The sequence below is a fragment of the Takifugu rubripes genome, chromosome 8, assembly GCF_901000725.2.
Source record: "Takifugu rubripes chromosome 8, fTakRub1.2, whole genome shotgun sequence".
In the NCBI taxonomy this organism is placed as follows: domain Eukaryota; kingdom Metazoa; phylum Chordata; class Actinopteri; order Tetraodontiformes; family Tetraodontidae; genus Takifugu; species Takifugu rubripes.
This window is the reverse complement of record NC_042292.1, coordinates 539,559-599,860: the sequence shown is the minus strand read 5'-3', so window position 1 is coordinate 599,860 and position 60,302 is coordinate 539,559. Positions and strand designations below refer to the sequence as shown.

General features: G+C 38.7%; 6 protein-coding genes across 11 annotated transcripts in view; 4 read left to right on the top strand and 2 right to left on the bottom strand.

Moving 5' to 3' along the window:
• Positions 1–2,781, top strand: part of epor (erythropoietin receptor) — a 5,843-nt gene extending 3,062 nt beyond the window's left edge. The window contains exons 5-8 of the mRNA XM_003966385.3: positions 36–192; positions 349–436; positions 565–652; positions 944–2,781. Coding sequence (XP_003966434.1) covers positions 36–192; positions 349–436; positions 565–652; positions 944–1,654 — 1,044 coding nt within the window. The 3' untranslated portion in view covers positions 1,655–2,781. The remainder of the gene's footprint in view (positions 1–35; positions 193–348; positions 437–564; positions 653–943) is intronic.
• Positions 2,497–4,191, bottom strand: swsap1 (SWIM-type zinc finger 7 associated protein 1). Of its 2 annotated transcripts, XR_003889239.1 has the most exons (3): positions 3,819–4,191; positions 2,717–3,356; positions 2,497–2,666 (listed from the first exon to the last, which is right to left on the bottom strand). XR_003889239.1 is itself a non-coding variant. In XM_011605997.2 (2 exons), exons 1-2 carry the CDS (start codon positions 4,077–4,079, stop codon positions 2,811–2,813), a joined length of 807 nt encoding a protein of 268 aa, XP_011604299.1. In that variant the 5' UTR covers positions 4,080–4,191; the 3' UTR covers positions 2,497–2,810. The 2 variants fall into 2 exon arrangements, 1 of the variants encoding a protein (XP_011604299.1); XM_011605997.2 differs by having other exon boundaries at positions 2,497–3,356.
• A 165-nt stretch (positions 4,192–4,356) lies between these two features.
• On the top strand, positions 4,357–10,544 carry znf653 (zinc finger protein 653). The gene is made up of 10 exons (XM_011605998.2): positions 4,357–4,687; positions 4,779–4,819; positions 5,222–5,527; positions 5,813–6,243; positions 6,317–6,488; positions 7,468–7,546; positions 8,735–8,852; positions 8,936–9,050; positions 9,135–9,234; positions 9,348–10,544. Exons 1-10 carry the CDS (start codon positions 4,392–4,394, stop codon positions 9,523–9,525), a joined length of 1,836 nt encoding a protein of 611 aa, XP_011604300.1. The 5' UTR covers positions 4,357–4,391; the 3' UTR covers positions 9,526–10,544.
• Positions 10,545–11,321: 777 nt separating this feature from the next.
• On the top strand, positions 11,322–14,770 carry tspan34b (tetraspanin 34b). Of its 2 annotated transcripts, none has more exons than XM_029840458.1 (8): positions 11,322–11,496; positions 12,287–12,365; positions 12,550–12,765; positions 13,497–13,571; positions 13,646–13,753; positions 13,841–13,969; positions 14,051–14,143; positions 14,321–14,770. In XM_029840458.1, exons 2-8 carry the CDS (start codon positions 12,309–12,311, stop codon positions 14,387–14,389), a joined length of 747 nt encoding a protein of 248 aa, XP_029696318.1. In that variant the 5' UTR covers positions 11,322–11,496; positions 12,287–12,308; the 3' UTR covers positions 14,390–14,770. The 2 variants fall into 2 exon arrangements, with proteins under 2 accessions (XP_029696318.1, XP_003966436.2); XM_003966387.2 differs by having other exon boundaries at positions 13,841–13,972.
• A 2,937-nt stretch (positions 14,771–17,707) lies between these two features.
• septin12 (septin 12) lies at positions 17,708–41,053 on the top strand. 3 transcript variants are annotated; one of them, XM_011605999.2, is made up of 11 exons: positions 17,708–17,913; positions 24,931–26,427; positions 31,795–32,187; positions 34,399–34,527; positions 36,193–36,274; positions 36,473–36,610; positions 36,830–36,947; positions 37,083–37,178; positions 37,671–37,767; positions 38,018–38,069; positions 38,339–41,053. In XM_011605999.2, the coding sequence occupies exons 1-11, from the start codon at positions 17,844–17,846 to the stop codon at positions 38,502–38,504; spliced, it is 2,838 nt and encodes a 945-aa protein (XP_011604301.2). In that variant the 5' UTR covers positions 17,708–17,843; the 3' UTR covers positions 38,505–41,053. The 3 variants fall into 3 exon arrangements, with proteins under 3 accessions (XP_011604301.2, XP_011604302.1, XP_029696369.1); XM_011606000.2 differs by lacking the exons at positions 17,708–17,913; positions 24,931–26,427 and adding an exon at positions 28,877–28,965; XM_029840509.1 differs by lacking the exons at positions 17,708–17,913; positions 24,931–26,427 and adding an exon at positions 29,819–30,105.
• An 8,092-nt stretch (positions 41,054–49,145) lies between these two features.
• fbxl16 (F-box and leucine-rich repeat protein 16) lies at positions 49,146–58,630 on the bottom strand. Of its 2 annotated transcripts, none has more exons than XM_003966363.3 (7): positions 58,240–58,630; positions 55,690–56,407; positions 54,427–54,669; positions 54,015–54,280; positions 52,289–52,373; positions 51,614–51,677; positions 49,146–51,228 (listed from the first exon to the last, which is right to left on the bottom strand). In XM_003966363.3, the coding sequence occupies exons 2-7, from the start codon at positions 56,398–56,400 to the stop codon at positions 51,080–51,082; spliced, it is 1,518 nt and encodes a 505-aa protein (XP_003966412.3). In that variant the 5' UTR covers positions 56,401–56,407; positions 58,240–58,630; the 3' UTR covers positions 49,146–51,079. The 2 variants fall into 2 exon arrangements, with proteins under 2 accessions (XP_003966412.3, XP_029696679.1); XM_029840819.1 differs by having other exon boundaries at positions 54,015–54,160.
• Between the last annotated feature and the right edge of the window lie 1,672 nt (positions 58,631–60,302).

Genomic DNA, 60,302 nt, shown 5'->3' with positions numbered 1-60,302 from the left:
TGGTACATGGACCTGGTCTGATGAACTACACATAGGTGGAGATGGTACAAGCCAGTTCAGAGTTGATCCTGAGAGGATTGCAGCCCGGTACAAAGTATAAAGTGCGGGTCCGAGTGAAGCTCGATGGGATTAGTTACAGTGGTTATTGGAGCGCCTGGAGTGAGTCTGTTTTGATAGAGACACTGCCTGCAGGTCAGTTTTCCCGATATCAAAAATATATCAAATATAATGTACACAATATGCGCTAAACCTGTATATATACCTGTATATTGAGGTTCAAATAAGATTATCCTAGTTGGTTTCTGGCCTCTTACCATAATTGCTGTTCTTTCATATTGCATCATCCAGAACTGGACCCTCTCATTTTGTCCTTGGTTCTAATCATCTTCTTTGTACTAATTGGGCTGTTCTTTACCACACTCATGTCCCATCGCAGGTCAGTCAAGCTTGAACGCATCACTTATTATATTTGCACAACAAATATTGTACTGTCACCATCAGAATCTTAATCATTTGCCAAGAAAATAGAATTTTATATTTCTCAGTATCGTATACTCTTTGCAGGTATCTGGTCAAAAAGATTTGGCCAAAAATTCCAACCCCTGACAGCAAGTTTCATGGACTGTTTACTATTTATGGTGGGGAATTTCAGGTAAGAATACCACAACTACATTATATGACCTTCTGGTTTTGGTGCTGATAGTACTATAGAATAGGTTTAAAATAAGAGTAGGGTAGAATAAAGATCACTAATACAACTACTACTTTGTTTAATATCTGCACACAATAATTGCACAGACTAATGGTGGTAACAGTAGTGTAGAGGCCACTTATTGTAAATAGCTTGTTTGATATCATTCACTAGGACAGAAATATCAAATTTAAACCACAACCAGATTATCCTACCAGGACATTGAACACTAACCTTGCGAATTTTGTTCAGTTGTGGTTGGAGCAGACCATTGGCCTATGGGTGATACCAGTGTTCTTCAATTCAGAAGAATTATCTTCTTCATTGGAAGTGCTTTCAGAGCTCTATAATTGCCCCTCAAGATCTTCCCAACTCCTGACCAAAGATACTAATTTTTTGGCCACACACAACTGTGTGATGAACAGCATGGTTGAGAGAGAGAATTGTGAAGGAGCCCATTCAACTCTTCCAGAGGACTGGAAAACCACAACAAATAATGAAATGCCAATGGACAGCTGGAGGGCAGCCCAGCATAATGCTGTTCCTTGCAGCAAGTCCTCTTTTATGGAGGCTCAAGATGCCTATGTTACTCTCAGCACCAACAACCACAGAGAAGAGGAAAATCTCGACAACATCCTTGAGGAGACTTTACCTCTTGAGACAAATTTTGCCTCCAGAAAGCAAATATGTGAATCTCATTCTGACCTCGGGTCCATGCAGCAGAGCTCTGGTTTGAGCCACCTTTCTTCACAGTCCAGCTTTGAATACCCAAACTATGCTTGGATGTCCAAGGTCTACACCTATATGGCAGCAGTAGACTCTGGGGTCTCAGTGGATTATAGCCCAATGCACAGAGTGGATGCTATCGGGAAAATGATCCACACTAACGAGTATAAGAATGGGATCGATGCCCAAAAAAGACCATTCCTGGTGAAAACAAACCCCGTACATGATGAGAGCTGAGACAGACTAAATAACATGGTGGACTACACATCAACTGAGCCTTGAAACAGGTTGAAAAAAGCTAAGTGGAAATTTACCTAAAGCCACGCTGCATTTAAAAACATTGATAAGGAGTTTGGTTGGATTCAACTTTAGATCCTTAGCATGTGCCATCTGGTAAGAATGTACCATTTTGATGTTTGATTAAACAAAAAAAAAACCTCTGTGAAATAGCGAGTTCAATTGAGTTATAGTTCTAGATATGTGACTTGTAATACTGATAGTACAACTGAATAATTTTAAGTTCATGGTACAATGTTTACAACTTCACTGCATTTTTAACCCATAGAGGACAGAATTTGATAAAGTCATATAACCAAATGAGAGAGAATACACTACTCATTCATATTTAGATTGATTTCTAACAAAGTGATAATAAATCAACTAAAAGTTGCTAAATAAAAAGTCATCATCCCAACATTACCATGTATAAAATTCATATGCAAAAGCCTTATGTAATTAATTACAAACATAACTTATCCCCAGAGGAACACTCAGTAGCGTAAATACGATAAAACAAAAAAAGCAAACAATGTTAACCAAAGACGTATACACTATGGTAAAGTGGGATTTGATTTCATTGTACTCTAAAATAAATGAACTGCTCTGAGCATGAGCACAACAGTGTTTTACTTTGACATTTGAAGTCAATTTTCCTCATCTGATTAAAACAGTTTTATAAAATAAAAAGATGAACATTTTCCTTGTTTTGGGAGAAGGAATTAAACTAGACATTCTCCCCTTTTTTCTGATGTTACCCATTTAAATTTGTTTACAACAAAAGCTATACAATAATCCCAGCATTACACTTTAAAGATGTTTTATTTACCTTTTACTTTTACATGAAAAATTCCCTTTGCACCCTGTAGTTTTGATGTCAATACATTTACAATTTTAAGGAAACCACTTTAACTGTAAAAGTGACTTTTGTTTGTACATATTTTTCTAAGCAACTCTCATTGTCTAATGCAACTTAAGCTGTTTTACATATGTTTATTGCTGTTTGGTTATTGTGCTTTGGATTTTTTTTTTGTTTATTTTTATGTTTTCTTACCCACAATGTGACATTAAAAAGAGAAATATCTAAATGACATCTCTGCTTTCCTCTTATATATATTTAAACCATCTTAAACTCCATTAAACCATCACAAAAGATTAAGAGTTGCCACTCTTGGTCTACACGATTCCTGTCCTCACAATCCCCTGCATTGAAGGCTGTTGTTCCCGAAATGTAGATGTGCCAGACCTCCTGTAGAGCAGCTGCTTCAACTTCATTACTCTCATCTCGAGTCAGAGTACAGCGACACTGGAAAAACCGATCAAGAACATCAAGGACTGAATCGTTGCCATGCATCTGTCCACCAGCATTTCTGGTGTCTTCTTCTGATATGTATGAGGCAATGAGTTGGCAGGGAGCAGAGCTGTTGGAGCCTTGCTTGAGGAAGACAGCTGTGTCGCACAGCAGCGCAGACAGATGAGCAGCGCGAGACAACTGTTCCGGATGGAATCCAACTTGTCCGCTGCCTCCAGGGCCACACAGGTAGGCTTCCAACCTGTCAACAATGATCAGGGATGGGGGTGTAGATGTGCTGTTAGACTCATGGAGACCAGCCACCTGCTGCAGCAATTCCTCCAGTGTTCGGGGATAGCAAAACTTGATTTTCTTAAATAAAAAGGGACGAGAAATACGAAAAGGTCAAGGTTAATCGCAAGTCATTCGCAATTAATATGAGACATAATAATTATGTTAATGTTATTCTACGAGTTAAAAACAAATGAAATGATAACTGGCACTTAACCTCCCTTCTGTCAACATAAACAATAAATTACATTCCAAAATAACTACATAAAAATAAACAAATAAGCTTGAATGAAATAAGCTTAATCGTATTAATACGATTATGGTCTTTTGTATACTGTTGCATACTACCTGAAAAAAAAATGTGGGGGGTAAATTACTTTTAAAGAAAAATTAGTAAATCATCAGTGAGTCAATTGATGGAACCGCCACGGAGAAATTTTACAACCTGGCTTCCCAACTAATTTATTGAGGTATAAAATTATTTGTTAAATACATAGAAACAGAGCATCTGTAAAATATGCGTAATGGAGAGGTGGTTAGTACCTTTAGGCTCTCAGGGTTGACGAAAGGGGCACATTTCTGGACAAACGGTGGGAGATGTTGAATGTGTGTCTGGGTGAAGAAAACAGCTTTGCCACCCAGCTGAGAGGCAGCAGTCACAGCCGTCAACAACAACAACGAGCGGCTGATGTTTTGCTCTCCAACCAACAATGTGCTGTAAATTGACGGGGTGCCTGGGAGCTCTTTCCTGACTTGGTCTTGAGATGAAAATGTCCTAAACACACGAGATAGTGCGTCCGCCATGGAGGAATATCAAGTCTACACAAACTAAATACGAATGTGGTTTGGAAATGAGAACACCTACAATTCCCGCCACCGCCTACGTGTTCTGCGTATTTCCGGTTCGTCATTGTTCCGTGTGAGTATTGTATTCTTTCTTTTTTTATATATATAAATAAATTTTGTTCGACTTCGGAGCACGAATCCACAATCGATTAATTAATCTTATTCTGCACTCCAGCAGGAAAATAAAGTATATGCAATAAACCAAAAAGAAAATGTTTCCGTTTGTTTTGATTACTTCCGGGTTATTGGGTACCAAAACAGTAGTTCAAGATGGCACAAAAAATGGCAGTGTTGGCTGGTACCCCGGACGATGACCGTGCAAGGGAACAAGAGAAAGGAGTCTTGAGGCGTTGTAGAGGACGACCCAGACTCCCAGACTCTGATCGCGCACAGAGGCGACACGAATCCCGAAAAAAGTATGATGTGAGGAGGGTATACCTAGGAGAGTCGCACAAACTGTGGAGTGAGCTCCGGAGACGGACCAATCTTAGTGATGCTGGACTGGCAGCATATCTAATCCTCGTAAACTCCACGTACGGGGACAAGTACCAACAGAAATACCACAGGTAACAGCGCCTTGGATCCTGAAATGTAAGGAGTTTTTTCCTCAGTGCATACGGGTTTATGTAGTTAAACGGGTCATTGTTTGCGCGACAGGAAGAAGATTGATCCAGAATTCACAGTAAAACCAAGAAAAGGTAAGTAGTCATGCTGACAGTTTGGGAAATCTGCTTGGTTATACGAAAACGTGTGATGTGAAAAAAATCCAAATATCAAAGTTTAGTCATTGTTAGATTTCACACTTCGAGAGTCTAAAGAAAAGTTTGAAGAAATAGTCTTACAATATGTCACCTTGTTTTAACAAGGATCCTAACTCACCATCATTGACAACTTGAGTTACGTAGGTGTCCTCTAGTATAATCTGGTTAGCTGCAGAACTCATATTTCCTGCTTTATTGAATATCATCCATTGGAAAGTGGGTTACATTATAAAAATGCAGGAGGTCTCACAGAATTGAGGAATGTTTTCAACATTCAACATTTTAATCTATAAAGAGTTCAGAAAAATGTAGTTTGCTAATTACTGGGTTTTTTCCCAGACAGGAAGACCCATGTTTCCAGTCTTCAAAGCCTGGTGTGTTGGTACCAGGAGCACTGCTGCTCCTGCCCACATGAGCCCCTCCTTAGAGCCCTGGAGCCTCAACCCAATTTCTCCACAGCAGCCATCTGGCAATGTGAATCCAACCACTCATTTGTTCAATACCTTTTCTCACCAATAAGTGATTCAAGTGACTCTGAACATGAAGCACAAGTGAACAAGGTTGATGGAGAGATTATAGCACTTAAACCCAAGGTTAAAGAATCAATAAGGAGGAGGAGGAAAGAGGACCACAGACACTTGAAAGGTGCAAGATGTTTTTTACTATCTAGATATTCAGTTCCTTGTGTGTACTAGGAAGTTGATGTTGTGGCGAATTGCTTCAATAAAATGGGTGCAACAACTAGAAATCTCCCTCAAAAAAGAAAGAACAAACAAAACTTACATTCAGCATTTAAAAATAAAGATGAACTTGCAAAGTCAATCTCTGTGAAGCCCAAATTTACAGTTAGAATATTAGAATTTGAAGAATACAAAAGTATAAAATGTTAAAGTACTCAAAAGGTTCATGGATAAAATTGTTCCCTTTAAGGTGTTGAAGAAAATGCAGATGTGTCTGACATAGAACGCAACACAGTCAGCCCTGTGGAGCAGACTGCAGTTATAAGCCAGCAGACTAACATGGAGTCACCATCCAAGGACATTCTCCTAGCAGAGCAGCCTGTGTGGGAGGTAGAGATGGTCGATGGAGAACACCAATGTCCTACTGTCACATCATTTTCTCCTGCTACATCAGTGGAGGAGGCTGAGGACATTACCAGAAGCCAAGATGAAGGCGAGGAAGTGTTCAGGACCGTTACCGTGACAACCCCAGTAGATGATGAAGTGGCTAAGACTGTAGAAGACCATGTGATGTCACAGGGCTCGAGCAGCTTACGAGCCTCCATACCAGAGAAGGGTAAGCTGTTTGATCCTCAGAGTCTGCAAATTCCTGAGCAGCAGAATGCTGTAGAAGGCTCACAGGTAGGCTTCAACACTATGGCAGGAATTTGACCTCTTTTTTCTTTAAACTGACTGTTCTGTCTTCTTTCACTAGTTAATTATCATCACTGGTGCCTATGAAGCAATGGCATCAGAGGGTGTCCATCTTAGTTTGGGTGGTGGAAGTATGGAGGAGGTCACCTGCACTGTTATTGGGGGTGTCAGTTCAACCCAGATGTGCATGTCTGACTCTAAACGACAAGCTGAAGATAATGACTGCATGACAGGTGAGTTACAGAGTTGATGTTGCAGGTTCATTGCAACGTCTGAAATGTCTTATTAATGAATTATTACTTTATATATTTTTTAAATACCGGGATTATAAAAGAAGGGGCAGCAACACTTTTCCTGCCAACTGTGAGGTTGTCCATTATGTTCAGTTTGGTTTAAAATCCAAAATACAGTTGACTTGTATGTTTAACAGCTGCAGTATCAGTGTTATCTGATGGACAGTAACCACACTGTCAAAGCACAGTTTGTTAAACCTGGAGAGATGCAAACGAGGCAGGTGCATGGTTGTTGCGTTTAAAGCTTTAGGATCTCTCAGGAGGACTGATGCTTTAATGGGTTTTTTGCATTAGTTCAACATCCTGTCAAGCCATCCTCTAAAAGTGCTCAGAGTCTTGCCTAAAATATGTTTTATGAGCCCATGAGGATGTCTTATGATTTGAAGATTTAGCTGCTTGTACTCTTGTCTCTTTAAGTCATTCTGACTTGTCAGGATTATGGGATAGGATTTTTCTTTTGTAATCATACACCTCAGTTGTAGACACCAGATTATTGATTTTCCCACCCATTTATTATATAAGATATAATGAAATATATTATTTTAGGATAATGTGACAGTTTATTAATGTTTTGAAGTGATACTTGTTTGGACATTTTTTTAGCTCTGTATTCAGACTGTTCCAGTTCTTTTACCCCCAACAACTAAAATAGAGAACTCTTTCTTTGTTGTTTAGATTTATTGTGCAGAACTTTGATTTTCTTCTTGGTATCCTCTTCCATACTTTTTTTTCTGCTAGGTATTTCCAGAGGCTCATATAGGATGTATTGATGATCCTAATCATATCATAATCATATTATGTTTATTAAAGTCAAATCTGGTTCATAGGTTAATCACATGTAGTTCACTTCACACAAAATGGGATTGTCTAGAAGTTAAAATTCGTTTTAGAGCTCTTTATTTATTTATTGAATATACAGGTCTGAGTGACAAACAGCTTCTTCAGCCCAGTGCCCTGGAGCTGCAGAGAAAAAGAGAATTACATTGCAGTCTGAGCAGGTGAGTGTTCATTCTCAAAGGCGCATTTGTCAGAAGTTATTTAAAGGCGCACTACACAAACTTGAATGACGACACTTCTGTTGATATTATATACAAAACCAATAAAAGCAAGCTTGCCCATCCCCGCCAATGTTTCCGTAACTGTCATCAACCGCATCGCCATAGAAAATGGATCTATGAACCGCTAATAATGTTAAGAAGGCTGAGCTATCGCCAACTCTTTGGCAAGTAAACTTATATTTATATCTGCACGCACAGTATCCCCCTCATCATCTTGTCATGCACTGCCTGTGTCCCTAGTGTTTTTTTTGAGGTTTCTGAACTCACGTTGTCTCCTGTTTAACAGTGTATTCAGGGGTCAGGTAGTTAACGGATCATGGGGAGATGCCAAAGATTTCAGACAAAAATTAAATTGCACATTAACCATGCAAAATCGCATAGTGCACCTTTAATAAAGCTTTTCAAACCTACCTACAATATACATATATATGTGTACTATACACATTTTCTGACTAACTAGCATTCACTGACTTTTATTACTTTGTTATAAATATTTATTATTACATATAAAAATAGTGAATTCTATTGTGTTTTACTGCAATCTGGTCAGGTATGGTCTGGTTGGTAAGTGCAGACAGAAGCAAGACTTCTGTTTCATTTAGTTTTTATGCTTATTTACTTTGGATTTTATGTCACATTACTGTATGCCTTTTTTACTTTTTGTACAACTCTACAAAATATGTAAAGCAAAATTATTCTGATCATTGCTTAGTTTATAAAAAAATTCTCACTCACTTTTATCACAATTCTTTTTTAATTTCATTTTTGAGCTTAATTTGCAGTTTTCTCTAACAGTATAAAGAAATAATTTCCCTATGTAAAACGTAACACTGAAATAAAAAGTAAAACGGACAATTTAGGCCAAAGAATTTTTCTGAAAGGTTTATCATTTATTTACAAATGTACTTTGATGGCGATATTTCATTATAGTTTTCATTGTCAAAACTACCATTAGACGTGCGTACCAACTTTTAAATTACCATTGTTTATGGTTTTTTTTGCATTGTTTGGGGAAAAGCCAAGAACTCTACCTCATCATATGGAGGTAGAGTTCTTTTTACATGTTCTATACATGGAATGACTTTATTCATGCTGTGTCTTGAACTTTTGTTACTTGTGATGAGACAGCGTCCACTCCAAGAGGAACAGGCGAGGTCCCATTATAGAGGCAGATGGGATGCTCAAGATGTTTCACTGTCCGTACGAAGGTTGCAGTCAGGTCTATGTAGCTATCAGTAGCTTTCAGGTAATCAATTTTAACACTTCAGCTTACGGTAATTTGTTCGGTAGTAATGAAAAATAAGCATATTTCCAATCCCTTTCTTCCAGAATCACATCAACCTCGTCCATAGGAAAGGGAAGACGAAAGTCTGTCCACATCCAGGCTGTGGAAAAAAGTTCTACTTATCAAACCATCTGCACCGCCACATGATAATCCATTCAGGTGAGCTTGCAAGCACGCAGCTGCCATGTCATCTTTTGTGTGTTATTGTGAGCCTGTGCATGGAAATGTTTTCTTTTTAAACAGGTGTGAGAGATTTTATTTGTGAAACATGCGGAAAATCATTTAAACGTAAGAATCACCTTGAAGTCCACAGGCGAACGCATACGGGAGAAACGCCGCTCCAGTAAGTTATGTGCTAAGACCAAGAGCCTTTACAGAAAAAATACATCGATGCAGTTCCCTAATGATCAGGTTTCCAGTCTTTTTTGTTTTCACCTTTTCTCTCACCTCCTTCAGATGTGAAATCTGTGGCTATCAGTGTCGGCAGCGCGCCTCACTGAACTGGCACATGAAGAAACACACTCCAGAGGCACACTACAACTACACTTGTGAGTTCTGTCACAAGAGATTTGAGAAGCTGGACAGTGTTAAATTCCATAAGGTGAAAAGCCATCCAGAGAAACAGACCACCTGAGCTGATGGGATGACAGTCTTGAGAAGGACTGGTGGACCATAGACCAACCCAAGGAAGAACTGCTTGGCTGTGTTTATCTCATGTCCTGAATATCAGCGAATAAACACACTAATAGTTTTTACAGGCAAATGAAGGGTTTACATAAAGCTGTGCCGCACACCACGCTGTAGAAAAAAAGATGGAGCAGCTAGATAGATTTTAATGCACCTTTCTGCTGCAAAATCTAGTAGTGCTATTCATGGTACTCTACTGACTGTTCATCAAGTCTGTAGTCCTGGACTATGCATGAATGGTTGATAACTTAAGGTCTTACTGGAGAAGAGATCCGCACACACTTGCTGATTATAAAGTCCAAACCTTTAAAAAAATATTGATTTACCACAGTGACATGCGTTATCAGTACGATATGAACCAAATAAGCAGCCAATGGAATTGTTAATTTATCCCTTACTGCAATTCGCTACCATTACTGTAACAAGGTAGGACACCACTGGAAAAATGATCTGTTATATAAAATATTCCCGAGCAAAAGATTCCTGGAAGGGAATTGAAAATGTAGCAATCTACCAAACCGACTGTCGCCACATATGAAGCTGGGATTCTGTTTTGTCAGCATTTGCTTCACTGTTCGAATTAAAGATTGTGCAATCAAACTGGTTATAAAAGGTCATAAAAGAATTATTGTTTTGGATATGTTCTAACAGTCATAAATGGAAAAACTACAACATCACTGTTGTTTTACACTCCACACAGTTTAAAAATATATAAAAACTTCTGTAACTGTCTATTTGGTGAAAAACAAAATCTTTTGTCCACAATTGTACAATTTTATATAATACACCATGTTTTTGTTTTTAAACTTAAGATGAGACAATCAGGATTTGAGGTAAACTTGGCATAATTTAAGAACTTAATATTTTCTAAGTTTTGTGGAGTGTATCAATTTTTGAGGTGTAAAAAAATATTTTTCTAAATAGTTAATTACAAATGACACATAATAAACAATCGCATAAACTGTAGTTCAACTGGTCTGTTTTTTTCCCCTTATCCACGCATTTCTCTTGCCATCATTTTGAGTTTATTTCATCTTTCCAAATATCCTGTTGCTTTCCTGCTGCATCTATTGCAGCCTGCACTTCCTGAATATTAAAATTCCTTTTTGGGTTCAGGAGAGCCAAGATTGGTACCAGACCTCAGATACAGACTGTGCAGCCTTGATAAAGTCAGCAAATTACAGCTGTGTGTATGCGAGGAGGGGTGGCCGGCAACAAAAAGTAGCAGGTGTCGTTCTAGGAGCATCTTGGCCGAGTATGAATTGGATGTTCCAGGATGAAAATGACAGAGCCTCCCAAAGAGAATGGAGAATTAATAAGTTAAGACTCAAATGTCTGCACCTGTAGAACTGCTGAAAGGCCAGACAATGTGGTTGTAGATAAACTGCAGAAGTAAGTTTAAAAATGCCAAGAAGTGAAAATAGCAGTGAGAATGGCTGCACTCTGAAACGTGACGCACTGAGAACTCTCTAGAGGGACTCTGTTGTGAGCAGAACCCTCAGGTTCCCTAGCCTATGGTAGTGAACCTTAAAGGGAGATGAACATACTACTTTGGAGAATGAGTGATCACGATTCACTAAAATCAGACTTTTAACTGTAAACTGTTAATAACGGAACCATCTGTAGAATGCATTTGGTTATGAAAGTCTGCTGTGACTACCTCCAGGTGTTCTCCCTTCCTACCTTCCCATCTTCTCTCAGGGGTGAGTTGCATATCACCATGGCGATACATCCTGTTGCTCTGTTGATTTGAGACACACACCTGTCCCTGCATCTCTCCAGCAAGTTTCTCATATGTTAATAAGCAACAGAGGCACTTAATGTTAAAGGTATTTAAAATATTTTCTAAGGACAGTGGAACAACTCTGCTTTTCCAGGGACACGGCCTGAAAACACTCTGATTTTTCCTCTGTTAAAGGTAAGTAGGTATGTTTTTTACTGCGAGCTGTTTTTTATTTCATTTTCAAGCACCGGTCTACCACAGGAGAGATTCTTTCATTCCTATATTTCTATTCCTCATCTATCCACTGTCCTCCAACACCTTTCTACGTCCCAAGTCGTTTGCTTAATTGTGTCCTCCGAGACTTTCATTTTTTTGATTTTTTAATTTTTGCTACATAACCAAAGGTGATATGACTTTTTGCTGATTTAATAATTTATAGTTATTCTCCAACAAGAATTCATTTGGAACATTTGAGCTTTTTATATTATATTCTCTGATTATACAGAAATTTGTCATCTACAAGGCTGTTTATTGATAATAATTTAAAAAAAATGAACCAAGGCATTTCTTATTACAGTGGTTAGGACAGTTTCATAAGATGGTTCTGGGCTTGGCTCTTCTATGGAGAGTTTTCATATTCTATACATCTGCTACAAACAAGTGTGTGAGATAATGAATAGTGCATGTGTCTTTGAATAGATTGGCAACCTGCTTATTCCTGATCTCAGCTGCAACATTCTGTCCTCTTAATGTGGGCTAGCATGACAACAAAGATGTCCTCAGCTACTATAAATACGGTGGAAAAGTGTAGAAATGGACTGAAATTAATGCTGAATATACATCATATTGCAATATACTGTATGTGTAGCAAGTTGGTTTAATTTTTTTCTTAATGTTTCATCTTGAATTGCATGTTAGTTTGGTATTCATAAAATTAGTCATAAATTGGACATATCGTGATTACTACTTTACTTGTATCTTTCAGACACAGAGCAGTGAACAGGAAAATGGGGTGTACTGGATTCCTCAACACCATGATGTTTCTTTTCAACGGCATCATTTTTGTACGTTTTTAAGTTTGATTTGTTACAAACATTAAAATTATTAATGTTCATTTATTAAAATTATTAAAATTAAATTTAACACATCATAATATGTTTTTACACAGGCTTTAGAAAATGAATGTCTTACAATTTGTCATAGTTTGGCCTGTCCCTGTTTCTCTCTTACTCCCTCATGTTTTTGTAGTTAGCAGGTGCTGCCATCCTGGGTGTGGCAATTTGGGTTAAAGTGGATAGCGGCTCCATCTTTGGCTTAATAGAAAAACTTGAAAATGCACCAGAGGAGGTCACTCAGTTGCTCAATGTGGCCTACCTGCTGATAGCACTTGGATCAGTACTGCTCATCATTGGATTCCTTGGTTGTTGTGGAGCCATGAGACAAAGCAAGTGCATGCTCCTCACGGTATGGATTTATGCTGTTTTATTAAGGACTAAATATGCATGCTATTATATTTGTTTAAACACAAATTCTTAAGGAGGGAATTTTTAAGCTACTATGAAATAAGGGGAAAGAGTATCGTGTCAAAGAAAACAATTCTGTTAACATTTTAACAGGAAAAAACACAACATGAAAGAATCTGACACAATCAGACCACCTGGATAGCTGAGTCACACTCTAACCCTGCCTGTGCTGTCTGCATAAGAATGATTAGTCAGTTGTTTCAGTGAATATTAGCAAATAGTTTTACAGTTTTAAAAACAATAAAAAATATGGGACTTACACACCCACCCACCCACCCACACACACACACACACACACACACACACACACACACACACACACACCCTGGGTGCAAGACACAATATGTTGGGAAATTACCTACTTGCCAGAGGTTGTCACTCCAAGTGCTTTTACTGCATGATAACATGGGATGAATTTAAGTTTTAATCGTTCCCGTTTAAAAGTGCTCTTTTCAACAGCCATGCTATAAAATCAAAATCATCATTGTGTAAACGTTGATTGGAATGCATTAGCTTGTTTCTGCATATTTAGGTTTTGACTGAAACAGCATCTTGTCCAGGAGTCTTGTGTAAAAACATTCTGTGATTTGGACAAATCTAGCTATTTACTCATGTCCTGTTCTTTACTATATAATGTACATAAAATCGAATATATATATTCTCCCTTCACAGTTTTTTATAATAATCCTGCTGGTGTTCATAGCAGAGGTTGCAGGAGCATTGGTGATTTTGGTTTTTAGGCCCTTGGTAAGTTAATCCAAGATATTTTCACCAGTAGGTTCTGATGCATTTTTGATTCACAATATACGTTTTTATTTTAGGTTGATGAATTGATTGCCAAGATAGGTATAGCTGCAGTTTCCACAATCAAGATGAACTACGGAAAAAATCCTGACATCACGGGATTGTGGAACACAACCATGAGTGTGGTGTGTAGGTCTCCTTTGCTAGTGAACGTATAAATCCTTAAATCCGGACGATTGTTTGAAATGGTTTGTTCTGTTTGTACATATTAGTTAAAATGCTGCGGATTCCACAATTCCTCCGATTTCGTGGGCTCTCCATTTTATGAAGAGAACAACCATCAATACCCAGCACAGTGCTGTGGAGGCAACAGCACCATATGTCACCCAATGGTTGTTGAGGTGGTATGGGTATAAACATCCTAGAAACAGCAAAAGAACTGAATAGCTATACTCGCTTTAACCTCTTTTCCATTTTCCTAGACAATTGCTGGTTGCTTCCCAAAGATCAGTCAGTTGTTTGCTGACAACACAGTGGTTGTTGTGAGCGTGGCTCTGGCAATTGCAGCTTTGGAGGTACGACTTGTCAATTCCTTCTATATCTGAAAGTGCAGCCGAGAAACAAGGATGAATGACATTATGTTTGCAACACGATCTCTGTTATTTAGGCCATGATTGTTAAGACCCCTATTTTAATTAGACATGATTGTAGATCCACACTCAATTATCAGTGTTTTATTTCCTTTTCTATAGATATGTGCCATGACAGTCTCCATGAAGCTTTTCTGCAGCCTAAAATCCAGGAGCGCCTTTCTACATTAGTCACGCTTCATCTCTAGGTTGTTTAATCAAGGTTTATGGTTTGAGTTGACAAAATCACTGCTGACATATACATCCAGAGATATTCCATACATGCTGCTGGGCACCATGCCACAAGGGTTTGTCTAACTATTGTATATTTTCCTACACAGTTGCTATATTGTGTCCTCATTACATATAGATGAAAATATACAGTATCTTATCTTCTGTCTTTGGTGCACCAAGATATATTTTTCTCAAAGGTGCATTCAGTAGGATGTTAGAGTTTATTGGTCAGATATTTGAAAATGTTGAAAATGTTGTCGACTGAGCATCTCAGGAATATAAATCCGACTGTCAACATTTACCTTTGAAAATTATATTAAATTTGTCTTGTGTCATCTACATTTTACCTCATATGTGTTTATTGGTCTCCTCCCTGTTCCTTCCATTTTCAAAGCCATTTACTTACCTATGCCAGATCTGCTTGCCTTATGCAATGTTCCAGCATTTCTTTCTCATATGCTTAAACCCTTTTGAGCAGATTTGGTTATTCTGGATGAACAGTTCATGATGCATCACCTGTAATACCTGATTGTTGTTCAAGCGCTGACCTAAATTGGTCTGCGTCACAACCAGAGACAGAATCCAAATGCAGCACACCCACCTGAGGCTTAATCAAAGAAGGGGTTTTATTAAAGACAATGCAATTCCTATAAAGACAGAAGGATGAACTCCAAGCAGAAATTAAATCCAAGTGAAAACTAATTCACAGAAATAATCCCTCTGTAAAATGTTCTGATTTGTGGTAATCCAGAGTTAGAAAATCCAGAATATGAAAATTATTCTGACAAATCCAGTCAAGGAGCAGGCAGAAAACATGGTATGGTATTAATTACCAGGACAAAGGCAAGTCAGGCAGGTCAGGTAAAGCTAGGGTCAATTATGGGAAATCAGTCCAAGAAACAAGAGTGTAATGTCAAACATGGAGCATGAAAAATCTTACAGATTCTATGTAATGCTGGGGTTTAAGTACTGGGAACAATAGGTGTGCTAGTTTGGCTGGGGAGAGAGCCACAGGTGTACTGGACGGCCTTGATTAAAATGACGTAGACAGTGACAGTATGATGCTGGCATATTAAAATTGTTTAAATAATGTTCAGCCATACAAAATGCATCTAATAGTATGGCTTTAACTAATTTGCAGTAAATTAAATCCTAATACAATAATATAGTGAGGTATTCCCTTCACAAAATATATACATGGTTAAATTTGATATGCTGCTATGTTTGGCTTTTGATTGGGTAGTTCATAAAGCATTCCTTTCATCTCATTTCTATATTAAAGGTAGACAAATAACATTACACTACTTGAGGAGACTTTGGTTATATTTCTAGGTCTCCCTGTTTGCATACTTGAGTCTGTGCTCACACTCAATCTGACACATTCACCATCAGCACTATTGATGCCAAGATTGACCCAAAGACATCAGCCCGTAAAAGTATGAGCATGAGCTTGTAGTGGGGCCTGTGGAGTAACCATGGAGTTGTGGGAAGGACCTTTGAGTCCTGGGGATGATTACACACACACACACACACACACACACACACACACACATATAAAGTATACATAGGTCTACATTACTATTTGGATACCTAACATGACAAACAATCCAATGTTTCATATCATAACTGGAGGTTGTTCAACCAAGAAACAAAACCCACAAACTAACAGAAGAGCCGGTCTGCCTGTCCCTGGTTATGGATTATGATTATGATCAGAATGTGAAAAGGTCATCATTGAACCTCCCTTGTTGACCTTGAAGGTAGTCGACATTCATTATCTTGGTGCAGTGTTGAGCACTGTCACTTGTCCAGGGTGTTACTCCTCTTGTCCAAAGGCATCTGGGATAGACTGAAGTCAAGGAGAGATGATTGACTCAATGCTGTTGTGTGCATTGATTATTAAATTAATTTAGGTTATTGAGTAACTGAAAGGTGCACATTTTGTAAAAGTCCTTATAACTTCCATGTCATGCTTCTCCTTCCATCTCAGTCACATTTTCAGCATCAGATCGCTGAATAGAATGTGTTTTGGGTTGACATTTTCAATACCGGTACTTCTCCTGAACAACTCCTTGGCATAATATGATGAATTTAGAGTCCTGATCTCACTAGTTATTATTAATAATCAAACAAAATAATTGATAGTTTACCACTTATAGTTTATTGAATTAATTATATTTATAGAACAATTTCACATTCTAGGTTGAAAGCTTTTAAAATATGATGCCCATGATATCCATGCAATTAATTTCCCAGATCCACCATCCAAATATGCACACAGGCTTGCCTTCACACTGCACCATCCTCCCCAGACACACACACACACACACACACACACACACACACACACACAGAGCTTATGTTGCAATTATGACAATCCACAGTGACATTAATCTTCCCTTATTCGGCTGTACAGCGCTAATGAGAACCTGTTGACCCCTTATGTCTTTGTGTGTGTGTGTGTGTGTGTGTGTGTGTGTGTGTGTGTGTGTGTGTTCATGTTCGTGTGTGTTCATGTGTATGTATGCAGTGGCTGTGGGAAATTAGTCACATGTGTTTGCTCAGGCATGATTATCATGATGTTAAATCTCACTATTTATCATAACTGCGGCTTTACATACTGAGACATTAATTGCTACATCGCTAATGAATGTCAGATAGTTTTTGTACGTTTTTAGATTTTTGTTTGTGTCATTTAAACCTCTTCCCTCCAAATATGTTGTGTAGCCTATATAATTATATAAAGACAACATGTCAGGGTATCTTTTAACTTCCAAATATGTTGAATCGAGGTTCTCATCAAAAAATATATATAGCTCTGCTAGGAGCCTTTTCTGTTGAAGATACTCTTTAGAGCTGGATGCAGGGGGCGCCCTAACCACGTCAACACAAAGCACTCCAAGCCTTGTCTCTATGAGGTGATAGGTTCACGAACACATCCACAAAGCATTAGACTATAGTAGGACCATGGGATCAGATAACCTCACTGTAGCCATTTGATCTTAAGACAATTGCAGAGACATAAAACAAACACCCCCCACCCCCCCCCAAAAAAACTTCAAGTACAATAGGATGTTACTGGGTAAGTCACTCAAAAAACTTGAGGGTGGGTGGATAGAAATCACGAAGAAAGGAGAAATTTGACTGAGGGGCATTTTTCCAGGTGTTCCGTAGCTCCGCCCACCGCCCGTTTCTCCCCGACTCCTTGCCCCTCGGGTCTTGTGTAGTTGCAGGCATTCGGGGGGGTTGGGGGTGTACAAAGGGGCTGGACTAGTGGGAACTAGGGGGCTAGTGACAACGCAAAGCGGGTAGTTGACTCCAGCGGCTCTCCGCCTAAGAGAACCGCAGACCTGCTGAGTTTTTCTGCAGCCTAGTTTAAGGAGAGTTCTTTTTCTCTGCTGTCTCGGAACTTATGCACTCATACACGATGTCGGAGATCTCCGTCAATGAGCACCTCGAAGGGATTTTATCAGATTTTGAAGGTATGTAGACTGCAATATTCAGCAAATTTACGGCGCCCCCTTTTGTTGCCAATAAAACCTCAATGAGATTATGGCCGCAGGGGATTTGACCTTTGAAGACTAGACAATCCTAGCGACAATTTTCATTATATATCCTGCATAATAACTCATTATTTTCCAATTTGGGGGTTTGCCATTTGTAGAAAAGCATTTTAAACCTAATGGTGGGCACTAGGGTATATCAGCATGACAAAAATGATTGATTTGAAATTGTGGCATGTAAGAAATCCTTAGAAACTTGTTAACGATTTTCATACCAGAAGCTTCATATTCCATGTCCAACTATTGCATTCTTTTCATCTGAGATTTTTACACTAAATGGTCAGTAAAATCTTAAAAGCTCCCGTCCAGTGAGTGAGAGAGAGGCAGGAAGAGAAGATACAATAGACAATAGTATCTTTTAGAGTAGGAATGTTTAGCCCTTTGTAACCTGGGGCTGTGCCATTGTTATTGTATATGGACCGCATATGTACTGTATACATTTTTAGGTCTTTGTTCTTTACTTAAGTATTATCTGTTTTAACCCATATTGTTATTTATTTATTGTTTATTTATCACATACAGTTTTTTGCAGAGCCAAAGGACATTTAATTATTTCATGACAGAATATGCATACTTTGAATACAATAGGATGCATCTTTGTTTACATTAGGTTCTTTGCCTCCTGCATAATTTTGAGAACTAAAGATGAAATGTTACATGAAAAAAAGTGATAATTTGGACAAGTATATACCCTGGAGCCAAAGAACTCTTCAAAAGTTAGCAAGTTAATCTTTGTGAACAAAATATAAAGACCATCAGTCTTTAAAGAAGTCTTTTGTATTTAGCATCACATGCACATTCACAAAAAATATTAATTATCCATGCTTGCAATTCATTAAAGTATGGACTTGATGATTTTGTCAAAGTTGGAAAAATATGACACTGATACAGGAAGATTCCTTAAACTATTCACTGTATTCATGCATTCAGGGAACAAAATACAGGCTGTCTAAAAGGCTAAGTGAAGCACTTAAAAGCGGGGTGTAATCTTACAGGCTAAAAACACACTAGAAAATAATTTACATGACATAGGATCTGTGTATCACATGATTAAGCCTTTAGAACATGATGAATGTGATTCTGCTGTTATGGAGCAGGCTTCCTGCAGCCTCTGTCATCACTTGCTTTAGTATTATTGATTACAGGATACTGCTGGTGATGTTGATGGGATTTGGGTAGACCTCTTATGAAAGACAAAAGCCCACAAACACCAAGAAATATTGGTCTGAAAAAGGTGCAGGCTAGTTTGAACTGTGAATACCCTTCTTTTCTAAAATCATCCTCCATGGAAGGCAGTAAACTCTTCTGATCATAATCTGCTCCTGCAGCAGTTTGAAGCTCCAGTGGCAGATCATCAGATCTGAATCTGATTAGAAGACAGGGGAGAGATTGTTGCTGATTGCGAGGCAGATGGGTGTGGAATGCGCTGTGAAAGACCCACCTTTTGTCTCTGCTTCGGTTTTAATTTATTGAATTCACAGAAAACAGCAAAGGACAGACTTGTAGTGCATCACTGATTTTTTGTACCAGTATACTAAATAATTGTAGTTTGAGGCATTTCCCTGATCCACTGTCTGCACCGAAGGCTGTGGCCCTGTGGTTTGTTTTGCTTTTTGCAGATAGGAAAACAGTGCAGGTTAATCAGAGTTTACATTCACTCAATGGAAACATAAGTGATATTTTGTTTTCTTTAAGAGCTATTGTGTAAACAATAACTGTTATAATATATCATCATGTAGGGTTTTAGCTGTTCCAGTCAACTATTTCCTTTTAAAAAAAAACAGCTTATTTATTTATTTACATTTAAAAAAATCAAATAACTTGACATTTGATTATTTGTTACATAAGCCTTACTGCTTATGCATGACTACATTATTTAACTATAGTTGTCTTAGCTATCATTAGTAAAAGCTTTGACATTGTGTAGCTGGTTAAGCTAAAATACAGTCAGCAAGAGACATTTCATCCCTCTTTATAAATTCTGTGGTAGTCTGCTGTATGCCATTTTTATTCCAAACAGATTAATTAGGAAATGGTACACAGCAACAAGACTAAAGGCGTGACCTTCATCAGGATTCACTGTGCAGCCTTCCTTTTTTCCCTCGCATATGTGGATTGCAGTAAAATGCAAGCACTGGGGACTTATTTCGTAGGGGGATTGGGCTACAAGTGGAGGGTTCATGGTTCAAGTCCTGGGTATGGTTAAGATTTGGAAGGTGTGCTGGTAGCAGGAAAGGTGTGAGGACATGTCCAGAACACTACCAAGGTACCCACGAGTAAGGTACTAACCCCCCGAATGCTCGCATAGGGCATTGCCATGAGCTGACAACTCATCCAGCACCCTCCCTGCCAAAATAGCGGTCAAGAAAAAAGAAAATATGATGAACAAAATGTCACCTGTGTGAATCAAGCACAAAGTTGTTTATAGGCCAATAAAGTCATTGAAATCCAGTCCAGAATAAAAAAGTTAGACGGGCTAAGACCTGCCTCTCCAAATCCTGTCACATCCTGGTACTGCTCTTCAGTGGGGCATGATCCATGGTGCAAAGGTCAAAGAGGGTCCCATGACTTACCAACCCAGTGACCACATACGTGCATTCACATAGAGGTGCTGGGTTTGTTGATTTTGCTCTTGACGAGGGGTATTATATCACATATTTAAAATACATTCCAACCTTATGTTAATGTGTTGGAGCCCATCAGTTTAAAAGCAGGATAGGTTTGGACATGACTACAAAGTAAAATGTATTTTTTTCTAATAAGGACCCATATGCTCTGGTATGTTGCATGCACACTTGTTCTAATGTTAGAAATAGTTTCTGTGACCCTCTCTCATGCTGTCTTACATACATGCACCACACAGAGCGCTCCTTGTGGCTTGCTGCCAAACCATTCTTCCATAATGGCTTATAAGATTGCCATGAGTGATGCCTGACTGGTCATTAGACATGTCTGGATCTGCCAGACCCTAAAATGCACAAAAGCAGTTCTAATGAGCTATTAAGAGATATGAGGTTGGGAAATTGATAGAACTTCTGTATTACATTTCTGTATTTATATATTAAGGCAAAGATACAGCAAGGATGGTTTGGTTTCTTTCTCCCTGTCTGTCTTGCGCAGAGATTTTGGAGCTAACATTCTAACATGTCTGAATAAGACGGTGATGGCGTTAATGCCTCTCTCAAGGGTTAATATTTACCAAGCATATGCACACATTGTAGGAAATATCTTTAAGTCCATCTAAACCCAGTGATTAAATGATCAATAATGTTATAATAAATAATAGTAAATACTAAAGTTCAATAGAAAGTTCTTAATCATGGATATGTTTTGGTCAGACCATGAATAATGAATGTGTCTACAATTATATTACCCAGGACAGACCCCACCCAATACAGGAAAGGGTAGTGTCAGATTAGAAGCACATTTCCACATGTCATGGCTAAAATATAATTTAATGTCTCAAGGCAGTGTACTAAGTTTCTAAAAGTTAATATTTTTGTTATACTCTGTAATTTAATACTTGCATGAATGAACATTTTTGGAAAGAGGACATTTTGCCTGATACTCACAACTTCAAAGGGCTTTTTTAAAAGTTAACACCTTTAAGGTTAAGGTTAGAACTGGGTTAGATGAATGTTAGTGTAAGGGTTGGGGTTAGGTATTTAGTTCTGGGATATGCTTAGGTGGAGGGTTAGGGTTCAAGACAGTCAGGAAGCTGCTTCTTCCACCTTTCTGTCACCACACACACAAGGGTGGGTGGCATGTACTTTGTGGGTAGATTAGCAAGGGGGGGTGCATAATGGCAGCCTTTTGCTATGTCTACCTATATTTTCATCTGCCAGATTGGCTGTGGCACAGTTTTTTGATTGTTTTTTCTCTTGTTTGTTAATGGCTGGTGTGTGTTCTGAATATTAGTATTACTTAAAAAGTTATTTTTGTGTGTTGCAGTTTGGTGTAGTTTTGTTGTATAGATTTTGTAAGTGTCTGGATTTTGTCTTTTACTGTGAAATCAATCTTGATTTCTGTCTTTTATTATGTGACAATACAAGAGCCAACAGTACTAAATAAGTGTTTTTTTTAAATGGATATACAACAATTTGAGGTGGGAGTAAGTCATACATGTGTAAATCTCAAGTATGTCTCAAGCCTTAACCTTCAAGTCTCAAGCAAGTCTCGAGTCATTTTTGCAAGTCAAGTCGAGTCACGTCATAACTTTAGACAAGTACATCAAGTCATAGATTTATAATAAGATGGAACACCACCATATCATAAAGAGTTGAACTTTTTGAGGCAACAGATATTTCAATATGTCACTGAAACCAACATTGCATAAAAACGTTAACTTTAACAAGTATGATTTCTATGTCCATTAGTCCTTCAAAGAGGCCTCAGAGAAACATATAAACAGCATAAGGAGAACTTGTATGTATGCATGTGTGCCACTGAATGCATGTATCCTCCCACACAGAGCACGAGTCATGCTCATGCAATCAATAAGTAATAGAGTTACAAATAGAAGCGACTAGCCTTTTCTGCGTGAACAGAGGAAGAAAGTAGTTTACACTGTAAACTTTACAGTGCATTACATTTGCAAAAATCCAATTTGACAGAATTCTGTCTCTCAGTCGAAGTGGTGGTGTCGCCATTACTATCCAGCTACGGATGAATATGCATTCAACAAGTAAAGCAAGGATTGCCTTAAATTTTTTAAAGAAGTGTGTACTGGTTGCAGTAGTGGTCGTGTTTGAGCTGAATATGGTGGCTGGAATATTTATCATCGTAATTCATGATTAGCAAAATCAAGTTTTAATTAGCTCTTGGTTAAGCAACACACATGTTCTCAATTTGGCAACTTAAGTCTGACTAGAGTCCAGCCAAGTCCCACTCAAGTCCCACTTGTCTGGTACCGAGGTCTTATTGATCTGTCCACCTATATTTTTTCTTTTTGCTTTCTTCTTTTCTACTTTTTCTTAGTTTCTTTGTCGTTAATTGTTTTAGTCGTTAAAGTCATTGCTTCTTCTGTTTCTTTTTTGCTTTTGTTTTGCTGTGATTGTCTATTCATTTGTGGGTTTCAGGTCCAACCATTTTTAAAATACATTTTTACTACAATCATGATACAAGATGAGTTCAACAGACTCATCCTGACAAAGAAAAATCCATCTGATACAAAAAAGGTGTTCAGAGGGCAAGGCTGCTTGCCTCACAGCTTGCTAAGACAAAAAACGAAGAAAAAAAGCTATATGGTTGTGATGGTAAGGGGAGGGCAAGTGGTTCTATAAGTCCCCACAAAGATAGGAGTTCAAATGTGTGTTTGTACGTGTGTGAGGGAGTGTATTTATGAGTCTTCGTGAACTGTTATTTTCAGCATTACACCAGCACAAACGGCTGCTTGGAATGTGTTTTCCAGATGTGCGTTTAGTAAGTGGAAGGGTTTTTTTTTTTACATATTTGCACATTTGTGTGTTTGTGCGACACTGTGTGTCTTCACATGTGTCACTGCACACACTCACTGGTCTGTCAGACAATTCTTCCTGGATGGAATGTGTAGATGAGGGGGGTTTGGTTGTGGACATGCCCAGACTCAGAAACTCCTCTGGTGTGTCCATCTGACAGCCTCCCGTCATCTTCGTTCTTACTGGTTCCAAACAGTTAACTCTAACTCTAATTTTTGTTAGGGATGGTGAGAAAAATCCTTAAATTCTCTGTTCAGGATGGATGGATGTTTTCAACTTATTTTAACTCCATTTTTTTTTTTTTTTTAAAAAGGTCTTGGACATCTGTTGAATTTTACAAGTTTTCAAGAAATTTTACTAAGGTACCAACTTTGTGATTTGGCCTTTATAAACTACGAACTATATAATAGTAGGAGGATCATTTTAGAAGCTAAAGTTTGTAAGAAGGAGGTATATCCTACATTTAACAGAAGGAGGTATATCCTACAAAGTCAATAGATCTAATATAACAAAGGCAAATGGCATTTTTAAAAGAACACACTTTATTCTCATTGACTGGAATGGAAAAACATCAGAAACATTGATAACAAAGATAAAAATAACCCTGGGGGAAATTTGGGGCCACACTAAAGCCACTCCCCAAATGGCTGATTCTTTTCACTGTGTAACTATTTGGCATAAATGTTCCCATGTTTTAGCGCCATTCATATTTTTCTGTTCTGCATTGTTCTCATCAACTATAGTTGTCTTCCTTTTTCTTTATGTGTGGGAATGGTAAAATATGAACAACTCTGGTTAGAAAAGCTGCGTAGAGAACAGAGAGATGTGATGCCTTTGTCTCTACCAGCTAATATTTGATTTATTTTCTAATTAAAGTTTCTATGCTGATGTTTCCAGGACTATTTTCTTCAAACCCAGCAAAGCCCAGAGATAAAGATATATAATAGATGAAGAGAATCTTTATCAGATTGAGGAGGCATTGTTTAAAAAGAGAGATTTCGCACATGAACATGGGTGGTTGAAACCCTCCCACCACCACCACCGGAGGTGTAGTCCACCACTGCCACCGTAATTATTTCCTGAGTATTTGACTCTCTGCCAGCAATTACCTGATAGCAGAACTCCTTATCTTTAGTATGAAGGGCAAGTTCACACCTGCCTCAGTGAACTCCCTGAAGTCAACAGTAACATGGCCCTCTCTAAGCTGCCTGAAGGTTGGAGAAGCTGTCAGCCACACTAAAATAACTTCCGAGAGTGATGTGAGAGTTGGTTGTTTGATTAATGATTATTCTTAAACCTTGACACTTTTGCATGACATTATTATCATAGGGACTGTTAGAAAAAGTCATGATTTTTCAGCCAATGCTCACAGCATCTCTAAAATCAAAATAGCTCATATATTTTACAGTTGGTACAACTTGTGAATAGGATTTTGTGGTAAGACTGAGAACTGAAAATCATTTGTATCTTCTGTTTACAGCCCTGAAGAGATCCTTTGACATTGAAGATGCCGACGATGTACCACCATTCTCCCCTCCTTCCTCTCTTTCTGCACCAGTGTCTCCCTCACCCTCCCATTCGTTCGTCAACCACAACAATCCCATTGAAAGCAGAGACAAAAGTGGTATGCCACCTTCATTAGCGTTTAATAACAACAACAACAGCTTGGTTTCTGCCGCCCGCCACATCAGCTCCAATCCCAGCCCGATACTGAAACCTCGTAATCTGAGCAGCAGTTTATCCTTTAACCGAGCAACTATGATCAAACCGGCCATTCACAACAATGGTTCCTCAGTCATCAGAGCCTCCTCTTTCCAGAGTAGATTAAATCCAAATGGCCTGCTGACTTGGCCTGGAAATGGCAATGATAGTCTGCACAGCTCAACATCCAGCCTTGAATACTCTGGAAGTGTTGGGGGTTGTCTTAGTCCTTCTAAACCAGGCTTGTTTCCTAGAATTTTCCCAGAAGAAGAGCACCATCTTCCACAGTTCCCACAGCTGCCTCCAGAGAAAAATGAAAACTTTGAAAATAAACTTCAACCAAAGACGTTCTCCTCCTTTGGCAATGTTTCCCACTCTGAGAAGGACCAGGACTCAGGGATCAGACTGGGTGTTTCACAACCTTCAGGCATCAACCATTGCTCCATAACCAGTTTAGACCTTCAAATTCCTGATGAAGAAGGAGGGTTGGCAAATATGCACAGGGGTAGAGGTGGGGACCAGATGTCTCCCAATATTAGACACAACAATGCCAATTGGAATGGACGTCATATTAATGCCACTGCCTATGGGGAGGAGGGCTATTGTGGCACCAGAAATCACCACCAGCAAAAAGTTACCCAGATGCTTAAAGTTTCTCATCTAAAAGTTAAAGAGATACCACGTCTCAATAAATTCCCCCTCGACTTGGATAGCTTGGTAAACAGCACCTCGCCGATTAAAGTTCAAGGACAGTCCATGAGCCCCCATCAACCCAAACCTCATCCAATGAGCAGTGTAGACCATCTTTATCATCCCAACCCGCCATCCACCTCTGTCAGCTCCTCGGCCTCCCTCAGCAGTCTGGAGAGTTCTTCTGACACGTCTTTCCAGCATTCCTACTTGTCTGTTTTCCCATGCTCTCTGACACCATCACAATATACCATCAAAGGACCCCCAGCATGCTCACCACTTTCTACAGAACAAGGGCCCCAAACAAAGATTTCTTTAGGGTTCAAAGGGGTTCCTTCAGTCTCGAATCAGTCTGGGTCTTACAGTCTTCAAGGCGATAAATCTAATCTTTCTTTGGGGGATGTCGAAAGCGAGGCCAGCGATAGTGTTGGTTCAATCTTGCAGAGGATTGCTTCCTTTTCTCAGCATGCCACCCCTGACATCATCCAGGCTGGGATACAACACAAGCTAATGCAGAGCGATGCTGGGTTGTCGTCTCCATCCGATACCAAGCCCAGGTGGAAGCAGGAAGTGAAAAAACAGAAAGGTATGTTGTTTTTTACAGTCCATTTTGATTTATAACCAACACTTAACACCCAAAATGACACAAAGCATGCTCATAACATGTTAGAGCTAACACACAGGCACTACAGAAAGTTGTTTTTAAGAAGAAGTTGCCTTTAAGGCTGAAGTCCCAGTGGTCCTAAGGTTGCTGCAGGTGAAATACCTTACTTCCTAACAGTTCTGGCCATATTTTATTTTTCATTTTGATGATCCTGCTGCTGACATTTACATTGGCAGTCCACAGTTTCATCTTGATGCATTTTTTTAATTCCCAAGTTATCCACAATTGGATCATCATCAGGGTTGGTAGTCCTTGAATGAATCAATAGTTCACAAGCCAGAAGAGAAAGAAATAGCATAGCTACTGGGCTATACCTGATATTCTCCCCAGGCCCTTCAGTCTGTGTAAGAAGAAGCAGCATGTTCTCATGACCACTTAATTGGATGCTGTCCCAGAAGGGCAGGAATAAATATGCAACTGTAGCCAAACATCGAGCTAGTGCAGAATATTTTTTTGACTGATTATAGAAGAATAATTACTTGTGTTCTCCACATGTAGACTTGCACTGCCATTTGTTGCTTTTAGTTTTTTGCAAGTTATCCTTCCTAATCAGCTCACAACCACCCTGTCCAGATGTTTGGGCCAAGGGCCTGAAATGTGTTTTCTGGCACAGATAAGAATAGCTGGGCTGTTACTTTTGCCAGCTAAACAGTGATGAGTACTGTGAAGCCATTGTAAATACACAATAAGCGGCACATCAACTTCTGAGACATTTGGGGCATTTAAGATCTGTAGTATGGCATGTGTCACTCAAGCTGCACCATCTTGGTAGGAGATCATAGCATATGCTGGTTATATAAGGTATTTTAGAGTTTTGCCCTGAGCTTGAAATATGGTAATATTTTGTCATTTAGGTAACAGAACTAGAAAAAATAAGATTAAGAATAATCCTGGTAACATCCTGGTAATCCAATAACAGTTTGCTTTACAGCTGTGTGTAACCACAGCTGGTCTCGCTGAAATATTTTTGTCATGACAGGAGAGAGTCTTAATTAAAATATAAACACTGTTACATATAGAGTTCATTCTAGGGGCTTGTTATAAGCAAATTCCATCTGTGCAGACACCAGGAAAAGCCATTCTAGTGTGGCTGTGAGGTCAATGGAAGACAGCTGTTTTGAGTACACCCTGAAAGCTATTTGTCATAGGTAGTCAGACATTAGAAAGCGGGTAATAGATCTACTGCTAAATTCTTTTTTAACCTATCCATGTTTATGGTTACGAATGGGATTGATGCATGTATGGAGCAAATTCCAAAAAGGTTAAAAAGGAGTTCAAATATTCCTTTTTACATCCAATCCCACCACAGAGCTGCAGATTTGGTAGTATTTTTAGGAGTCATAAAATAAGATTAACATTTAATGCTCTCACAATTAAGAAATTTGCAGTTTTCAGCAGCATATTTCAAGAAAAAGGCTTAACGGTTTCCTATAAATTAATTTTGATCATTTGAAACATCTTTGGTGAAATACCTCGTATGACCACTAGGTGGTCGTGCAGCCTTTGTAAAAAGAAAAAGACAAAATAGAGAAAGTTTGTAAAATACTGCTGGAAGAAATTCAGATGAAAGAAATTCAAATGACTCCCTGTCATAGGCAATCTCTGATTATCTGAGCTCTGTTTTAATTTACTGTAATTCTTAAATCACCTTTTAAAACCACAGTCAATGTAGCTCATTAAAACTAGGTTTTGTGTTTATTTCAGTGTCATGTGGAGGTGCAGTTGCTGAGTAGTTGGTTAGAAGATGAAATTATACCACAACACTGAAGTAGCATTCCAATATAAAATGGATAAAAGGCAGACAGATTTAAGGACTTGCAATATTCTGGCTTGATCTGTTGCGCAACAAAGCTGATGGAGTTCCACTTTTCATGTGAAAAGTGAGGTTAGGTGGTTCATTTTACCATCACAATAACGCATCACATTGTTTGATATGTTAAACTTTGCAGCAACACTTGCGCATATATGACCTAAAGAGCCTGTTTTGTCATTTTTGGGAGGAGTGAAGAACTAACCCTAACCCTAACCCTAACCCCTAAACCTAACCCTAACCCTAACCCCTAACCCTAACCCTACAACGAATGAATAAGCTCAAGTGGACAGAGCCACATTAAATTTCATTTTACTGTGAGATTTATAATTCTAGTTTTAATAAGGTTTAGAGCTGGTTATTTGGGTAGGTGTGAAAATATCTTTTCTGTTTTAAATGTTCTTTATTTTAATTTTCATCCATTTTTTGTTGTTTCGAATTGAAAAAACCTGCCTGAAACAGCACTCAAAGCACTATAGTACGTGCATATTTGCACTCTATTGTCACTAAAACATGAGTGGTATAATATCTAACCAGGAAACAACATTGCCAACAGGAAAGGCATCACATGCGCGCACGCACACACACACAAAGTGACATGACATCCTGTCCTCTTATCATTGTTTCTCACTGCTGCATCACCACACCAGGTAAAGAACGCCTCTCTCCTTCCCAGTTGTAGTCTTGTTTGACCAGCTTTTATTTGATCATAAACAAGCTATCATGTACAACTATATGTTGTTTGTCCATTTAAAAAAAGGAATCTGTGTTCCATGTTTCATTGTCATGTTTGTGATCAGATCGGAGCAGCAATGACACATTAGCAAAAGCAAGTGTTGATAATAATAACAATAATGCAACAAACATTTGTGCCTTTTACAGCTTATGTTATTCAGAGTCTATATTCTAGGTTTCTTATTAAGGTTCAAATAGAAAAGGAAACAGATGTGTTACTTGGTCCTGTTACTACTAGATTTTCAGCTGTGATGTCAAAATAAGCTGCAGAAGAAATTCAAATGAATTATTACTATTTCCCTTTTTTTCTTTATCTGATTTATGCATTGATTTTACTTATACACGCTTTAATTATATAAACGATAAGGTAAATTTGTTGATAATGTTATTGAAGGCATTTGTCAGTTCCCACTACTATGCTCCACAAATCCTGTCACAGTCCTAAATCCAAACGTCTTAAGCTTAAGAGGTGTTAAGTGGCAGTATCAGACCTCAGATACCGTCTGAATCATTTCGCAGCATGTTTAAAGCAGTCTGCTTGGGGCTTTTTCATCTATGTGCGTTATGCTTCATATAATCGTTATGTTTAATATACGCTCTCATTTTTGTCGGATCAAGGTGTTCTTGTGTTCCATTTTTTACTGTTTTTTTAGTTTTTTCCCCTATTCTTAGAGCTTCCTACTAACTTCTGTTAAATCCCCTGACTGAATGCCTGGACAGCCACGCGAAAGAAGAGGGGCAGTGGGGAGAAAAGGGGAGGAATAGCTCTTGTCTTCTCAAGGATTAGTCGAAGCTCTTTGCCTGATTTGCATGTGAATGGATGCTGGGGCTACTTTTACCCACCAATACCCCCTCCCTGCTTTTCTTTTTTGTCCCTCACCCTTTCTTCACCACTCTCACTGCCTGTGACATCAGAGTAAATGTGGAGACGGGACTACTAGGTTGAGGGAACGAGAAAGAGAGGGCCGATAGCTGCGTTAATCTAAAACAGAATTTTATCCATCCTGGAATATTCAGGAGTACTTTGCTTCCAAACAGGAACACTCTACAAGAAGGTAGGATTACTTTGGATCTGCTGCATTTGGTCATTGTTGTGGTCAGTTTTAGGGGCTAACAATAAATAGGACAAGAGAAATAGCCCCTTCTCACGGTCAGGATAAGGCCGCTCCGGTTTTTTTTTTTTTTTGCCTAACTATTGAATTAATCCCATTATTGAGGGAGCAGCATTGCTTTGATCGACCATGTGCACCAGCACGGATGAATTAAATGTTAGGATTCTGCAGCTAACCAGTTATGTAAAAATTTTTTTGTTTGTCTTGATCAATTAGTAAATCTGCATATTCACACTAAACAAGAGAACAAACCTTAAACCATTTGGCCATTATGGCGTTAAACTGTATTTAAACAGTAATTGTGACAATATCTAGACGACATTTTAATTAAAGTGTGAGTAAGTTCTTAACAACTCTCATTCTCACCAACAGAAATGATAAAGTTGTCATGAACGAAAATGATTCATAACTAATGTGTCTATTATTGTTGTTTTGATTTTGCATGCAATATATTTATTGTTTTTGTTTTGCTTATTGTCTGACGATTGAGAAGCAGTGTTTGAACAATCTTTATAATTAGTTTATAGTCAGCCACTTTCCTGAGAATAATATCTCCAACTTTGTGATAGAAATGTCATTAAATAATACATTTTCAAGACTTCTATTTTCCAGAAACATTATTAGGAACAGTGCTTGTGTAGTTTCCCTCATGTGTGGCTAGACTGTGGGCCATCCCATGCAAAGCCCCTAGTTTTGAACAGTGCCAGGGTCCAGTATACTATGCCTAATTATGATATGGTGTACTAAAACCAGTCAAGCCACCTAAACTGGTCAAACATCAGAACAACAATGTAGGTCGCACCATAAATAATTATGGAAAATACATGTTTACAAAGCAGTCATGGCACAGGCTTATCTTTATTGGAGTAAACACAAAAATACAAGTAACCTGTCATAATGTAAAGATATTCTTATAATTTAATGTATGACATGAAATGTTATAAAACTGAGAGTTTATTGTAATGAAGCGATAAAGCAAATGAACGGATATGCACTGGATATAAACATTTTAGCACTTTTTTGTCAAATGTTTTGTTTTTTTATTTAATATACAGTATATATATATATATGTGTGTGTGTGTGTGTGTGTGTGCATGTGTGTGTGTGTGTATATATATACACATGGTTAATACACACAATACATGGTTAATACACTTTCAGTTTAAATGTCAAACCTGATTGTAACTGTGCCTCTTCCCTGTCTTGACCCACCAAGCTTAGTTCCGTTCCAGTGGTTCTAAGGTTGGATATTTTTAGCTGATTAAATTATGTGGGCTAACACTAACTAGCACATGTTTTAGGGAGTGTGTCTGTCTGTTCAATAAGAGGATTGGATGACACCCGACAACCTGCCAGAGACATTACACCGTGGGGGTTCATGCTCTAAATCACCATACACAGCATTGAAGTTGAGATGGAGTACCGTAATATTGTGTTAACTACTTTTGCCATGGCTGTAACTTTTGTAGTATAAAAGATACATTTTGGTTGTTCAATTTTTGCTTGACCTTTTTCCAATGTGATAAAAGTATCATCTAGCAAATCCCCCATATTCAAATCTGCATTTCTAAATATTTGTTCATGTTATGTTTATGTTCCAATTCACTAAGATTACACTTGATAAATCTACAGAGACTTGTGGAAAACCAGAGGCTGGTCCAACCATTCCGATGGAGGATACACAAAAGGACAAATGCATCATGGGACAAGTACAAGAGGGCGATGGGATGACTCAGGAGCAGCCAGCTAACATGAACACCCAGGATTCCGTGATGGTAAAAGAAGGACTGGACACAGAAAAGGAGGAGAGGGGGACAGAGAAAGGAATGGATGAAGGAGAGCTACAGAAGGAGGTGCAGCTTGAGGCAGAGTTGAAGATAGAGTTTTGCCACTCTGAGCCAGGCCGACAGCTGAACTACATTCATGGCTCTGACCTGTTTGGATATGTGGGTATCGAAGCAGTATTGGACCAGATGAGAAACAAAACCATGAAGGTCGGCTTTGACTTCAATATCATAGTTGTTGGTAAGTGATCTACAAACATTTGGAACTATGATAGAGCTGATGAAATCTTCCCACTTTAAAGGTACAGTGGGACTTCTACTTACGAAATTAATTGGTTAAGGAAGTTGGTTCGTAACCTGAAAATTACGTAAGTAGAGGCGTGTTTTCCATGTAAATGCCCTAATCCATTCGAAGCCCCCAAAAATTTGGACATAATTTTTTTAAATAAATCATAAAAATGCATCAAAACATGTAACAAATACATGTTAAAATTAGATTACCGCACAATAAATGTAGGAATTTAGTGCAATGCTTCTCCAGGAACAAAATGAACTTTATTACAGGCTAATCTTACATTAGCCGTCATTACTAGCAACGAACGTTAACGCTTGTGGTAACACCGCCATCTAATGGACAAACATACGAACACCCACAATAAATCCCGAAGAAGACGCTGGGTTACACACAAACTTGTACAAATTAACGTCCCTCCTAGCCAGTGGGATTACAGGAAAATGCTAGGCGATAGCCAATGGCCGAGCAGCTACAAGCATGTCTGCGTTCGCTAAACTCCGCGAGCTACGAGTAGCAGCGGTAGCGTATGTTTGCCTTTCGTATCCTGAAATTTCTTTTGTAACGAGAATATATTTTCCCGTTGAGACGTTTCGTAACCTGGAAATTTCGCATGCAGAGACATTCGTAAGTAGAGGTCCCATTGTATCTGTACAACACATAATAAGGTAGAATGAGCAGTATCCGGTGTGCACTGCAATAAAAAATAGAAAGGCTTTAAAATAAAAGTTGAACATTAGAAGTTTCAGAGGAGATATTGGTTGAAAGTTCAAGAGATCTGTTTTCAACTCCTAAAACCTGCAGCTAACCTTTAACCTTTAAAAACTCTTTTCAGCTTTTTCACATTGAACAGCACCCAAAGCTTGAAAAAGCAGTATTGGTTTTAGGTATTCAGTTTAGAATTTATTTTATTCTGGCAGATTAGTAGCATCAACTGCATATTTTGACTTTGGTTGCATAAATAATTGACCTGAAGCTGATTTGTTTCTGGATGGGTGCTAAATTTTCCTGTTGATTGGAGGGATGTGTACTCAGATGCCATGCCCATTTTCACCTTACACTGGATGTCTGCATTCCACTTGCCACTTTAAGTTAATTCTTAGAAAAAGGGCATAAAAATGTACAGTTTTCTATGGGAAGATAATTAGGAAATGTAGCGTATACTATAGCTTAACACGATTTTTAACATTGAGAGCAAACATTGGCAATTAATAAAATACAACTTTATTTACAAAGCATCAGTTACAATCAAGACTGTCTCCAGGCACTTTACAAAAACTAAGAGTCTGGCCCCCAAACAAGACCACAGCAGCAAGGAAAACTCCCTTTTATAAGCAAGAAAACCTTGAGCAGGGCCAGGCTCAGATCAGCTGGGTAAAGAAAGAGGAGAAGGGGAGATCTGGCAGGGAAGAATATACATGTACATCATACTGTACGTGCATATGCAGTCATTTTACAGAGGATTGTGAACTAAAACTAAGAGATCAATAGGTCAGTGAGGAAAAGATGGGGCCAGCAGTACCCGTAGAAAGATACAGAAAGAAAGAGAGAAGATGTGGAGGGGGAGGACATTAAAACTAAACAAGAAATTTTAAATTTTGTCATTGTCAATGATGGCCACCTGACAAAAGTTCAAACAGTGTAAAATACTGCATAGTTGCTTTCATTTTGAGGTTGGATAGCTCCAGTAATTACAAATCTTTTTTTAAATAATTGAAAGTGGAAGTACTCTTTTGAAAAAGGAAGTGGCCTTATGTTTTACGGTTGTGTGATCTTTCACTCACTAAACAAACAGTCACTTCTCCAGCCATGTGAATGAAAAGGAGAAGTTTTGCTTAGTTATTTGGTGCGGAAGTCATCTCGCAGTTGTTTGATAGATCATACTGTACATATTTTTTAGTGATTAAACAATAGAGCTGAAGTTAGCACCACTGATTTAGTATCAAGGACATTTGCACATTTTATTTTACTTTTATTTGCCTCTGAAGTGCAGTCATTTATATCTGATTAGATACAACAATATATTCACCTGTTTTTCCTATGTGACTAATTTTTTAAAAACTTTTTAACAGTGCACGTTTGTTTTTGGTTAGCAAGAATAAAATTAAAAATATGTAAATAGTTTGTGTAATTACTAAGACTTGTTTTTTATATTTCCAGGTCAAAGTGGGCTGGGAAAGTCCACTCTGGTAAACACTCTGTTCAAGTCCAAAGTCAGCCGGAAATCTTGCTCACCTGAGTACGAAGCTAAGATCTCCAAAACAGTAAAACTGCAGAAAATCAGCCACGGTTGGTCCCCACGCACAAACACACTGAATGGACACACTGCAGGTTTAGGATAACTGACATGCATATGCTGCTATGGGATGGCGATAATCAAGTTAAATGTAATTATGATGCAGCGTCGTGGTTGTCCATAACTGTCAATAATGATATTGAGATCAACTTTACATGTACTTTTTTAGAACTACTGTCCACGTGGAACTTTTGCCGTTTAATTGTGTAACGGGAACGAAAAGTTCCCATTTTAATATAACTTATTTTATTTTTGGTGTCTAAGCCTGACTTTTTGTGAAAGGAAAACCTCAAAAAATACACACAAATGACTTTAATTAGGTTTCTAGAATGTTGGTTATATATAGTTGGTTGAGGATGGCAGCTTCTTCGTTCAGAAATTTATGACCTTACAGACACCTGCTCTCTTCGGGCAAAAGTTTTGTACATTTAAAGGGTTGAATTTCAATAAAAGCTTCTGTAAAAAATCCTGCTATAAAGTTGTTTTACTGAAATGCATGCTGGAGCCAGCAAACCCGTCACACAGATGAGTGGTGGTTACACACACAAAGTTCTGCAACCCCTCGGTGTCTGTCCCAGGGTGTTCATCAGAGGTTTTCCCAAGGTGCAGGCAGAGACCCTGAGCTATTTGTTAGGCCATATTTATAAATCAATCTAAATGGTCATATCTTTTATTACCAACTGAGCTTAATGTACAGCCCTTACTTTCCCATACCAATAAGAATTTATATGCTATTTATTTATTTATTTATTTATTTATTTGTTTGTTTGTTTCAAGGCAAAGTTAGCTTTGATTTAAAAAGATGCTTCAATAGGTAACAAGCAGGCTTTTTGTAGATGGCAAGCCTGTGTCCTCGTATATAATATATCTCATCCTGTCAGTATTATTCATAAAAAGGATGTGGAAAATACCTTAGAAACTGAATGACTGCCATATTTAGTCTTTTTGCCTGTTGCTGGGCTATAGGTCATGCATGAACTGCATTACATTTTTACTGTTACATTTCACCCTGCGAACTATTGAAATTTAATAGTGCAGAGCCAGATGTTTATGTAGCTTGTTATGGTCTCCACTTTTTATCTGGAGTGTTGAAAAGTTTGTGTGGGTACCATTTACATGGGCACCAGAACATATATTTCACTGGCAAAGTAAGGCTTTGTATCTTAGAATTGGGTTTAGATTAGAGATAGGGTTAGGCACTTAGTTAGGGTTAGGGGCTTTTTAAATAAATTATGTAAATGATGTCTTATCCTATCTGGTCAAAATTTAAACCTAAGCCAATCCAAAACCTTAACCCAGACATTTAACTTCATATTTTCAAATTCAGATTTTGTAATTAAAGAGTTTGTGTTTGTGATTAATTTCTGTTTATATGTTCTGCACCTTGGTTTTCACTAAATTCAGAAATTAAGATGGTGATAGTGCATTCATGCTTCCACACAGAAGTGATTCCTGTGTACTTACTGAGCTATGGCAAAGTGGGGGTCTTTAAACAGTCACACAGTTAGGTTTATCTTTAAGTTAATTATTACTGTCTGCATCTGTATTTACTATAAACTGCTGCTCTCCAGTGTAGACATCCATAACATTTGTCTCTTGGATTAATCAGTTTAAACCTGAGTACGTGAACCTACATCTGCTCTAACCTCACCATTTAGTGATTGAAGAAAAGGGGGTGAAGATGAAGCTAACAGTGATCGACACACCTGGCTTTGGAGACCAGATCAACAATGATAACTGGTGAGTGTTCAAATACAGTAGAGGCAACAAAATGGGCTGATTAGTGGAGAAACAGAAGACTTGAGAATTAGCATGAACAAATGCTTAATTTCAGCCACTAAAACCCGACCAGTGTGCAGATTTATTATACATTTTAAGAATTAAATCAGGACATGATAAGAATGCTCACTTACCATCTTCTGCTGCTCTTTCCTCCAGCTGGGAGCCCATAATCAAATATGTAAATGAGCAGTATGAGAAATACCTGAGAGAGGAGCTGAATGTTAACCGCAAGAGGAGAATACCGGACAACCGAGTCCACTGCTGCATCTATTTTCTCCCTGCTACTGGACACAGGTTAGTAATTACGTGACTGGTATAATTAACAAACCGACCATGTATGTTTGCTGTCATACTGGGTGGATTTTGCAAACATTTGCCTGATCAACAAAGCAAGTGTGTTCCTATAAACTCTTCTTTCTTGGAGAAAGAAGAAAAGACTCGGAGAGAGGAAAAAAGCGTATACCATATTTATATACAGAAGGATTAAGACTGATTTTACCAATATTTTTTCAGGTTACGTTCCATTGACATTGAATTTATGAAGAGGCTGGGGAGAATAGTGAGCATTGTCCCTGTCATTGCCAAGGCCGACACACTTACCATTGAGGAAAGACAGGAGTTCAAAGAGAGGGTGAGGACCGTTTAAAATCCTAACGACTAATGCTCAGACTGCGCATCACTCTTGTTCGTATTCACAGTGCCACATCCACATACCGCTTCAGCTCAGATAAAGCCTGTTCTGAACGATGCTCTTTGACTCTGACAGATAAGACAAGATTTAGCATCCAATGGGATTTCTGTTTACCCTCAAAAAGAATATGATGAGGATCCCCAGGAACGCATCATCAATGACCGAATAAGGGTAACAACTATTTCATTATTTTATATTAAAGGCTTTCTTTATGTACTGGAATGTGGTAAAAAATCATGCTGTCAAATTATTGAATTTTTCTTTGTTAGAAAAATTCACAGGGGGATGCAGGGATTCATGTAGATTATCACAATTAATTCCCAATAATTATTAATTGTTTAATTTTTTGGGCAAATATGTTGCTCAGAGTGGTCGATTTTAACTAAGTTTGTTCCGCTGGCAAATAACCTTTAAGATTTAACCTCACTTGTGTTAAATATTTGATCAAATTAATCATGCACATGTTTTATTCTGGAATAACATAATAATTTTAAGAGTTAATCTACTTCAAATAGAAAAGCGATGGCTCTTTTAAAATTGAAAATTAAAATTTCACCACATTATCAGTCAAATCTACATTCTACATGCAATACTTTTATAGTAACACCCTGATATCTTCTAATATCTTCTAATAATCCTTTTTGAAACTCTTTGTGTCTCCAGGAAAATATTCCCTTTGCCGTGGTGGGAACAGACAAGGAGCACCAGGTGAATGGGAATAAGGTGCTGGGCCGCAAGACAAAGTGGGGGATCATCGAGGGTAAACCATCGTTTTTACTATATATCTGCAGAACGTGTGACTGGATTTATACCAAAAAAAGCCTAAACTGGTGTACTAAAATGTATCCCATGGACTTTATTATTTATTGAAATCAACTGATAAAATATCCCTATGTAAAGGTTTAGAAGCAGGTGTACATCATGCTGCTCTACTGTGTAAAAATATGTTTTTTCAGCTTTTTTATGTTTCATTTTCTATTAATGTTGTTGTGAATTTTCTTTTTTTTCAGTTGAAAATGTGGAACATTGTGAGTTTGCCTACCTGAGAGATCTGGTAATAAGGTGAGTTTGAATGTAATCAAATACTGTTGGAATAATATTCATCAGTTATGTGCAACCAGATGTTACCGTGATTAGTTAATTACCTGAGTAATTTAACTTGCCTTCATATTCTGAAAGCACAACCACACTCTCAGAATAAAAACTGGCTGTTTTATATACCTAGTTAACTCCTTGGAAATGTGTAACAGATTCCTGAAGCTGAACCGCCATGCAGCGCTTGATTAGTGGATTGTCGGAATAAAAGGGAACCGTCTTTGTGCTTCCTGCAGATCGCATCTTCAGGACCTGAAAGATGTCACACACAACATCCATTATGAGACGTATCGCATGCAGCGACTCAATGAGAGCAATGTGAACTTCACTGAAGCGGGTCTGTCCACCTGGCTGCGGGACCACAGAACTGCAGGAAGATCAGGGAATGAGAGCCACCTCTGATGTCCACAGACTGCCTTCCTTCACCAACACACACACATACACACACGCACACACAGTTGCAATGGAAATATAGTATATACATGACAGAAGCTGTTTCAGTTATGTAATGCTGAAGACTTCAGTTGGTGCGACAGGTAGAATCATTGCAAGTGTCTGTCTTGCTTTCTACAGCTACAGAAACCATCCTTTTTATCTTTTCACCCGTGGAATCTGTTGGTATCGGATGTGTGAAGCAACAGCTGATTATAATTGAAGAGAGAACTCTGCAGGATTCTGTATGATTGATTAAACTTGACAATCTAGTGTCATTTTTGTCCCCATAGTGTCTTCTACCTTTGATTTTTGTTGAAGAAATCCATTTAAGAATAAGTCCTCTTTGTTGATGTGTACAAAAATCTTCAGCTCAGGATTTAAATTCATTTTTTTAAAGTCACATCTTCTTGCAGTTTCTCTTGTTTGCGTGTCATCGCATTTGCTGCTAGCGCAGTTTATTGACATTTTATTACCACCTAATCTCCGGCCGCATTTTCAATGCCTGATGTCAACTGACACACGAGACATAAGAACCCTATTTTAAGGCTGATGTTTTTAAAGTTTATATTGAGGTGTCATGACCAAAACGCCAAAGAAAAAATAAGCAGAGCAGGTGGAAAATTCATATCGCCACACAGTGAAATGTAGTGAGTATTTTTAACTGTCACACTTTTTATAATTGTTATTTTGGACTGTTATGGTCTCAATTTATGAAGTAATGTCATATTTCAAATTGCTTTATAAAATACCGCCTGTTATTACTTAAACACAGGATGGAAGTGTTCATATTAGAACGAACAAAGCTGAAAATATCCTTTAAGGGGATTCATTTATTGGTGCCAAATCAACAGAAAAAGTAATTGTTCTAAATATAGTTTTTAAAGAATAGAGAGAAATCTTTCAAGAAACTTAAAATAAAAAACTTTACAATTATTACACAATCAATAATCAATTCTATTTATCACAGAGATCTAATAAATCTACTCATTTTAGTCAGATATCAATCACACATCTAGATTTAAAAAAGAAAATGAGTCCAGTTGTGGTGAGCAAAACAACCTATATGATCAATGAGTTTGATGATTGTTGTTACATGCTCACAGTATTTAATCATTTATTATTGCATATTTATATTTCAGACAGATTAACTGGCTATCAATACATATAAGAACAATAAAAATGGATACATTTATGGTTCTCAATGGTATATCAACACAGATTTTAATCATTTCCTTTTATTTAAATCCACAATAGATTTCAGATAAAGCAGTCACAATGTGCCTGAAATGAGTTTTAATCCCAGAATTTTACAGTTACTGTTTGGGAGCAATAGTCATTTTATGGAAAGTGTTTTTTTCTTTCTCCAGTTTTCAGTTTCCAGTTGCTACATCTGAACTTGACTCTCAGTGTCCAACTAGAACTCAGCTCCGCCACAGAAGGCTTTGGAGACCAAAGAGGACAGAAAAATCAGAGCATCCTGGACTCTGGAGTTTGCTTACACAGAAGTGCTAGACATACATCTGACTGAACACGTATACAAAATCTAAATCTCTGGACAGCTGAAACCCAACCAAACTGATTTATAATAAATTAATACAAAGAGGTGGAAACATTTATGAAACACCTAAGAGATCTGAAAATAAAGACTTGTTTTAGTCTCCTAAGCAGGATTTTCATGACTATTGATGAAATCTGCCAATGGTTGGTGTCAGCACAACATATCAAATGAGTGAGTCCTAGTATTTTTATCCACTTTCAACTTCAATATTTGGTTTCTCTTGCATAGTGTCATCATATTTCCTTAAAACCTTTTATTACTTATCACCACTATGTCTGTGGGTGGTGACGCGCTATAGGTTATTATGGTCCCATTTTGAGATTTGGTGATGTTGTGGTACTATTTCATCTGACATAAAAACATGTACAGATGCACAAATGATACAGGATAATTCCTCATCAGTCATGCAGATATAAAAGAGACTAAAACAACTGAAACGTTTACTTTGCTTAAATGGAATTCAGTTCAGATTTATTACTGTGCCATGTCTGTTCATCTGTTGAGGGTTGGATATTAAGCAAAAGGCAAAGTAAAATCAGCTTTGACATAAACAAATGATCAAATATTGAAATGAACAAATGTTTTCTAAATCATCAGGGTGACAATTAAGTGTGTTGGACTGGAAACAATGAGGCAAAACAACTTGTGTTTGCCATTTTTTTTGTCTTGTTGCTTTTTATTTTTAAGTCCAAATGAAACTGAGTAAAGACATGTCAAAGTCTTGGTTCATTTGACCTCTGTGTTTAAATTCTTGTGAAAACACAAACGTTGACATCAATGCCACGTTTTCATGCTAGATATTTTCCGTGGCGTGGTCACATGTGCTTTCGGTGCCAGCTTCCTGCTTTTGTGTCTTATACTCGAAACAGTTTACATATTGCATTGGATTGTCTGTTTTTTCCTAATGAGACGTATGCAAAGCCTGTTCATTTGCAATAAAATGCGTAACTCTTCCAGTCACCTGTGAAGTATTTGCTAAGAACCACATTTATAATACATCAGTGAGCACAATAATGTCAAAAGGCTTCAAAGACTATAAAGTAGAAGATCACACGATTCACTTCATGCTGAAGAAAATGGCTGTGAATCAATCGTACTTATATTGTAGCACTCAAAAATCTTTAAATCTGTGAATCTCTTAAAGTGTGAATTCACTCGGACAGCAGGATTTTTTGTAACAAGGTGTCTCACACCATGACAGATACAACAAAGGTTTATTGCATTACATATTACATTTACTCTTACTCACTCTCTCCCTGTCTTTTACATTATTTATGTTAAATGTATTGATAAATCTTGCAATAGTCTTGAGTTAGCTTTTTGTGCCAGACACTTTGTGTTGAAGGCCTATATGAGTATTTTTAAACATAATTTTCCTTCATTCCATTTTATATCAGTGTCCATTCTTTTTTTCCATCATTGAATTAAGAAAAGTGGATGAGATCCCACAGCAATGAGAACTAAACTTACCAGCTTCTCCATTTTAGCTGAAGAGATGGTACTAAATGACTGTTGACAGAAATTTCAGTGCCCTTGGCAGGTACAGTAACACTGAGGTCATTTAACACTTTCCTCCCCTTCTTTACTAAGTGCTACAGTAAATAGAACATATAGATCTTTTTAAACATGTACCTTCCATGCAAGCATTAAATTAGTCTAAAGAATAATCCAAGCTGTGATCAATAATCCTATTAGCAGCCTGCAGACATTCAATCCATTTTGGAAGGCGGTTTGCTATTTATGGTTTGGAAAGTGTTGGGGAGAAAGTGATCAGTTTTCTTCCCGTGCTGTTGCCATCAGAGGAATGAGACGGAAGCTTCAGTTTACTTGCTGCAAGGGCAACCACACGTCTACAGTGTGAGCTACAAGTGTGGGCCCTGGTGAGGTTTATTTTTATACTAGCAGACAAACATGTAAGATTACAATAAATGTAAGTGTAAGCGTCATATGATAAAGCATAAGTGTCACATGATAAAACAAAGCATGATATATACAAAAGAACATATAAGGAAATGAGGGATGGATTGTCACAGGATGTTCAGGTTGTCCCCTGCTATCCCGAGGTGATAGAACATCAACTAAAGTAGGTCACAGGGTTCTGCACAGGAGTGATAATAAGTATATGAACAGTTTGAACCTAACATTCCCTCCTCTTTATCACGAACTGAGCAGGAACATCCATAGTATACATTTTGACAAGCATTTTCTGCACACTACTTCATAAAGCATCAGAATTTCGCTACTCATGTCGAGAACCGGTTCTTTACTGTTTGAAAACATTAGCAGATTGGAATCAATCGTCAGACTTTAGCAATTAAAATCACATTCAATTTTAGTTTTTAGCAATCAAAATCACATTCAATTTTAGTTTTTAGCAATTAAAATCACATTCAATTTTAGTTTTTAGCAATCAAAATCACATTCAATTTTAGTTTTTAGCAATCAAAATCACATTCAATTGGGTATGGGAAAAAATCTGGCCAGTAGTATTCAGCATCTTCCTCATCTTTCTCATCACCATCCTTGTCGAGCAGAGGATAGAGCTGGGCCATTTGTGTGGTTACTGGTGAGATAGCTGTAGTGATTAAACGATTAACAAGAGAACGTATGCAGGGGATACAACAACAACCACACAGTGTCAATATTGCAGAAAAAATTGCTAAGGAGGTTAACAATGATGTTACCAACATCTTGTATTGTCCAAAAACGTTCATCCAATTATCCCATATGGAGGTGTCAATTCCAGAGTGATCTTTCATCTTTCCGTTCAGGATCCGGAGGCGCTCTATGGCTTGGGTGAGGCTTCCATCTGAGGCGGTGTTGTTAGGAATGAATGTGCAGCAATGTTCTCCAAACATCGCGCACACTCCTCCCTTTTCGGCCAACAGCATGTCGACCGCAATCCTATTCTGAAATGCTAACAGGGAAGTAGCAGAGAGCTGGCTATGAACAGCTTCAAACCCACTCTGTGTCCAGTTACCTAATCAAATCAAATCAAATCAAATCAATCTTTATTTATATAGCGTCTTATACAATCAAAATTGTTTCAAGGCGCTTTCCAGAATCGCAGGGCCTAACCCCAGACAAGCAACAGTGGCAAGGAAAAACTCCCCTTTAACAGGAAGAAACCTTGAGCAGGACCAGGCTCATGTAGGAGGACCCTCCTGCTGATGGCCGGCTGGGTAAAGAGAGAGGAGAGGAGAGGAGAGGAGAGGAGAGGAGAGGAGAGGAGAGGAGAGGAGAGGAGAGGAGAGGAGAGGAGAGGAGAGGAGAGGAGAGGAGAGGAGAGGAGAGGAGAGGAGAGGAGAGGAGAGGAGAGGAGAGGAGAGGAGAGGAAACCCAGTGGGGTGACAGAGGCCTGTCAGGTGATCATGTTTCCGGACCCCGGCAGCCTTGGCCTATGACAGCATAGCTAAGATGTTATCCTAATGATTAGACGACCCCCTAAGTATGATAATTTGTCTGTCTATAATAGTAACTGGAACTACAGAATTAGCATCAATAAGCTTTTTCAAAGAGGTAGGTTTTAAGCCTGATCTTAAAAGTAGAGATGGAGTCAGCCTCCCGTACCTGGACAGGGAGCTGGTTCCATAGCAGGGGGGCCTGGTAGCTAAATGCTCGGCCCCCCATTCTACTCCTAGAAACTCTGGGAACCACAAGTAGACCAGCATTCTGAGAGCGGAGTGGTCTATTGGGCTGGTAAGGTATTACTAGCTCCTCCAGGTAGGATGGAGCTAGGCCTCTGAGGACCTTGTAGGTCAAAAGAAGGGTTTTAAAAATTATTCTAAATTTAACAGGCAGCCAATGAAGAGACGCCAGTACAGGAGTTATGTGATCTCTTTTGTCAATACCTGTCAGAACTCTGGCTGCAGCATTTTGAATCAGCTGGAGGCTTCTTAAAGAGTTGTTTGGACACCCTGATAATAAAGAATTACAATAGTCCAGCTTAGAAGTAACAAAAGCATGAATTAACTTTTCATCATGCCGCGTCAGTAGCTTCCTAATCTTTGTGATGTTCCTCAGGTGAAAAAAGGCACTTCTAGAGACTAATTTAATGTGTGAGTTGGAGAGATTTTGATCAAAGGTTACTCCTAGATTCTTCACAGAGAGACTAGATGATCTAGAGCAGGGGTGGGCAAACATTTTGATTCGTGGGCCACAATGGGTTCTAACATTTGACAAAGGGGCCGGACCAGGAGCAGATGGATGGATGGAGTGCTTTGGTAACCTCACCTCATTGGAGAAAAAATACACATCTTGGGATATGGAGAAAACATGTGCTTTAATTTCAAATGAAAATGAAGAGAAGCATTACAACAAAATATCTGACTTTGGAATGAGTCTTAAAACACTTAAAATCAAATGAATAAAATGTGCCTTTTTAAAAAAAATTAATAACCATTTCTATTTTAAAGCACTGAAAGGATATCACCATCACTCTCCTCCTGACTGTCTTTTTTCTAGTGGGAAAACACCAGAATTGCAGTGAAAATATAACATTAACAAGGTTTATTCATTTAATTTTTCAAGTTTGGCGGGCCGGATTAAAACGTTTAACGGGCCGCATGTGGCCCCCGGGCCGTAGTTTGCCCATGCCTGATCTAGAGTGAGACTAGAGTGATCATGTGATCTAATCTATCCCTGAGAGGTTCAGGACCAAACACCATGACCTCAGTTTTTCTTTAAGGAGGAGGAAATTTGAAGACATCCAGGACTTTATGTCTTTAAGACAGATCTGGAGCTTCACTATCTTCTCTGTCTCCTCTGGTTTCATGGATAAAAAAAGCTGAGTGTCATCAGCATAACAATGAAAATGTATCCCATGCTGCTGAATAATGTTCCCTAAGGGAAGTATGTACAATGTGAAGAGGAATGGTCCAAGTACAGAACCTTGAGGAACCCCATGGCTAACCCTACTGTATGAGGAGGGAACACCATGGACATGAGCAAACTGGTATCTATCAGATAAATATGATCTAAACCAGTCTAGTGCTGTCCCTTTAATCCCAATCACATGTTCCAGTCTATGTAACAGGATGCTGTGATCAACTGTATCAAAAGCAGCACTGAGATCCAGCAGAACCAGCATAGAGACCAGTCCATGATCTGAAGCTATGAGAAGATCATTAGTAACTTTAAGAAGTGCCGTTTCTGTGCTGTGATGAGCTCTAAAGCCTGACTGAAACATCTCAAACAGGCTGTTTCTCTGCAGGTGATCCAGTAACTGAGTCACCACCACCTTATCAAGAACTTTAGAGATAAAAGGAAGGTTGGATATCGGCCTATAGTTTGCTCACACATCGGGATCCAGTGATGGTTTCTTAAGCAATGGCTTAATCACTGCCACCTTGTGGGACCGGGGTACATAACCTGTCACTAAAGAACCATTGATCTGGTCCAGGATAGAACTGCCTATCAATGGTAAAACATCCTTCAACAGGTGTGTTGGGATGGGATCTAAGAGACGCGTGGTGGACTTGGATTTCTGAATTAGCGAAGACGCCTCAGAAAAATATATTTAGTTGTTTGTATATTTAGAGTTTAAGGGCTCATTGGAGAACCTGTATGTTCCCACAGTCAGCACATCTGGTGATGGTCCAGTTGTTGGGATAGCCCGGTTAGCTTTCTCTCTGATAGCTAGAACTTTATCAGTGAAGAAGCTCATAAAGTCTTCACCACTAAGGGTGAAGATGTCTTGCTTCTGTGCAGATGGCTTGCTGCAGTTGGACTGAACTGGATTGCCAGCTTGGAGGTAGACATGGGAAATACGGAAATAGGCATTAGTAAAGTGACTAAGGCGCATAGGCCCGTGCGTCTTTTAGGTAGGGTGTCAAACAGCCTTTCATCCCCGCACCACCACCAGATGTCGCTGCAAACCACTGCACGATGTTTTGTGACGTCCAAATCCATTGTGGCCACACACACCAGGAGTCCTCCAACTGGCCTATTCTGTCCCCGTTACCTGTAAGTTTTATGCAGGAGAAGTTACCAATTGCAACTTTGTTAGAAAAGGTTGGTTTTCCTTTTTCTGCAGTAGTTAGTGGAAAAACCTGATCCCAGTTGCTGCAGGCATCATTAGGTTAATTTTTGTCACTAGCTCAATAATACAATCTGGAGGCACCATGCTTGGTGTAATTCTGAGAATTGGTTTGGGGGTTAAACACACTACACAGTCAATTTTAGATGCATTTGCTGCTTGTTCTGCCATTAAAAGCCAATTGTTCACATCTGCAGAAATTCCAGTAAGAACTTGTAACAAATCATTTGCTGTTGTGTCTTTTTCCAAAATTATAGCTCCCTTTAACTTCGTTATGGCGGACATCTGAGCTTTGCTTGCTCTGTCATTAACGCTTGGCCGTTGACATAACTGGAATTCGAAGTGAGGATCTTTCTCAGGGGACAATGCCCAGGCCAAGAAACCCCAGCACCCTCCTACTAGACCACTGGGATTTAGGGTTTTATTCTGGCTTAAGTCAACCTCAACCATAAGGCCTGCAGATGTCTCCCTTGCGTAGAATAGTGGTCGTTGGTGTCTGGTGGCCTCGGTTGTTGAGTAGGAGGACCAGTCTTGTCCTGGTGGGTCCGCTATCAGTGTTACCCAGCTGGTGTCCAGCTGATCATTGGTCAGGTACCAAAGATAATCGTTCCCCCCCACTCTGCAGTGCTGTCCATGGGAAAACAACTGTGGTCTTGCTGTTTGAAGGTACACATATCCGTAGCATAGAGGGGTGAGCTGTGCCATTGCTGCACTGAGTACGATCTGTTACTCCTCTGGTGTTGCGTCTTTCTCGTTGGGCTGTCGGTGGGGTCCCCTCCTCTCCTCGTCCCTCGCTGGGTGGTGAGAGCTCTGTGAATGGGGCGGCTCCCAAAAGCAGCAGGATTGCTCCCAGGACCACCTGAACCAGACCCATGCTAAAAATTGAGAGCGGTTCTGCTGATTTCTTCCCCGGGTTGAGACGCTGGCACCCTATTGATTACCAGCCCCTTTGTAGCGGACTTCCACCGCTACTCCGTCAGTTGAGGCGGGTCTGGCAGGGGTTCGATGGCCTTGCAGTGACTTTTGTGGATCCAAGATGGTCTCTCAGGGATCTTTACTGCGGTAGGAATGGTCAGGAGAACCTGGTAGGGCCCCTCCCAGTCCGGAGAGCTCCAGTTCGTCCTTTGCAGGACCTTGATCAGGACCCAGTCACCAGGCTTGAGGTTTGTGGGACAGAAGCAGAGGTTACCGGCAGACCACTAGACATTTAAGCTTCTTTGCTATTTAGCAGTTTTCTCATCCACTCTGCTAGGGTGGTCTCATGGTTTCCTTTGGATATTTCGTCTGTCTCTGCAGGAAGAGGGAAAGGTGTTAGCCCTGATTGTGTAGGGGTAATCCTCATCCAGAGCTTTACCAGAGATAGACAGTCTGGCCATGCTCTTCCTGTTTCTTCCATGGTTTTCTTCAGTCTGTTCTTTATGGTTCCATTTGTCCTTTCTACTAGTCCTGCACTCTGGGGGTGGTATGCACAGTGATTTTTCAGCTTGAATCCTAGCGTTGCGGAGCAAAGGTTCATCACTTCATTCACAAAATGGCTTCCATTGTCTGATCTTACGGTCTGTGGTATGCCATAGGTAGGAATGTAATGTCTGCAAAGGCTTTTCGCCACTGTGGTTGCATCATTGCGTTTTGCAGGACAGATTTCTACCCATTTGGAAAATGTATCTATTATCACTAGGCAATACTTGCGTCCTTGCAATAATGATAGTTCAATAAAATCCATGTGTATTTCCTGGAATGGATGTTGTGGTGCAGGAAACTTGCCTCTCTTTGGTCTCATGTTTCCTTGTGCATTGTGTTTGCAACAGATTATGCATGATCAGCAATAGTTTTGTGCAAAATCTGAAAAATTGATGGTGTAGAAGTGTTGGTTGACTATATGTACCACAAGTCATGGTAGTGTACTGTATACATGCCATTGTCCTGAGAAAGGTAAATGAAAATGATTCTGGCCATGCATAGTTAGTTTGGTAGAGGGCAATTTTGGAACTAAAAGTTGAAAGAATTACTGACACAAGCTGCTGCATATTAAAGTGATTTCTGCAGAACCCTTGTTGGTATTATAGACGAAAGGGAGCGAACCTTGTATTCATTATACATTCACTAATGATCAATCTATTTGTGAACACCTCCATCTAGCGTAGAAATATAGTACTGCACAAAATAGCCCAGATTTTCACAAATAAGTGCAAGGCATTTCCAAAGGAAAAAATGATACATGATAGCAAGACCTCGTCTCAGTGATCATAGGAGACGATAGGAGGCTGGACAGTTATGACTGGTAATTTGCGTTTATTTTACTGCAAGTTTCCAACATTGATGTTAAAAATAGATCAAGAATGGTAGACACTAAAAATAAGTGACAGCAAATTTTCAATTTGGAAAACAATACCTTAGGAAATTTGTTGTTAGTAGATCATCTATATATTACGCAAGAGTCAGTTTGTGTATTTAAAATAACATTTGTGAGTTGACGTACAAATGAGGAGAACATAATGAAAGTCGATAATGAAAAAAACTCAGCAATAAACTGATAAATGACCTTTGAATAAAATTTTGCAAATGGAAAAAATATTTGCATATTATTCAGCAGAAGATAATCAAACATGTATGTGCAATTAAATATTTACCTGATCAATACAATAATAATAATAATAATAATAATAATAATAATAATAATGACTCAGAGAGAGCAGACCTTCGCCAAGCAGTTCGTTTCCTTACATTTTGTGATGTATTTGTATGTTGTAATAATACACTATACTGTGGTCATTTTAGATAACAAACTGAAGATGAACCTGTCAAATATAACAGTAACCTTGATATGTGATTTAATAATTTAATTCTAGTTGAGTGGATCATTCTGATCAACTTCATCATATCCAAGTAGTGTTATTTAGGTGTTTAAAATATCTTAAGTCACAGCACCAAAGCAATTATCTTCTTTTCATTTTAATTGACAGACTATGTCAGTGTTTACCACCAAGACATTTAAAGTATAATCACAATTTTATTTTAAAAATTTATTACAGTGATATTTAATAGAACTTGTCATCATGGTGCACCCCCTTTACTTTAATGAAAATACACTACAGCAGTGCAAACGTGACACACATTTGTCCTGTAAAAAGTCTAAAATGCATCAGTTCAATTACATTAATGTAGTTTCAGTCATTCAGGGATCATAAATGCCCAAAAATGAAGAATAAACAAATACGGTGAACAATGCTTAGGCTATTTCCTGCCCAAAGGAAGCAACATCAGACAAAAATCTAATTTAAAAAAAAATTGAATATAAATAAATTCTGTAAAATAGCCACAAATTAATTTAGAAAATAAATAAATAAATAAATAAATAAATAAATAAATAAATAAATAGTATTTATGTACATAGAATGGGGAAAACTGAGTCTTCTTGAAACAAAAACGCAGACCAACTAAATACATGCATGGTCTGTACACTCTGTCAGGAGGGTCACTGGTCATCTTGAGGCAACCAGCACTGCTTGGCACAACTAGTACTGGCTGAAGCCCTCCACCCCTCCCCACTCCTGACTTAGCAGTAATGTTAATAATGTACTTTCATTATTATTTTTTTATGTCTTGACAAGATAATTGGGTTGATTTAAGGGGAAAAAAGACAGATTTTTATATGCATGTTTGTATGCTTGGTGTATTGATACTTGTGATAAGTCTTGGAGCATTACTTCATTTTACAGATCTGGAAATTAAGTGATTTACATAGCTACAAAAAATATTGCTTTAACATATCCCCTCATGTAAGTTAAGTCAAATAAAATACTCTTACAAAGAATGAACTTGTTGAGATCAGTTTCATTTAACAATTTGTTTTTAACCATGTGTGTAATTAACCTTCACCCCTGTGTTACTTGTGTACCTTTCCTGGATTTGAACCAGATAAATTGCTTTCAACCATACATGGTGTGCACTGAAACAGAAACATGTAAGAGCAGATACTGTTTTCAGTACTGTGGGATAATGACACCAACATTTTTGAAATAACAAAAGTAAAGCTGAACATATAACAAAGAAACCTCAAACAAAGAACAAACATATTTCAATTTTTGGGGAAACAAGACAACATTCATAGCCTCCGTACCTTGAAATTAAATGGTTCAAAAACATATCAACTAAGACAGTCATTCACCTCCAACACTGTAAACTGTTGTTTTTCAACAATTAAGACACAAAAATTGAAAAACATATTTAATGCAGGGCAGGAAAAAACAAATAGCACTAAGCAAGAAGTCCCGCCCCTGCCACTTCATCCACAACTCAATAAGCTTCCCTCTGATTCTAGCTGGTGTATTCCTCACAGCAAAATGAAACAAACTGTTCATACTATCTGAGAAGAAAATAATAAAAGTAGTTATATTACACAGAATGATGGAATAGAAACATCAGTACTCATGGTCTTAAAGACTTACATTTATCAAATACAGTATGTGAGTGACTGTGTTTACAGTGTATGAGCATTGTACAGTAAGTGTAAGTTCAACCATATCAGCTCAAACACAGAATGTTCCATGTTATGAATTCATCTGTAAAATCCTTTAAATATCCATTCCTCTTCTTGGCGTTTAGAAAAAAACCCTTTTCTGTAAACAAAAGCCAATATTTGTTGACTCTGGAAAAGAAACTTTCACACCAAATGCTGCTCTTAGGCACCTTTCATAAAAGTCGTTTTAACTGTTGACTTCTGGTTTTGGCAGACACTATCGTCTTCCCACCTTCGACTTGGTCCATCCATGGTTCACTCTGCTTACTAGGGGAAGGAGGGTAAATGATGCCTAAGACAAGAGTGATCAGTAGAATAGGAGCAGTTCGGTCTCCTACTAGAGTTGAGATAATGTCGAGGAAGATAGAGGAGGATGATGACAGTAGGGTAGTAATCGTTCAATTGGTTGATCAGTAGGGTCGGTGGTCTTACTCAATGACCATGCAGTGGGGCAGATGTTGCGAGTAGTATTTAAAGAGCTCAGCTGTGGCTCCAGGACAGTTGGTCAGCTCCAGTTCCTCAAGTTCCTGCAGCTGAATGAGGCCTGACAGACCATTAGTGGTCAGCAAAGGGCAGCCTGAGGGAATAGGCAACATGGAGTGTAGATATTGAGTACTGTGCAACCCATGGTGCACACAACATAACAAATTAAATAATTTGTTACTGATAGAATATGACATAAAATGTAGAAATATACGCATAATTTATATCATTCATATGTAAGATGTAATTATACACACACACACACACACACACATATATGTGTGTATGTGTTTGTGTGGATGTATGTATATATTTATGTATATATGTATAAAAATGCTTTGGTTTAAGGTCTTGACCAGTCAGAAATGAATTTTGATTTATTTTTTTATTTGGTTATGTGTGAAAAATTGGTGCATGGACAGCACATCAACAGCACTTATTAGGAGATAATGATAATGGAAAGTAACAATAAATCATACCTGCAAGAGATAGCAAACGAAGACTCCTCATTCTAAATAAATGTTGTAGTCCAAAATCTTGCACCTGCAATTGAATATTTTACAAATAAAAAATAACAAGTCAATAAATGTATTGACAATTTAAAAAAAAACATGGCTGGGGGTCATGATGTTGTAGTACAAGAAATATTATTGTCAGCAAAATATGGGGAGATTTTTATTGGAAGTACGACTGTCAAAGTTTTAAAACTGTGTCAATACAAATTAATATAAAAAATTACTTTTAAGTTTCTTTAAACAGACCACTTGTTTAGATGCGATGTAAAATTTCATGAAAACTCGAGGTTCTTGGTTCACTTCTGTGTGAATGCCGCTGTGGATTGGTGTGAAGAGTGGTGTGAAATCCAAGTTGACAAAGACTGCATTGTTGGTAAACAAGGGCCAAACAATTGAGAACTTAGGAATTGAGGAGACAAGTATGAGGACAAACAAGGAACAGTGAGAAAACCATAGCTCTGATTTAAATGTGGTCTATGGAAAGTTTGAGCAAATGAAAGGAACAGAATTGCATCCTGTCTATAAATGTTTCATCTGTATCTTTTAAATTCATGATCAATGGATTTGAAAAGTCTTGTAGTGCTGTGTGAATTTGTGTGCATGAATAGTCATGTATGTGTGTGTATGTATATGTTCTACCTGACAACACCAACGCAGATAGAGGCTCCTTAATGATGACATAGTGGACAAATAGCCCAATCCAGTGTCTGTGATCCTCACACACCTAAAAGTGCACACACACACACAGACACACACACACACACAAAGATACACAACCTAAAGTTAAAATATTTAGATAACTTTGCCGTTTATTCTTAATTACTTCAGACTAGTCTAATTCTATCTTGGACATATGACATATTGTCTTTTGGAGGATTTTCCAATTTCTTCCTATATCGATACCCAGAGGTAAGGAATTCATTGTTCTCCCTAACGGCAGCTGGGCTAGGCTTGATCATTTTGACACTATTTATCGTGGCCGGGGTCTAATCTCACCATATTTGAATTGTCTAATTCCAAAACAGCAACACCCACTATATTTTTCCTTAATTTATGTCCCAAGTTGCTAATTTTTAAGTTTGTTTAAAGCCATGCAAATTGACATATGGAATGTCACCTATCTGGAGGGGAAGGAGCCTGAGTTTGTGTGGGATTAAGAGGTACTGCCTGGAGATAATTGGGCTCACCTCCATGGACAGCATTGGATCTGGAACCCAGCTTGAGAGGAGTTGGTACTGCCACTACTTTGGAGTTACCAAGGGTGAGTGGCGCTAGGTTGGTGTGAACATATTTATTGTTTCCCAGCTGAACCACCATGTGTTGGAGTTCACCAAGGTAAATGAGTCTCTTATTGTTGTTTGTGTTTACAGCCCAAACAGTAGTACACGGTATCCAGCATTCTTTTGGTCCCTAGGAGTGGTACTTGAAAGTTCTCCAACTGGGGACTCCATTGTTCTACTGGGGAACTTCAACTCTAATGTCGGCAATGACAGTGTCACCTGGATTGGTGGGATTGGGAGGAACGGCTTCTCCAATATAAACCAGAGTGGCATTCTGTTATTGGACTTCTGAAAACCATGTTCGGTTTTCAGAACCATGTTCTTAAGGGTGTCCATCAGCGTACGTGGCACCAGGATACCCTGGACACATGGATTATGGTAGTGGCAACCCCAAACCAATGGGGGACAACAGAAGTAAAGGATGCCATCAAAGTTGAAGTCCTATCAGTCCGTGTTGCCTTGACAGAGGAGTTGAAGGGCACTGGCAGGCCAAGCAAGATGCAGCCCAGGCTCTCCGGGAAGCAAAAACTCAGGATGAGGAGGAGCTACATGAAGAAAGACTGAGGGATTTAACCAAGCTCCTCAACAGCAAGGCATCAGGTCCTCCCTGAGTATGTCAAGTCTATGGATAATGGATGGAAATCACACTTCTCAGCCTCTTCGGGAAAAGCTACACCAACGTACTGGAGAAGAGAATTGATCCGATTGTCTGAGCACAGATTCAGGAGGAACAACGCGTTTTTCATCCCAGTTGTGGAACACTAGAGCAGCTCTCTACCCTCCACTGAGGTGCTTGAGGGTTCATGGGAGTTTGCCCAACCAGTCAACATCTGTTTTGTTGAACTGGAGATGGGATTCAACCCTGTCCCTCGTGCTATTCTGTTGGGGATACTCTGCAAGTATGTCTTACTGGAGCAGAAGCTTGGATCACATTGTAAGTCAGACCTATATGCAAATATTTACTGTAAGGATAAAACATGATAGAGAAAAAGCAATTACAGAATTATTTTTTTTTTAAATTGGCAAAATTAGTTTACAACAAAGTTATTTTTCTTTATGTCTGTTAAGACCACAGATACACATACCTATCCAGCACCAATTCTTCCAGTTTATGCAGATCACAGGCTATGTATTCCAGGGCCATATCTGTGATACGAGGACACCAGGACAAGTCCAGACTGCGGAGCTTACGTAGATTCTCAGCCACCAGCTCCACACCATCATCAGTGATCTTAGAGCAGCCAGAAAGACTGAGTGCAGTAAGGTTGGGAAGGCTGTGAACCATGTTGACTACGCCATGATTAGTGATCTCCCAACAAGAGTGCAGACGTAACGTGTGTGTGGTGTAGCCCTGTAAGGGTTGTATGCATTAAAAAATGTGGTAAATTAGTGATGAATTTCTGTTGTTTATTTTCCATCATTAAAAACTTGTCAAAGAGTGACAAAATTTTAATGAAGGACTATGAGAATCCAGAGTATATAGAGACTGTACTATACCTGTTTGGCAGTAAAATAAGCCATGGCCGTGTCAGTGACATGGTAGGCCTGCAGGCTGAGCTCTGATAGGTTTGGCAGAAGCTGTGAGATTGCAGCAATGGCGTCATCTGCCACATTAATGCAGTCGCTGACACTCAGGGAAGTAAGTCGAGCATTTAGGCTAGACCATAACCCAGCTTCGGTGAAGTCATTACAGCCTGAAAGTTCAAGGTGCATCAAGCCTTGCATTTGCTCCAGCATGACCTGCAAACACAAAGTACAGTGTTGTAGGTAAATACAAACATCAATAACAACAATAACATTAATAGAAAAAAAGACAAAAGAGAGATTTTGTGATGTATTTTCAAACAGAAAAACAAACCAGCGGTCAATTGACCTCTTTGATGGATATAATAACAGTTTACTTGTAAATACCTGCACCATTATGTATTGAAACATCTTATTTAAGGCATGACAAACAGACAAGACAACATCCTTACAGCGGTTATTAGTGAATACATCTTTTTTGTTCACTTGATTATACTCCTGAGACAGCATATATAAAAATGTGGTATTACTTCATTTTAGAAAGCCTACCAATTCAAGCCTTTTAGCATTGGATAGATAAGCCATCATGATTTTGCTAACAATGCAATCTTTTTTTTTTTCCTTGGCCACTTTATCCCATTTGGGGTCCTGTGCTGAAGCCTATTCTGGCTGTATTCGGGTGAATTCAGGGTACACCGCTGAATGAGTGTGGGCATTTAGGGTTTTGTACCTTACTCAACAATACCTGTGCGGCGCTTTGAACCTTTGCACTTTCCCGTGCTATTAGAACACCTCCCATGGTTTGTCCACATTGGGGATTGAACCCGAAAACCTCTGCTTCTCAGTCCATTGCCCCGCAGATTTCACGACCACCAAACTTGAGTAATGTAACTAAAATAAGGTCAGTAATAAAGGTCTGACTACAGAAGAGAATGTGCAAGTACCCTCCCTCACATTGTGTTGTCATAGCACCAAACCACAAATGAAAGGCGCACACACAACCTTCTAATTTAAGAATAAGAGATTGAAAAAAAAAAGTCAGCATTGGTGTGATATGGTTCTTCTTTTGTAATAATCAAATGTAATCATTATGGGCACACACAAAATGTAGCCTATTGATGAATATTAATGTATGTATTAATGTACTTTTGGGTACACATTAAGCTGACAAAATAATGTGTACATTTAGAAAAGACATTTAGAATGAAATAAACCATATTTACAAATATACCTCACCTCCAGTCCAGCATCTGTGATGGTTGACCTCTTGAGGCTAACTGAGCGAACACCTTTCTTAGAAAGAGGGTAGTTGTCAATGAACTCACAAATGTCTAGGTCTGACACCCCCACTAAGCAGAATGACTGAAAGCCACGTAGGGCAAAAGCCTGGAGACTGACAAACTCCTTCTCTCCATTAGGAAGCAGGGTATACATCTCCTTGGCATGCAAGATGGGTGTCACTCCCTCCCAGAATTTTGGCTGGTACAGCACCTTGCGCCATGTCTTGCATACCTGGGCCAAGACACATTTTTCGGCTGTGGTGAAATACCAAAGCAGTCGGTTGAGGAGCTTCTCATCCAAGACAAGCTGGCGCTCCAGCAGCAGAGGTTTAGGGAGAGTGAGTGGAGGAATCTGATGAAGCGATGGCTTCATCCCCATGAGAGGCAATCCAGGATCCAAGTTAGAACCCAACAAAGAGGCTGCTGAATTTGTCATTCCAGGGCCATCTACATGGTGATGGTGGTGGTGGTAGGTATGGGGCGATGGTGCCTGGGGCAAAATTGATGGAACAGAGGAAGATTGGCACAGACGGTTCTTGACAGCAGGTGTCCCTTTGGTGATGCTTGCACTCCCCAGACCATTGGGCTGACTGGGTGGCAGTTTAACTATGCCATTTCGAGTCATGCAGGGAGACTTCAGTTCACTAGGGGTGGACATGTTCAACATTGGGAACCTGTTGAATAAAATAATAATTAGAAAAAGACAAAATCTGTGTTTATGTGTGGACCAAATCTGTCATTATCATACTTTTTAAAGTGAATGTGTTTCTTTGCTGTACACATTAAATGGGGTCATGTGACATATATATGAGTGAGAAAAACATATATGATGGTGTGAATGAATGCTCTGATGCCTGGCCTCAAATAGCATGCCCTGTGGTTTAACTGCATCAGCAGCAGATAAGAGCCAAGCTCTCAACAATCAATACAGCTGTAGAACATGCTAATTATAGGGATTCACACTAAATACCGGTAGTATTGTTGGTTCCAATCTATTGACACAATGAGTTATGTTCTGGAGATATGCATTTATTAAAATATGGCTATATACTATAACGGAACTGTTTCTAAACTCTAGTCAGGCCAGTTCTGAATGTCAATTGCATTTTAATGTTTTTGCATTTGATGACATTTGCATTTTGATAATGACTCTTTAGTACTTTGTCAAACACAATGAATTGAATTAAAGAGTGCAATCATAAACTTTTGTTGTTTTGTTGTCTTCATCTGTCTTGACTGTATACCCTGTATACACCGTGTATTTTTTGAGTAGCTTAGGTGAATTTTGACTTCAAAGCGCATATAACGTCGTGCAAAATTTTTCAAAAACCTAAGACACATGCAATTTCAAGTAATGCTCCTATAGCTCAATTCATGTATTCCGTTCCCCAGGATCTAAAGACTTGCATTATGTAAACATTTCCTCACCTTCAGAATGGGAAAAACATGGTTGAATGTGGATAGTTGTAAATGTTTCAAATGAATAGCAAGGTGCTTGAATGGGTGATGAATGAGGGAGAAAGCAAGTATGCATTGAAACAATACATATCCAAAGTAAATAAGACCAGAAAATAACCAAAACTGAAAATGAACTGCACAATAACAATCTATTCAACATTTAACAGTTACATTCAATTACCTGGATATTATCTTTTGATTGTTCAGAATGAAAAACATCTGAAATTCAGTTTTGACTAATTTACGAATCAACTTATCAACATAATCAACACATAATTTGGCACAAATCACATCTGAAAAAATAATTGTACATATATGTAAAACAGTTTGTTAAATTAAAAGAGAGCATAAACTATTAAGTGTTAGCATGAATTGCAAGTGTGTATGTTTTTATTTATTGTTTCAAACTGAATATTTACCCTGGACAGCAACTGTTATGAGTACCGTAATTACCAGTCAGAATATGTAAATACTTTAAATTGGAATTTACAATTTTAATTATTTTTCAAGTATCTTAACACAGAATCTGTAATAATGAAGCCATTACAGATGAATGGCAAAAGTGACGCAATTCGACCAATAGGGAATAATGATATATTGGTAATGGCTGGAAGAACAGTCATTTTGCATAGACGAAATCTTCGTTTATGATGCGAGGGATTCATTTAATGGGGTTTTTGAAAAATCGAACTGGGGCTCGTCCTCAAACGATAAAAAAGGGGCCTTCCGTGGCAAGAACGAGAATGCTAGATCTTACGTCACTGACAGACGCTGGCGTCATTGTGTTTGTTAATAAGACTCAGCTCGATGCGGCTGTTCTGTCTTGTTTCCGTGAGGCCCTATCGCGCACACAAAAGAGCTATCCAGTGCACTTCAGCCATGTATGCCCGGTCTGTGAGCAGCCACCATCAACTTAACATGGACGAGGAGACGACGCAGTGTGGATGCTGCTGCTGCCGCTGCCATATCTGACCAGCCCATCATCTCTCACATGCACGAACATGCCCACCTACCCCACCCCCAACCACCCCCCTGCATCATCACTTACCTCTCCGATGAAAACGAATGGCGTTTAATCCATGATCAGATCAGATCAGTTTTACTTTTTATTTTTTGATCCCTGCCTCTTCGACACAATTACCCAAACGCAGAAAGACGAGATAAATAATAATCAGAAGGCGACCATGCCCGTGGTGTCCTATCAGGAGGCAAGGGATGCGCCCACAGAGCCCATCAATACAAAGGGAGCCAGAGCAAAATCCAAACGAGTCAATCTGACAATCTCCTTCGGCGAACCGTTCCAACGTGTAATAAATACGTCCTCTGTTTTATTTTCGAACGCAGTTTTCCTCCCCAATAGAGGGTCCTCTCTGTCTCGTAATTTGTCCTCCGCACATACACGCACGCAGGGCAGGCAGCTCTGGCCGTTTTAAAGGGAAAGTAGCTGCTCCTCTGTCTCTTTCTTATGTAATAACAACAGCGTGATTGCTCTACACACCACAAATACTCAGTCAGAACAACAGCTTTACCTGCATGTGGTGTTGTTTCACGAATATTTAGTTGGGGGTTCTAACACACATTTCCCTTCACAGGTATGTATGTATGTATGTATGTATGTATGTATGTATGTATGTATGTATCTATCTATGTATCTATCTATCTATCTATCTATCTATCTATCTATCTATCTATCTATCTATCTATCTATCTATCTATCTATCTTGTTATTTATGCTTGTAAAAATTCCTTGTTAGTATAAATCATATTTAATAAGATACTTGTTCCACAGGCTCCAGTCCACAAAGTCCTGAATAAGTCCTCTCTACTCTGTGCAACGTACGAAGGTGATGAGATAGTATTGGGCAGGTTTGCCATCCAAGACAGGAATGCAGAATTATAAATGGATGGTAACCTTTGCAAAACAGTTTTCATCCAGAATAGGTGGGAGCATAGGGCGACTTAGAAGAGCAGAGGCAGGAGGACCAGGTGATATAGATCTTGATTAGAGATAAATGATTTAGAGATTGGCAGTATGTACCTCTGGTTACTTAATGATTTAAATGGCACTATATTGACAGTTGCCAAAAGAAAGATCGTGAGAGAAAAAAGTAATTTGAAAAGGTGATGAATGACGACAGTGGGACAGGAGGAGGTGACAGTTATGGACCAGGAAGTTAACAAGATTTTACAGACTGAGATGATGCTGGAGGAATACTTATTGTTGTGATATTGTAATAATTTTATTTTAACATTTGCCTATATATTCAAACACTTGTGGTAAATATAGATGTAGAATAGTGTAGTTTGCAGGTTTTAAAGATCTGTACACCTCTTCAATTCCCTTACTGTCGTTTGGAACACAGTTGAGCCCTCCTCCGCACAAAGCTTAACTGGTGCCATTATCTCATGTGCACAGAGCAGGGAGGAGAACGGGCCTCGTTCTTTAGTGAGCAGTACCAACTTCACTTGAAAAATAATACACGTGTGAGCTGTGTAAAAAGTTGAAAATGCTGTGTGGTTTTGAGAAAGGAGGAAAAGACATGATCCAGATCACAGAAAGGAAATTGCCAGATGGTAGGATCAGTAAAGAGCACATCAGAGGAACAGTACATGAAGCTATAGAAGCCAGACTCAGATGGTTTGGACATGTGTGCAACATAAAAATATCAATAGAAGAATGCTGAAGCTGGAACTCCCAGCCAGAAAGCCAGGACGAATATAGAAGATTTATGGATGTAATGACATGTACATGACAAGGACATGAGGTTAGTTGGGGCAAGAGAAGAGGATATAGAGGATAGATTTAGATGGACAGAGTCAATTTGCTCTGACAACAGCTGGAGGTAGAAGAAGAATGGAATATTCTTGGTGACTATACTGGCCCTCATCAATCTCTGGATTGGAACTGGGATTTTAGACATTCAGGTTTTCCCAAACCAGAAAAACATATCTTAGGGTCAAACAAACTCATGTTGGTGTGGGAAAGGACAAGCAGGTTGTTGGTATCCCGTTCCCCTCCCCAATGGACGTTTACTGCTTTTTTCTAAAGGTGAATGTTGTCTGTCATCTCCTGATTTGATTCTTTGTGTTATCCTCAAACATGAGCTTTAA

Coding starts and splice junctions, on each gene's coding strand:
- znf653 (XM_011605998.2), top strand. CDS start 4,392: ATGGCACAAAAAATGGCAGTGTTGGCTGGTACCCCGGACGATGACCGT. Junction 5,528..5,812: donor GGACCACAGACACTTGAAAG/GTGCAAGATGTT, acceptor GTTCCCTTTAAG/GTGTTGAAGAAAATGCAGAT. Junction 7,547..8,734: donor TTACATTGCAGTCTGAGCAG/GTGAGTGTTCAT, acceptor GTGATGAGACAG/CGTCCACTCCAAGAGGAACA.
- fbxl16 (XM_003966363.3), bottom strand. CDS start 56,400: ATGTTGAACATGTCCACCCCTAGTGAACTGAAGTCTCCCTGCATGACT. Junction 54,670..55,689: donor TCACAGATGCTGGACTGGAG/GTGAGGTATATT, acceptor TTGTGTTTGCAG/GTCATGCTGGAGCAAATGCA. Junction 51,229..51,613: donor TCGTTTGCTATCTCTTGCAG/GTATGATTTATT, acceptor CTATTCCCTCAG/GCTGCCCTTTGCTGACCACT.
- swsap1 (XM_011605997.2), bottom strand. CDS start 4,079: ATGGCGGACGCACTATCTCGTGTGTTTAGGACATTTTCATCTCAAGAC. Junction 3,357..3,818: donor TCAACCCTGAGAGCCTAAAG/GTACTAACCACC, acceptor TTTTTATTTAAG/AAAATCAAGTTTTGCTATCC.
- septin12 (XM_011605999.2), top strand. CDS start 17,844: ATGCACTCATACACGATGTCGGAGATCTCCGTCAATGAGCACCTCGAA. Junction 36,948..37,082: donor GACAGGAGTTCAAAGAGAGG/GTGAGGACCGTT, acceptor TGACTCTGACAG/ATAAGACAAGATTTAGCATC. Junction 37,179..37,670: donor TCATCAATGACCGAATAAGG/GTAACAACTATT, acceptor TTGTGTCTCCAG/GAAAATATTCCCTTTGCCGT.
- tspan34b (XM_003966387.2), top strand. CDS start 12,309: ATGGGGTGTACTGGATTCCTCAACACCATGATGTTTCTTTTCAACGGC. Junction 13,572..13,645: donor TTTTGGTTTTTAGGCCCTTG/GTAAGTTAATCC, acceptor TTTTTATTTTAG/GTTGATGAATTGATTGCCAA. Junction 14,144..14,320: donor TGGCAATTGCAGCTTTGGAG/GTACGACTTGTC, acceptor CCTTTTCTATAG/ATATGTGCCATGACAGTCTC.